The sequence below is a fragment of the Capsicum annuum genome, chromosome 4 (assembly GCF_002878395.1).
Source record: "Capsicum annuum cultivar UCD-10X-F1 chromosome 4, UCD10Xv1.1, whole genome shotgun sequence".
Taxonomy (NCBI): domain Eukaryota; kingdom Viridiplantae; phylum Streptophyta; class Magnoliopsida; order Solanales; family Solanaceae; genus Capsicum; species Capsicum annuum.
Window position 1 is genome coordinate 4,071,098 of NC_061114.1, and position 60,951 is coordinate 4,132,048.

Sequence of the window (60,951 nt, forward strand, 5' to 3'; positions counted from 1 at the left end):
GTAGCATCCCTACAACGTCTTTCATGTTGGTCCTTGTTGGAGATTCGTTACAACAATCTAATGCAACTTTCATGATTGATGCCACAACATCTAGCTTCTTCTTTAAGCAATTACCAGTTGATGTTATCAAGTTGGCATCAATGACCTCCATTACAGCATCTGGAAGTGAATAACTCGCCCATTGTTTCAAGCTAAGATCACCCTCAAACTCATTAGGCTTTCTCCTAGAAAACTTTTCCAGCAACATGACCCCATAACTGTAGACGTCACACTTTGTTGACACTAGTCCTTCCAGTCCACACACTACAGTCAAATAATTCATTATGCTTTCTAGGTGGGAAAAAAAGAAAGGAATAATCAATGTTCAAAAAATTAGCAAAACAAAGAGACGTACCCGGTGCAATATACCCGAATGTTGCTAAGGTTTTAGAGTAAAAATCACCCTGATCTTCACCAAGAAGTTTTGAAATGCCAAAGTCGCTGAGGTTGGCAACCATATCTTCATCCAGCAAGACGTTACTAGGCTTCACGTCACAGTGAATCACAGGAAACAAGCACCCATTGTGAAGATATTCCAAATCACATGCCACATCTATCATTCTGCTTAGTCTGTGCTTGATGTCGAGGAAGTAGTTGTGTGAATACAAAGACTTCTCAAGACTTCCATTAGGCATATAATCACGAACTAAAGCCTTAAAATCAAGATTGGAACAACTAGTAATGACTTTTACGAGATTCCTATGGCGAAGGCTACGCAAAACTTCACATTCCGTATCAAAACTCTTGAATGCCGCATCCAATTGCAGGTTGAACACTTTCACTGCAATGGCAGTTCCACTTCTGAGGACACCTTTGTAAACAGAGCCAAAACTTCCAAAACCAATCAGATTACTCTCACTAAGGTCATCCGTTGCTTGGAGCAGTTCGTAGTATGAAATTTTTTCTCGTCTTACGGCAGACAATGACTCAGCTTGTTGAGGAGCACTTTTACCTCTTCTAAACCTTATCCATAGGAGCACAAAGGCCATAGGAACAAATACAACTGCAATTGCGAGCAAAAGAAAAAGAACTAGCAATTTTTTCCTATTTGATACGTTCTTTGATGAAGTGGGGCATAGCGGGACACTAAATCTTTAAGAACCACAAAATGCTTCGTTGTTGATGAAAAACTGACTCGAGAGGTTCTTGAAAGGATCTCCCGAGGGTATTTCACCATACAATTTGTTGAAAGAAATATTGAAATACTTCAGGTTTTTAAGTTTCTCCAAAGACTTGGGAATGATTCCAGATATATTATTGTGAGAAAGGTCTAGGAATTCCAAACCTACCATGTTGCTCATTGAGTCAGGTATAGTTCCTTGAAACTTGTTGTGTCTCAAAGAAAGGTGTGCCAGATTCTGCAATCCTGCAATTTCTCTTGGAATTCTATTTGAAAATTGATTCATTGACAGATCTATCAGTATCGCAGCCTTTAGATTTCCAATTTCTAGAGGTAAAGAACCTACCATGTTGTTTGACAATAATTCAAGAACCACTAGATCTTGAATGTTCCCTAAGCTTGATGGTATATTGGTACTCAATTTATTCAAACCCATACGTATCTCTCTAAGGGAAGTAATCTTTCCTAAATAATAAGGAAGAGAACCTGAAAATTTATTTTGAGTCAAGTCAATGACATCCAAGAACTGCAATTTACATAGATTATCACCAATAGATCCTGTAAGTTTGTTGTTACTCAAGAACAAGCCCTGCAGGTTTCTGAAGTTTCCAATTAATTTGGGAATCGATCCAACCAAGTAGTTTCTAGAAAGAAATCTGCTTAGGTTCCCAACTTCATTTGGAATTCGCCCTTTGATTTTCCAAACGTTGGCGTACAAATTTCTAAGAGAGGTGGAAAGGTTCCCCGTGGAAACTGAAAGCATGCCGTTTAGAGGGTTCAAAGTTAGAGAAAGAGTTGTTAAATTTCTGCAATTGGTTAAGAAATTCAAGAAGCTTAATGATGATTCACTGGTTAAATTGTTTAGTGCTAAATTTAGATACTGTAGATAAGCCAAATATCCAATAGAATTGGGAATCAAGCCAGTGAGTTGGTTGTTAGAAAGCTCTAGAATAGTAAGTTCTGAACAATTGGAGATGGAATGAGGAATAGTTCCAACAAGATTGGATAAGCTCCCCAGATTAAGTTCTTCAATGTTGGGTAAGATAGAACCCATGTTTGGCGGGAGGCTTCCTGATAGATTATTGTGTGAAAGAGAAATCACTCTCAGCCCTGATATGTTGAAGGTCTCCATTTCAAGTGAACCACTAAAACTATTAAATTGAAGATTAAGTTTCTCCAACACAACGAGATTGCTTATCTCGTTAGGTATTTCACCAGTCAACACAAGGACAAAAAGGAATACTAGTGGGTTAACTACCACAATTTGTACCTCTTCCTATAACCTTGATTACATACCGTTAAACCTATTTTCTTGAAGATATAAAAATTGCATCTTGGTTAAGTTGCCAATATCTTGTGGTAAGAAACCATTAAGATTGTTCCCCCAGTGACAAAACTTGCAGCATCGAGATATTGAATATGGAGATTGGGACTGAACCGGTTATCTGGTTTCCCTCCATCGATAACTCAAATCAAATTAGCAAGATTTCCAATTTCTTGTGGAATTATCCCTGCAGTTAATGTGTAATTAATTAATTTTTTTCTGAAGTAAATAGATAAAATATTACTAGCATTCATAAGATAAAACATACCTGGAAATGGTTAGCTCCGAGATACAATTGCTGTAAGTTACTCAATCTTCCAATTTCACAATGTATTGGTCGATCAAACTCATTTTTTGATAAAGACAATACTTGATGTTGTGAACAATTTGGCAAGCTTGTTGGCATATGACCAAAAAGCTTGTTTCCGGATAGATAAAGCTCTTTGAGTATTGGGAAACCATTGCATAAACCATTGGGGAGATTTCCTGATAAGCTATTGCCTGTAAATGCAATGATTTCGATCCTAGAAATATTTAAAACTGTGAATGATATAGAACCCGTAAGTTGATTATGTTGTATGGACAACCAGTTCATGTTGGGAAGATTGCCGATCCCATCTGGAATGTCTCCTTTAATTGAATTATAAGATAATTCTAACATCTGCAACCTTGAGGCATATGAGAGAGATACAGGGATATGACCTTCTAAGGAATTGAATGCCAAATTCAACATTTCAAGCGTTGAAATATTAAAAATTGAAGAGGGAAGGGAGCCGGTGAAACTATTATTCCTAAGACTTAGAACATGAACTTGGTGTAAAAATCTAAACCAAGGAACCTTCCCGCTGAAGTTGTTGAAACTTAAATCAAGAAACTTAAGCCGACGCAAGCACGTCATTTCTTGAGGCAAATTTCCATGGAAATTGTTGCTTTCCAAGTCGAAAGAAACAAGAAATGAGAGGTTTCCAAGATCAGGGGGAATCCTTCCTGAAAGATCCATGTTGGAAAGATTCAAGGACTTCACTCATTGGTGACGAGAACCACAAGTGACTCCAACCCACTGGCAAACGAACCTAACGTGAGTCCAGCTTTCATCCAATAAATGAAAGGGGTCTGAAATACTTTGGGATTTTAAGGATAGAAGAGCTAATTGATCAGTGGTAATGTTGGTTTTGGTCATGACTGAACTAGCCATAAGAAAAAAGAGTGTTGAGAGAAAAAATGTCAAGGCTTTCTCCAGTATTGCAATAATTAGTAGGTATGCTCTATAACATGTGGATTTGAGACTTTAAATAGCAGTGAGATCTCCCTTTTGGTCTTACCAATACTAATACCACCAAATCAACCAAGCCTTTCACATCTCAATCAGAATTATGAATATGGTGGCAAAAAGTCCTCTAATCAGCCAAAGACTTGGCAAGTCAGCCAAGCCTTTGCAAATTGCCTTGCTTTCATATTCTGTACAATTCTGTGGTGAAGAGCAGTGCCACATTTACTAACTTATCTCAATATTAATCAAGTTTAGTCAACCTATCACTAGTGGATTTATCCCAGGCAACGAGAGCCTTCCTAGAGGTAGTCAAATTTTATTCAATGAATTATGTTCTATAAAGATTTATAATTTCATTCAGTAAAAATATTTTATTAATTATAAAGTTCATGAAAAAATGCCCTATTATCACTCACTTAGACTATGTTGATGATACTATTCTTTTTTTTTCTCACGTAATAGCAACTCTCTAGCTCTTATGCTATGAATAAATCCTGCTATTTGGTGGCTCCAATAACTAATGCTGATAGACTTGAGGAATTAAACCAACTCATTGGCGTAACTGGTAAAGGTTCTTCCATGTGATCAAGGAGGTCACAGGTTCAAGCCGTGGAAACAGTCTCTTACAAATATACAAGGTATGGCTATGTACAATAGACCCTTATGGTCTAGCCCTTTCCAAGACCCCATGCATATCGGGAACTTTGTGCACCAGGCTGCCCTTTTATTGTCTTCAATAACAGTTACTTTCCTCATGAAACTGTTATAGTTCTATTAGTTTATGCCCTTTCCATCATGAATCTGTTATCGTTGTAAAGTGCCAAGTCATTTGATTGCCTGATCCCACCAGATAACTCACAGAACAGAATAGGCCGCATATGGTATGATCTCTTCTGCTTAAATTATCCTGAGCCTCGTGTTCTTCAAGATTTTCATGATGATCAATTTGATTTTCATCAAAGTTCCCAAAATTTTCCAATTAGTAAGGCAGCTCATTTCGTAAGAATATTGCTGCCACATAAAAGGTAAGAAAACATAAACTCAGTCAGGGTGGCTTATGGAGATACAAGGAAGGACTAAACAAAGGATAGAAGTGGAACAAGAGCAACTGCCCTCTTTGATGTTTGAAGACATGCTGAATAGAAGCGGAGCACATCATTTGGACATTATTGGACTACTTATATAAGGTACCCAGGAATTAAATTTAGTTAAAAGGCAGTGGTGAAATTTATTGAAATTTGCAACAAACAAGTCATTTGGAACTACATTCTCCACATTCAAGAAGTTTAATCTTGGTCTTCTGTAGCATTCCTACAACATTTTTCATGTTAGTCCTTCTCGCCAGAGATTCAGCACAACAATCTAATGCCAGTTTCTTGATTGATGCCACAACTTCTAGCTCCCTTTGTAAGCAATTACCAGTTGATGTTAGCAAGTTGGCATCTATGACATCCATAATTAGTGCCTCTGGAAGTGAATAACTCACCCATTGCTTCAAGCTAACATCTCCCTCAAAATCATTAGGCTTTCACCTGGTAAACGTTTCCAGCAACATGATCCCATAACTATAAACATCACATTTTGTTGACACTAATCCATCTAGTCCATACTCTACAGTCAAACAATTAATATAAAGATGCAATGTACTACCTAGGTGGGAAAAAAGAGAAAGGAAAAGACACCAAAAACTAAGAGACGTACCCGGTGCAATATACCCCAATGTTGATAAGGTTTTAGTATATAAATCACACTTGTCGTCACCAAGCATTTTTGAAATACCAAAGTCGCTTAGGTGAGCAACCATATCCTCATCGAGCAAGACATTACGAGGCTTCAGATCACAGTGAATCACGGACAACGAGCACCCATGATGGAGATATTCCAACGCACATGCCACATCTATCATAATTCTTAGTCTCTGCATGATGTCTAAGAAGTAGTTGTGTGAATACAAGTACCTCTCAAGACTCCCGTTAGGCATATACTCGAGCACTAAAGCCTTAAAATCAAGGTTTGAACAACTAGTGATGACTTTTACAAGATTCCTCTGGCGAAGGCTGCGCAAAACTTCACATTCAGTCTCTAAACTTCTGAATGATGCATCCAGTTGTTGATTGAACACTTTAACTGCAATGGCAGTTCCACTTCTGAGAACGCCTTTGTAAACAGATCCAAAACTCCCAGAACCAATCAAATTACTCTCGCTAAGTGCATCAGTTGCTTGGAGCAATTAATATATGAAATTCCTTCGCTTTTTATGGTAGACAATGTATCAGCTTGTTGTTGAGGAGCTCCTTTACCTCTCCTATACCTTACCCATACAAACACAAAAATAACAAACAAAAGCGCAATTCCTAGCAAAATAAATAGAGCTAGCAATTTATTCCTATTTGATATGTGCTTTGATGAAGTTGTTGGGTTTAATTGGTGTGAATGGAAAATGGAAGGACACAACCTTCGAGCAAAAGACATATTATTTTGTTTTGGAAAAGGTGTGACTGTTCAGATAGTTGTCTGTTCAGAAAAAGACACAATGTTTCGAATGAACAGACAGGACTCTTCCAAAGGATACACCTTTTAAGTGAACCATTGCCACCTTTCAGAAAAGGCATCTGATTTCTATATAAACTTGCTTTCATCCACAGGTTTAGAAATGAAAATTAATGAAAATTAATGAAAAATTTTCTGGAATACAAACTCTTCTTGTCTTCAAAACATTCTTTGTGATCAACGTTGAGTGAGTTCGACGAATCCAATTATTTGAGGTACCACTATAGTTGGATTGAAAGCCATTTTATCCTGGAAGGAAGATTCCAAACCTCGGGTACAGTGAGGGGAATTATTTCTTAAAGACACTCCGTGAAGTCGGAGGACTTAGCTTTATATTTCTGTTTCTGAAAAATAAAACACAGTTCTTAGAAAGATCACTTTGATCTTGTGTTGAGGGTGTTTTTGTACTTCATAGTGTTTTTGTTTTAAACATGAACTAGTGTTGAAGTTGTTGTGCCTAAATACAGATTGTTGTACCCGAAAATACCATAAAATAACAATCTTAAGGAATAAACTTGAAAATAAAAAAAAATTGGCTTTATTTTTATTTTTTTGGTAAAATTTTCTTTTCACTAATTTTTTTTTTTTGAGAATCTGTATTGTTTGTTTTTGGAGATTAAAGCTTTAAGTTTTTTACTCCGTTTGAACTTAACTAGTGATTCGAAGACATAAATCTTCATCACAAGTTAAATATCACTCGGTTGACGATTGAAAGTCATAAAAACTTCATCGTTAACTAGAATCAAGAAGAAGAGTTTAAAGTTGCTTAACTTTATAAGTAGAATTCTGAAAATAGTAAATTTTATTGTCTTGTGGTGACTGGAAAAATGACTAACGAAAGTCAAATACAAGATGCGGCTACGACTGTGGGGGCAACTAGCATTACTTCAACAAGTCTTGCAAATGCTCCACAACCAATGGAACCTGCGGAGAAGCCCAAAAAATTTGCGGGCATTGACTTTAAGCGATGGCAGCAAAAGATGTTCTTTTACCTCACCACTCTATGCCTTCAAAGGTTCACTACTGAGGATGCTCCTAAGGTGCCCGAGGGAACCTCGGACAAAGAGCATTTCATGATTTTAGAAGCTTGAAAACACTCGGACTTCCTTTGAAGGAATTATATATTGAGAAGTCTCCAAGAAGACCTCTACAATGTTTACAGTGGAACTAAGACATCGAAAAAATTGTGGGGGGCACTAGAATGAAAATACAAGACAGAGGATACGGGAATTAAGAAATTCTTTGTTGCAAGGGTCTTGGACTTTAAAATGATAGATAGAAAATTGGTTGTCTCTCAAGTGCAGGAATTGCAAGTAATCATTTACGATCTCCTAGAAAAAGGTATATCTTTGAAAAATACCTTAGTTGAACAAATTGAAAATGTTATTAGTACTCACATAAACTGTTTTGTAGGTTTGATTGTGAATGATGCATTTCAAGTAGCAGCGATCATTGAGAAGCAACCACCTATGTTGAAAGAGTTCAAAAAATACTTTAAGCACAAATGCAAGGAGATGACTGTCGAAGTTCTTATTGTCCGACTGGGTATTGAAGAGGATAATAAGGTTGCCGAGAAAAGGTCAAAAGGAATTCTACAATTAATGGAGCACATATTGTAGAAGATGATCAAAACAATTCTAAAAAATGGAAGAAAGCTGAACAAGAAAGCCATCAACCCAAAAAGAAATTCAAGGAAAAGTGCTTCAACAGTGGCAATATTGGCCATAAGTCCACGGATTGTCATGCCACTAAGAAAGGCAAGAAAAAGGACCAAGCAAATATGATTGAGTCCAACAAAGAATATGATGATCTGTGTGCTATGTTTTCAGAATGCAAATTTGTGGAAAATCCTCGTGAGTGGTGGATGGATTCTGGTGCCACCCGCCATGTTTGTACCAACAAAGAGTTGTTTTCGTCATTCACTTCAGCTCAAGTGAAAGAAATGATCTACATGGCTAACTCCGCTACGGATAAGGTAGAATGAGCATGAAAAGTGGGCTTGAAAATGACTTCAGGAAAGGCCTTGACACTTAACAATGTCTTGTACGTTTCAAAATTACGTAGGAACTTGATTTCTGTTTCACTTCTAGACAAGAACGAATTCAAATGTGTAACTGTTTCAATAAAAATTGTAATTAGCAAAGGAGAAGTGTATGTAGGAAAAGGCTATCTCACCGAGGGCCTTTATAAGATGAATGCAATGAATGTTGAAATAAATAAAAGTTCAAATTATTCTTACTTGCTTGAGTTTTATAATTTATGGAATAAATGTTTAGGCCATGTTAACTACAAAATGTTACAAAAATTGATTAACTCAGAAGTTTTACCAAACTTTGAGTGCAATAAATCAAAGTGTCAAACGTGTGTGGAATCAAAGTATGCTAAGCATCCTTATAAGTCCGTTGAAAGAAATTCCAATCCATTAGAATTAGTACCCACTAACATTTGTGATATGAATTCAACACCATCACGTGGTGGAAAAAAGTATTTCATAACTTTTATTGACGATTGCACTAGATATTGTTATGTCTACTTGCTAAATAGTAAGGATGAAGCAATAGATACATTTAGGCAATAGAAAAATGAAGTAGAAAAACAGTTAGAGAAAATGATAAAAATGATAATGTAATACCCCACAAAAAAAAAAATCCTCCATGCATTAGCTCGTGGTAATATGCTCTTAGAGTTAAATGACTAGAATTGTATCAAAGAAACTTAGTCTCATTTTTGACTTCCAAAGTGAGTAAATTTTAAACCATATATAATTTTCCTAATTTTGACTTTTTATCATGTGGGAAATTGAATGATCTTTCCGTCGATATAAGATTCACCGAAATACAATACCCGGATAAGAAGTTATGGCTAATTTAAGTTCTAGTCGTAAAACACGATTATTTTGGTGCTTGGCGCATCGCGGAGGGGTCCTATTTATAAATTTTCAACTTTCAGTAGCATAGCGCAATTGTGGCGCGTCATACTAAAGTTTTAGGTCCCAACCAGTGGGACAACGCGATAGCTCTACGTCGCGGCGACCTTAAGAATCCCACTCGTCACCGCGATTGTGGCACGTCGCGGTGGCCCATGAATTGGGCTCCCAGTTATATTTTTATTCCATCTCATTAAGGGTACATTGGGTATTTTCCGCCCTCTTATCAGCTCAAACACCAGATTTTTATCCCAAATGACCTCATTATTGAAATTTTCATCAAAAACCATCAAGAACACTCCTTAGGGTTTCAAACAAGAAAACTCAAACAACTCAAGATTCAACCATGAGTTTTTAGATTGATTGAAGATTTAGAATACCCAAGCCATGGGCACCAAGAATCATCTTTTAATTTCATAAATAGAGGTACGTGGAATTTATCCTAAAAATGCATGGGCTTGTTGAAAACACTCAATTATGATTTAAAGATTCTAAAGCATGAATTTGTTAAAAGGGTTTGAAATATATGATTTTATTATGCTTTATGCATGTTATTGATATTGTTGTTTTGGCCTTTATGAAGTCCCTCACTTGTAATAAATTCAAGTGTATGATCTTATTGTGAATGATTTGAAATGCATGATTTATGGCTTGAAAATAGTTTACTCAAATGCCATAGTATTTTGAGCATGATTTAGAGATTTAAGAGAGGGAGTTTCTTGATGTAAATATATTTTAATAAAAGAGAAAGATTTACATGAGGTTAAGAGTTTTGACTTGGCCACCTTGCATCATTGAAAGTTTTACAAAGATAGTTGCATACATGTGTTTACATGAGTTTTAGAGAAGGAGTTCTTTGAAATGATTTATTGATATGGTGGTCCCGAATTTATGTTTGAAAAACAGAGATTGTAATATGATAATAATGGCTTAGAGATGTAACTTGTAAATCAATGGTATGACGATACCATTAGTATTTATGCCATAACAGAGTATGTATTCAGAATATGTTTTCAGAGAATGCATGTTTTAAAGAGTTAAAAATGGGCTTAAAGAGGGTTAGGTGGTTACCCGAAGAAGGCTTGAGTTCAAGTAACTCTTAGCCTAAAATCGTGATTTGCCGATCTGGGTATATTATTTTTACGCTGGTGATGGCTGTGTGGCGTAGCAGAGTTAGAGAATCCAACACTTGCAGTACACTTAGGTTGGACGCTTCCCAACCGAGTCAATGACAGATTCCATATATCCCATGGAATTTCATAGTTTTAGGGTATACCACCTAGCACAGAAGTAAAATGAAAAGTGTCTCAGAGTTCAGATGATTTTACAGTGTCTTTCAAAAATGCCCATGAGATTTCTTACTATCTGATATGTTTATGAACTGTTTTAAATTGTTCTCATATATGTTGAATATAAACTAGTATTTTGGATCTGCTCTGTGTATCAGTAAATCTGTATTGACCCCTACCTCCCAGGTTTAGAGGCTTACTCCAAGGGTCTGGCTAATCAGTAGAGTATTCCAAAGAGAAGTGATCCGTTTAGTGGTGAGCCTTATTTGTTCCAGATGGCCTGTTATTTCAGATTATGTTATTCTGTTAGTTTAGTCTACTAGTGGGCCTTGTCCCAGTTTTCAAATAGTTGTTAGATTTTCATGTAGTAGAGATTTTACAGACTATTCTAGATATTGTTTAGTCGATTTCGGATTTCATTCCTTATTGTTAAACTAAATCCAGGGTATGACCTTGTTACCCTATCAGATTATATTTTTGCATCTTTTTTTATTGTATGAATGTTGTGCATCATTACCAGATAGTGTAGGACGCCCGGGCTTTCATGGTTCGGGATGTCCATCATGGCCAGTCCCTATTTCGAGTTGTGACAAACTTGGTAATAGAGCACGGTTCATGGTCCCAGGGTGTCTGCGAAATCGCGTTGGGTAAAATCTTATTTATGGGTGTATAGCCCACCGCACGTATAAGAAGGAGGCTACTAAATGTTTAGGAATGTTTCTTTTCTTTATAGTTTAGTTCGTGCTTCAGGGTCTGAGTTGTCCCCTAATTGATGATCTGTTATGTTTCAGAAAAACAATCATGCCTCTCCATCGTACAATCGATCAGAATGCACAAACAGATGAGGTCCGTCCTACTCATGGAATGAGGACCAGAAACAGAGCTCAGACTCTAAAGATTCATGCTACTCCGAGAGTCGTACCTACTCAGAACAACCTAATTAGGGCACCCAAAGCTCCCTGAGAGGGGCTAACCGCACTCAACCTCGCGAGAGAGAGGTATCTAATGCAGAATTCAGATAGTCCATTCACATGCTGGCCTAGTTGGTAGCCACATAGACTCAATGATCAGAAGATATTAGGTCTGTATCTATTACATATGAGGCTACAAGAGTGGGCCAGTTCATGAGGATGAACCCACCAAAGTTAACTAGTACCAAGGTAAGAGAGGATCCATATGAGTTTATGGACGAGATAGAGATGATCTTTAAGGTGATGCATGTAGATGGGGTAGACGGGGTTTAGTTAGCAACTTACCAGCTTAAGGATATAGCAAACCAATCGTATAATGAGTGGGAAGATTTAAAGAGTGAACATGCTGAGCCCACAGTTTGGGCCGAGTTTGTGGAAGACTTCCTTGATCGATTCTTTCCTCTTGAGCTGAGAGAGGCCGAAGCCAAAGAGTTTATGAATCTAAATCAGGGTAAGATAAGTGTCCAGGAGTGCACTCTGTAGTTCAAAAAACTAGCCCGCTATGCTTCAGAGATGACTAGTAACATGAGAGCCTAAATGAGGAAATTTGCATATGGCCTTTCAAATGACTTAGTTCTTGAATGTCAGGGAGAAATGTTGGCATGGGACATAGATTTTGCCAGACTATCAGTCCACATGCAACAAGTTGAGGAAAATAAAAAGAAAATCACTGAATCTAGAGAGAAGGATAGATAGTCAAAGAGAGCCAAAATAGTAGACCAGAGCTACAGTTAGCAGCAACGTGGGAATTGGGGTACCAAATGGCAGAAGAAGAAAAAGAATTGGGCTAATGCGCAGTCTGCAACCAGTTTCTCGATGACCAGACCCCAGTCGAACAGTGCACTCAGGAGTTTTAGTGTAGGCAGGGGCCGAGTATGCAGGGTTCACAGTCTCAAGAAAATGTAGCTTAGACCTCTTGGACATACCCGCGCTATGAGAAAGATTAGAGGAACCATCCAGGGAGATATCAGTTTGGTGCTATGGTGTGTTATTCGTACGGCTAGCCAGGCCATATCCATAGAGAATGTCTGGTAGAAAATGGTAATTTTGGTGCATTCAAGTCATAGGCTAATTCCTCTGCACCATCACCACCTTAGAAGGGTGACACTTCAGCCTCCAGAAACGGCCGCAACTAGTTGTATGCCTTGACCAACCTCCAAGAGGCAGAGGGCTCACCGGATGTAGTTACTAGTACGTTGCAAATATTTTCACGTGATATTTATGTGTTTCTTGATCCCGCATCTACCTTGTCTTATGTGACCCCTGGGGCATATCGTGTCTAGTGACGGGATTAAGGTTGATCCTCAGAAGATTGAGGTAGTGAGAAAATGGCCCATACCCACGACTCCAACTTATATTTGAAGCTTCTTGGGCTTGGCAGGGTATTACAGAAGATTAGTAAAGAGTTTTTTTTCCATAGCTGCACCACTTACTAAGTTGACTCAGAAAAAGGTGAAGTTTTTGTGGTCTGACTCCTGTGAGAATAGTTTTGAGAAGTTAAAAGATAAGTTGATAATTGCTCCTATTTTGACTCTTTCGAAAGGTAAGGAAGGGTTTGTTGTGTACTATGATGCATCCCATGTGGGACTTGGGTGTGTACTTATGTAGCATGGGAAGGAAGTGGCTTATGCGTCTAGGCAGTTAAAAGTGCATGAGCGAAATTACCCCACCTATGACTTGGAGTTAGCGGTTGTGGTGTTTGCGCTCAAAATCTGGCGACATTATCTCTATGGGGTACATGTTGATATATTTACTGACCACAAAAGCTTGCAGTATATTTTATCGCAGAAAGAATTGAACCTCAGGCAACGGCGTTGTTTGGAACTTTTAAAGGATTATGACATGATCCTGCACTACCATCCGGGCAAGGCAAATGTGGTAGCTGACACCCTCAGTAGGTTATCTATGGGCAGTATTTCGTATGTTGACAAGGGAAAGAGGGAGATAGTGAAGGATATTCACCGACTTGCAAATCTTGGAGTGCGACTCTTTGATTCTGAAGATGGGGGAATGGTTGTTCATGAGGTAGCTAAATCTTCCCTTTTTGCTGAAGTTAAAGAGAAGCAGGTTGAAGATCCCATCTAGATGTAAATCAAGAAAGATATGGGCCGATAGAAGGTGATGTCTTTTGAAATTGGTGGTGATAGAGTTTTGAGATATCAGGGCAAACTATGTGTGCCAGATATAGATGGGTTACGAAAAAGGATCCTTGATGAATCTCACATTTTGAGGTATGTTTTTCAACCAGGCTCTACTAAGATGTATCATGATCTGAAATCTATTTACAGGGGGAATAATATGAAGCGTGATGTGGCTAATTTTGTTGCCAAGTTTTTGAACTGTCAACAACTAAAAGTAGAACATATGAGGCCAGGTGGTACTTCCTAGGAGATAGCCTTGCCTTTGTGGAAATGGGAGATGATCAATATGGACTTCATCATGGGACTTCCGAGGTCCCAAAGCCAGTATGATTTAATTTGGGTGATTGTTGATCGACTTACCAAGTCAACCCACTTGTCAATTTTTAGTGAGTCACCGCGATTGTGGTGCGTCGCGGTGGCCCAAGAAATCGGGCTCCCAAATATTTTTATTCCATCTCATTAAGGGTACATTAGGTATTTTCCACCCTCTTATTAGCTTAAACACCGGATTTTTATCCCAAATGACCTCATTATTTGTATTTTCATCAAACACCATCAAGAACACTCCTTAGGGTTTCAAACAAGAAAACCCAAACAACTCAAGATTCAACCATGGGTTTTTTAAATTGATTGAAGATTCGGAATCCTCAAGCCGTGGGTACCAAGAATTATCCTTTAATTTCATAAATAGAGGTACGTGGGGTTTATCCTAAAAATGCATGGGCTTGTTGAAAACACTCAATTATGATTTAAAGATTATAAAACATGAATTTGTTAAAGGGATTTGAAATCCATGATTTTATTATGCTTTATGCATGTTATTGATATTGTTGTTTTGGCCTTTAGGCCTCATCCTCTTAAATTGATTTTCAAGTATATGTATATGTATGAAATTGAAATTTATGATTTGTTTGAGAGCACAGATTATGAAGTCCCTCTCTTGTGAAAAATTCAAGTTTATGATCTTATTGTGAATGATTTGAAATGCATGATTTATGGCTTGAAAATAGTTTACTCAAATGCCATAGTATTTTGAGCATGATTTAGTGATTTAAGAGAGGGAGATTTTTGATGTAAATATATTTTGTTAAAAGAGAAAGATTTGCGTGAGATTAAGAGTTTTGACATGGCCACCTTGCATCATTGAAAGTTTTACAAAGAGAGTTGCATACATGTGTTTACATGAGTTTTGGAGAAGGAGTTCTTTGAAATGATTTATTGATATGGTGGTCCCAAATTTATGTTGGAAAAATAGATATTGTAATATAATAATAATGGCTCAGAGATGCTACTTGCAAGTCAATGGTATGACAATACCATAAGTATGTATGCCATAACAGAGTATGTATTCAGAATATGTTTTCAGAGAATGCATATTTTAAAGAGTTAAAAATGGGCTTAAAGAGGGTTAGGTGGTTACCCAAAGAAGGCTTGAGTTCAAGTAACTCTTTTCCTAAAACCGTGATTTTCCGATCTGTGTATATTATTTTTACGCTGGCGACGGCTGTGTGGCATAGCAGAGTCAGAGACTCCAACCCTTGCGGCACACTTGGGTTGGAGGCTTTCCCACTGAGTCAATGGCGAATTCCATATGGCCTATGAAATTTCATAGTTGTAGGGTATACCACCTAGCACAGAAGTCAAAATGAAGAGTGTCTCAGAGTTCAAATGATTTTACAGAATCTTTCAAAAATGCCAATGAGATTTCTTACTATCTGATATGTTTATGAACTGTTTTAAATTTCTCTGATATATTTTGAATATAAACTAGTATTTTGGATTTTCTCTGCGTACCAATACATCTGTATTGACCCCCTACCTCCCAGGTTCGGAGGCTTAGTCCAAGGGTCCGGCTAATCAGTAAAGTATTCCAGAGAGAAGTGATTCATTCAGTGGTGAGCCTTCTTTGTTCCAGAAGGCCTGTTATTTCAGATTATGTTATTTCGTTGGTTTAGTCTACTGGGGGCCTTGTCCCAGTTTTCAAATATTTGTCAGATTTTCATGTAGTAGAGATTTCGCAGACTATTCCATATGTTGTTTAGTTGATTTCATATTTCATTCCTTATTGTTAAACTAAATCCTGAGTATGACCATGTTTCCGTATCAGATTATATTTCTGCATCTTCTTTTATTGTATAAATATTGTGCATGATTACCAGATAGAGTAGGATGCCCGGGCCTTCATGGCTCGGGATGCCCGTCACGGCCAGGCCCTAGTTCGGGTCGTGACAGATAATAAGTGATAGGGTCAAAGAATATGAATCTCCCTTCGCTGAAATAGGTGTACAGAATGGAATTGTCCATCAAACTACGACCCCGTATTCACCTAAATCTAATGGAATTCCAAAAAGAAAAAACCAAAGTTTGAAGAAAATGATGAATGCCTTGCTAATAAGTTCCAGTTTAACGCAAAAATTGTGGGGGGAGGCGATCCCTACAGTCAATCGTATACTCAATAGAGTTCCCCATAGTAAGACACAATCAATTCCTAATAAAAATTGGAAATGGAGAAAACCCAACTTGAAATATTTCAAAGTGTGGGGGTGTCTAGCAAAGGTCCAAATACCTATGCCTAAGAGGGTTAAGATAGGACCTAAGACTGTGGACTGCGTGTTCATAGGATATGCTAAAAGCAGTAAAGCATGTCGGTTTTTGGTTCATAAATCCGAACATTCGGATATAAATGAAAATACGATAATTGAATCAGATAATGTTTAATTCTTTGAAAACATTTACCGGTATAAAACTAGACATGAAGAGTCTAGTGGAGGGTTTAAACGACCTCGAGATGAACCAAGTGAGAATGTATATAATGATGAGAATCCAAGACATAGTACACGTCAAAGAACTTCTACTACATTTGGATCAGATTTTGTAACATTTATCTTAGAAAATGAGCCTCAAACATTTAAAGAAGCGATGTCGTCGTCATACTCATCCCTTAGGAAAGAGGCAGTCAATAGTGAGATTGATTTAATCTTAAGCAAACATATGTGGGAATTGGTTGATCTTCCTCTAGGAAATAAAACTTTAGGTTGTAAAGGATCTTCAAAAGGAAAATGGAAGCGGATAGTACTATTGACAAATACAAGACAAGACTTGTAGTAAAAGTCTTCAAGCAAAAATAAGTCCTTAATTACTTTGATACATACTTTCCAGTAACAAGGATAACATCGATTCAAATATTAATTGCGTTGGCGGTAGTATATGGTCTTGGAATCCATCAAATGGATGTGAAAACCGCATTCCTAAATGGAGAATTGGAGGAATAAATTTACATGGAATAACCTGAGGGTTTTGTCGTTCCAGGAAAGGGAAATAAGTTGTGTAAACTTATTAAGTCATTGTATGGACTAAAGCAAGCACCTAGACAATGGCATGCGAAGTTTAACCAAACTATGTTGGAAAACAGGTTCAAAATAAATGAATGTGATAAATGTGTTTATATTAAAGACACTCCAACTCACGGTGTTTATATTTAGATGATATGTTGATCATTAGTAGAGACATTTCCGACATAAATGCAACGAAACAAATGATCGAGAGCAAGTTCGATATGAAAGACCTTGGAGTTGCGGATGTGATCTTAGGTATAAGAATTCATAGAAATCCACAAGGGTTTTCATTGTCATTGTCTCACTATATCGAAAAGTTACTTGACAAATTCAAGTATATGGAATTCAATACTGCCAAGACTCCATTGGATGTGAGCTTTGCACTTCGAAAGAATGAAGCTGAAAGTGACTCATAATTAGAGTACGCAATAATATTGGGATGTTTAATGTATATAATAAACTGTACATGACCAGACATAGCATGCGCTATTAGTAAATAGAGTCGGTACACAACTAATCCCAACAAAACTCAAGACTATGCCTTGCATTATAATAAATATCTCACGGTACTTGAAGGTTATAGTGATGCAAATTAGATCACCGGATCAAACGAAGTAAAATCCATAAGTGGATATGTATTTACTATCGGTGGAGGAGCAGTCTCTTGGAAATCATCCAAACAGACTTGTATTTCTTGCTCTACAATGGAATCTGAATTTATCGCATTGGATAAAGCCAGTGAAAAAGCAGAATGGCTTCGAAATTTGTTGGAAGATATTCCTTATTTTCCCAAACCAGTGGCACCAGTATGTACACACTGTGATCGCCAAGTGGTATTAGGTAGGGTAAGGAGCATGATGTACAATGGTAAATTTCATCACATACCATGGAGACATAATACCGTTAGGAAACTTCTCTCTAGTGGAATTATCACTGTTGACTATGTAAAGTCAAAGGATAATGTGTCGGATCCACTTACAAAAGGCCTATCTAGAGAAGGAATGGAAAGGACATCTAGGAGAATGGGTTTAAGGCCTAGGACAAGTCAGCATGTCAGTAACTCTACCTAGCAGAGTGCAAATCCTAAGAACTAGTTTAGAGAAGATCAAACAAAGTTGTGTCAGACAGGTTCAACATTGTCAATTACCCAACCCATTCTCATAATGTAGACAATGTTTAGTAAACATGGATAAGACTTAAAGTGAAAAGTCTTTTAATGATTATCTAAATTTAGCAGATTTGACCAAATAGTTTAATCTATAGGATTGAACGTTTAGAAATCACCTATGTGAAGGCAAAGTGGAAGCTACTTCAAGGAGAATGTTAGTAAAGGCCTATTCTCTAATCTCTCATGAAACCGGGACGTGTTCATGGCTGAAAAGAACAAAATCGTGAGAACCATAAATGGTAAAAGGTTAGATGTGTGACATGTGTTGTCTTGGTGTAAATTAAAGATCGACGGTTCAAAGATATCAAATCTACCGATTGACCGAGTGCATCTAATGTATGTTCGCTACGAATAGTTTAAAGGGAACCCCACTTATTCATATACAATCAGTCTTTGCTTGATGATCACATACTAGTCTGTAAAGTTTTAGAAAGAATAGTCATTCCCCATTCATGTGAGGGATTGTTGGGTTTAATTGGTGATGGACAATGGAAGGACACAACCTTTGAGCAAAAGACATATTGTTTTGAGAAAGGTGTGACTGTTCAGATAGTTTTATCTGTTCAGAAAAAGACACAATGTTTTGAATGAACAGAGATGACTCTTCCAAAGGACACACCTTTTAAGTGAACTATTTCCACCTTTTAGAAGAGGATCTGATAGCTATATAAACCTGCTTTCATCCATAGGTTTAGAAATGAAAATGAATGAAAAATTTTCTGGAATAAAAACTCTTCTTGTCTTCAAAACATTCTTTGTGATCAATCAAATCGTTGACTTAGTTCGATGAATCTAATTATTTGAGGTACCACTATAGTTGGATTGAAAGCCATTTTATCCTGGGAGGAAGATTCCAAAATCTTGGGTATAGTGAGGGTAATTATTTCTTAAGGACACTCAGTGAAGTACTGGCTTTATCTTGATTCCAAAAGAGGGGTATGAAAGAAAATAACACTAAGGCTCAAATAGGGTAAACAAAGGATGACACAATGTTTGGATAGTAGAATAAAATGCCTTCGTCATATCAATCCTTGAAAATACTAGTACCTAGCATGCAATGTGAAAGTGCATGATCAACATCACTTATCACATGTTTTACAACACTAACTTTCCCCGAGCATATGTGTCACCTCTTTTCGATACTTGTCAAACATACAACTCTATATTTGTTGTGCATACCTCACATTGAATGACTCATGCTTTCATGGAGTTGATTTTCTTTCTGTTCCTCTTGATAGGATCAGCAGACACTGTTTGACCTAATTGAGCTATGTTTTTCTATTGATGACCAAGTTATTCATGTGATTCTCAAAATAATTGCCTTAATTTTCAGAAAAGGTTTCAGCTTGTCACCAAATGTCTCAGCACTCTACTTATTTTCTCAAATGCTTTTCTAAACTTAGCCCTCTGATTCCATGTTTCATGATTAAATTGGACTTTATGATCTGGCTGAAAATTCCGCAAGCATGTCATATCACTAGAGTTAACATAAAATGTAATGTATAAAGAAAACAAACAAAATGAGACAAAACGACAAGGGACACACATTTCATTGAAAGAAAAGATAGAAGGTTGTAAACAAAGACGACAGAGAAACAAAACAATATAGATCCCGAACTACAACCCTGAAATAATTCGGATAATAGAAAATAAAATAAAACAAACTACCAGACCTCTTCCTAGTAGGGAGAGGGGTGACTTCTCGGGAAAACTTAGCCACTAGTTTATATATCAACATGACTAGAGCTTCCACCTGTCAGACACATTCTCTTCAACAAATAAGTTCTGGATCTCCGTGCTTAACTCTTTGCTTCCCACATATCATATCATGCATTACCGTGTGTGGCTGAAGGATTCTGTGTGACCTTCGTGGTGTCAATGTTTTACACTACGATCAAATTTTCTTGAATCAACCTTGAACACTGTGACCTGAGGAGCTAGAGAATGAGTGGTTGATGTATTGAGATGTAGCTAACGTGGCATGAATTTCAAGTCATGTTGTGGTGCGTCAATCAGCACTATAGAACTGACTTTTGCAATTGTGATGGAAAACTCAAGATATTGGCAGGATCAATAGTGGGGAATGGAGGAGAAGTTAGCCTACTAGCCCAAGCTCGATACATTTCCATCATTTGTTGGCTTAGTCTCAAATTCTCTTCCTTTAAACTCTCATTTTCCTGCCTCTTTGTTTGATCCATGAGGTCACTCATCGTATCTTTGTTGAACATAGCTAAACCTTCTTTTTATTTGGTGCGATGTGGAGGACCCGCTAGGATACCACAAACCAACCACCTTAAACTAACTGAACAAGAGGCAACAAATATGTTAGAGTTCAACATTTTCTTCAAAACCTTTTTTTTTATTTTAGAAAAGATCACCGAACTCAAGAAGGGCACCTACGTATCTCACTCCCGAAAGAGGAGAATCAGGTGTGCGTAGTTCATGAAGTCTTGCCAAAATGGTCAATTGAACTCTTTGTTTTCTTTCTTTTTTTTTCTTTTTCTCGAAACTTTAAGAAGAAAAGAAAATAACAATTTGTCAAAAGAAATGACAAAAATGTTTTTGAATTTTTCAGCTTTAACATCCCTATACAAAAATGAAATCTATGATTACCAAAGAAAAATCTTTTTTTTTTTTTGGGTTTTCAATTTTGAATTTCATATGAAAATGAAACTTGAACCTATTAAAGGAAATTGTTGCATTTTTCTTTTAAAGATGTATCTGAAACACTTACTCTAAATAAAGAGTAAAGAAAATCTTTTTGGATTTTTCAAATAAGATCCCCGAACCAACAATAGGTTGTCTACATATCTCACATCCCAAGAGAGGAGAATCAGGGGTGCTTAGTTCGTGAAGTCTTGCCCAAATGGTCAATTAAACTCTTTTTCTAGAAACTTTAAGAAGAAAAGAAAATAACGAATTGTTAAAATAATTGACAAAAATCTTTTTAAATTTTTCAGGTTTAACATCCCTATAGAAAATGAAACCTATGATCAAAGAAAAATCTTTTGGATTTGTATCTGAATTTCATGCAAAAATAACTTGAAACTATTAAAAAAAAGTCTTTTTGTAGTTTTCTTTAAAGATGTATATGAAACACCTACTCTAAGTGAAGAAAATCTTTTTAAAATTTTCAAATAAGATCAACCAAAAATGAAACTTACGAATATGGAGGAAATCTTTTTTTTTTTGTATTTTTTTTTCAAGAAATGTATGAAACACCTACTCTAAATGAAGAGTAAAGAAAATCTATTTGAATTTTTTAAATAAGATCCCCGAACCTATAATAGGCTGCCTACGTATTTCACTCTCGAGAGAGGAGATTCAGGGGTGTGTAGTTCATCCAAAATGGATAATTAATGATTAAATAACAGACTGCACCCTGACTTGAGATACAACATAATGAACAACATAACAAAATCTTTTTTTGAGTTTTCAGTTTGACACTTCACATAAAAAATAACACCAACAACTATGAAAGAAATTCTTTTTGGTATTTTCGTTATATGAAATGTACAAAACTTCTACTACCCTTTTTTTGAATTTTTCTATTATAAAAAGCTCCTAAAAAAATCTTTTTGGAGTTTTCGAATTGTGAATGCTTGCTAAATGAAACAAAGGAAAATATTTTTAATGTTTTTTTTTAATTTTTGAAAAATGAGTGCAAAAAGTAAAAAAATCTTTTTTTTTTGAATTTTTGAATCGTGGAAAACAAAAGCCATAAAGAACCTAAAAACTAGGAAACTCTTTTTTGATTCACCTTTTTTCTTTTTTCCTTTTTTTTTATTTTTCTATGCCTACACACCTTTATTTAATTCTCGCACATACTTTCCCCAAATCAGTCCGTCAAATGACCGCGTTACCCTTAGAGATGCAACATTTAGCACGTAGGGATGCTTTAAAGGTGAGTCTCCTAGAAAGAACTGTGTGGGCCCCGCTAGGACTCAATAGGATACATATAAGAATGACCTAAAGGCTGACCTATGTTGTGATTTACTAACAAGGCTGTTCGGGGGAGCATATGGTCGATAGTGACTGCTTTTCTTTCCACCTACTCCATACATCCAATGGATCCCCCCTAAAATAAGGGTGACTCAACTAGAGTTCGTGCACACAACGTGCACTTCGGGACATGCTGCAGAAAGAATTGACTCGGGTTATGCAAATGATGTCAGATATAAAGCGGTAACACATAAAGAAAAATAGTAAACAAAGAGCACGGAAATGCACAACACTGATAACAATAACACAAACAATAATGACAAACAATGTTTATACACCCATAGCATCAAACAAAGGTGATACGCCTCCAAAAATAAATCAGAGATTCTAGGTTTGATCCCCACCAGAGTCGCCAGAGCTATTACATACCTTTTTTTAAATCCCAAAGATTTGATTTTAAGGGTCGAAAGTTTGAAAGGGTTTTTATTACTAGGTGACAAAATGAAGAACTTGTTTCGAAAAGGACTTTTAACTATCAAAACTCAGAGTCGCCACTTGGCACAATCAAGTGTACCAAGTCACCTTTGGAAATCCTTTTTTAAAACTATTTTTGACTCTTTAAAACTGGTTTGCGAACAGAGATTTCAATTAAGGAATTCTGTTGACCGAGGGGAAGGTGTTAGGCACCCCTCGATCCCTTGATTCGACCACGGTCGCTTGGCAGAGTATATCGGCTAATTTGACATTAAAAATGTATAAACCACACAAAAACACATAAAGCAATCAATCAAACACACGAAATAAAATAAATACAAAATATAGTGTTCAGTCCAATTATACAGTTCAAAAATAAAAATGCAAAAAATAAATCCTATTCTAACCTATCCTAATATTGAACTACGCTCCCGTGCTTTACCCGATGCCTCGGGCCTTCATCTCGATCATCTTCCGCCAATATAGTACGTCGGGGTATTCCCCGGTGAATAAATACAAATGCGGTAAATACGACATTCAACAAATATTTCAAACATTCCAATAATCCCCCAATTATAAATTTGCCTACCCGGCCTAATGTTTGTCTTCCCGCTCGACGACATATCACATTCAACATCAACAATGAATCAAAATACCATAATATTCACTTTTTACTGATTTTCAATCTCCGTCCCGATTCATTCTCAACCAATGATTAACACAACATCCAACACTTTCCAAATCACTTTAAAAAATCCGAAACCAACATCCAACACATACATCCAACGAAGATTCAAACTAAGCAGACGAGTCATCCACAACAACAATCAACATTTTTGCTCAAAGTATTCAAAACCACACCATAAAATCACAACATTAACCAAATTTTGAGAAAATAAAAGAGCAAAGTTAAGAGATGGACCTTCAAAGAATCAATTTCATAGATAATATAAAATTAAAGAAACCGAATAGGAAAACCTTAATAGCTATGAAATCCAAGCTTGGTATCGAAGAACTGAGACCCAAAACTAAATTCAACGAATGGGTTAAGACGAACCAAAGCCTAAATCCCCGAGCCAACAATGACTATCGATGAACCTGAGACAAAAACTACAACAGCACAAACCTGAATCAAATTGTGAAGCAACGAGAAAACCATACCCAAATTCTCATACCCGTCATAGTTTCAACCATTTTTCAATGAAATTCACCAGAATCGGACTAAAATGGATCAAACTTGGTCGATTTGGTCAAATTATGGGGTCAAACTGATGCTGTTTTGATCGAAAACCGGGGCTAGTGATGTTTTTCGATGGCTTTGACTAGATTTGTAGCGGCTTTGATGCGTTTCCAGCGAGATTGTCGCTAGAACAGTAACCACCACTCTCTTCTCCCTCAATTTCAATTATGGATCTCTCTCTCTCTCAATCTTTCTTTCTCTCATCTCCCTTGCTCAATTCTCTCTTTCCATAAGGTTCCCTCTCTCTCCCCGATTGTGTGGTGTGTGTGAGAAAATGGAGGTTGTGAGATATGTTCGCGATCTCTACCCCAGGATTTGTGTATATATTCTCTATCTGTGGAAAATTCTTCCCCAATTTGGGTCCTCGTCAGTGTATATGTATATTGTGTATTTCTTTGTGGCCAATAAAAAGGGAGGGGTCACGTGGGGTAGGGTGAGGGTAGGTGGGTAAGGTGAGTTGGTTAGGATAAGATTTGTTTGGAATTTTGTTAAGGGTTTTATTTTTTGTATTTTTATGGGTTATGATTATATGGTTGAGGGTACAGGTAGGATAAGGTAAAATGGTAAAAATGCTTTCGGGGAGGGACAAAATTAGGTGTCTACACTCCGTGAAGTCGGGGGACTTGGCTTTATATTTCTGTTTCATCTTAATTTCTGAAAAAATAAGACACACTTCTTAGAAAGATCACTTTGATCTTGTGTTGAGGGTGTTTTTGTACTTCATAGTGTTCTTGTTTTAAACTTGAACTAATGTTGAAGTTATTATTCCTAAATACAGATTCTTGTACCCGAAAACACCATAAAATAACAGAAGTGGGGCATGGCGGGACACTAAATCTTGGTAAACCACACAATGCTTCATTGTAGATGAAAAACTGTGTCGAGAGATTCTTGAAAGGACCCTGAGGGTATTTCACCATACAATTTGTTCATAGAAACATTGAAATACTTCAAGTTTTGAAGTTTTTTAAAAGACTTAGGAATAATTCCAGATATATTATTGTGAGAAAGGTCTAGGAATTCCAAACCTACCATATTGCTCATTGAGTCAGGTATAGATCATTGTAACTTGTTGTGTTTCAAAGAAAGGTATTCCAGAGTTTGTAATCCTCAAATTTCTTTAGGAATTCCATTGGATAATTGATTCATTGATAGATCTATCAGTGTCGCAGCCTTTAGGTTTCCAATTTCTGAAGGTAAAGAACCAACCAAGTTGTTTGATGATAAGTCAAGAACCACTAAATCTTTAAGGTTCCCTACGCTTGGTAGTGTATTGGAAATCAATATATTTGAACCCATATGTATCTCTCTAAGGGAAGTAACTTTTCCTAAACAATTAGGAAGAAAACCTGAAAGTTGATTTTGAGTCAAGTCGATGACATCCAAGCGCTGCAATTTACATAGATTATCACCGATAGATCCTGTAAGTTTGTTATTACTCAAGAACAAGCCCTGCAGGTTTATCAAGTTGCCGATTGACGTGGGAATCTATCCTGCTAAGTTTTTTGAAGAAAGATCAAGGTCTATTAAGCTGCTTAAGTACCCAACTTCATTTGGAATTCACCCTTTTATTTTGCTACAGCTGGCTTGAAAGATTATAAGAGATGTGGAAAGGTTCCCCATGGAGGCTTCAAGCACTCCAACTAGAGGGTTGAAAGATATATCAAGAAATGTTAAATTTCTGCAATTGGTTAAGGAAGTTAGGAGGCTTAACGATGAGTCGCTTGTTAAATTATTTTCCTCTAAGTTTAGGATTTGTAGATGAGCCAAATATCCAAGTGAGTTGGGAATCAAGCCAGTGAGTTTGTTGCCTGAAAGCTCTAGATGAGTAAGTTTTGAACAATTGGAGATGGAATGAGGAATATTCCCAACAAGATTGGTAAAGGTCAGATAAAGCTCTTCAATGTGGGTAAGATAGAACACATGTTTGGTGGGAGGCTTCCTGATAAATTGTTGAATGAAAGAGAAATCTCTATCATCCCTGATGTTGAAGATCTCCATATCAAGTGAACCACTAAAACTATTATTCTGAAGATTAAGTTCCTCCAACTCAATAAGATTGCTTATGTCTTTGGGTATTTCACCTGGAAACACATATAGTGGATTACTAGTGAGTTTAAATAGTTGGTTCAATCTATTTTTGCTAAGATATAAGAATTGCATCTTGTTTAAGTTGTCAATCTCCCTTGGTGGTTTGATGGGATAATACATATACCCTTTAATTATACAAAAGCTGAATACTTCAATATTGCAACACATATGCGTGAAACTCAATCGCTCCTACGTGGACTAGTACTCCAACCAAATGTTGTCACCTAATTAAAAAGATATACGTAGATTTTAGATATTAACTTTGCCAGCGAACAAGTAGGCCCTTTAACTATACAAAAATTGAACAAATATAACACTTCAATCTTGAAACACATAAGCATGAAAATTGCTCCTACGTGGACTAGTACTCCAATCAAATGCTGCCACCTAATTTAAAAGATATATGTTGACTTTAGATGTTTTTAAAAAACTTAATATACTACCATCACAAATACATGTACTTTTTAGATTTTTTCTTTAAAATATATTAAAAAATAATTCATTAAAGGTTGTCTTCATTAAAATAACATTCCAGTTCGATGAAAATTAAAAATTTTATTTAGAAGATGTGAAATCTGATGAAAACCTAGAAAATTTCCATCTCTAATTCCTTAAATTTTCCAAAAATTCTAATAAAATAAAAACCTTAAATTCTCCAAAAATTCAAGAAAACAACCTAAACAAGTACATTTATAAAAATATTTTTAAATAAAAAAAAAGGAAAAAGTGCTCAAATATGCCACTGAACTATTAGAAATGACTCATTTATGATATCCGTTAAAAGTTGGGCTCATTCATTCCATTGCCGTTACAAAATCAGCCCATCCATGCCATTACTTTTTAACAGATGATTTTTAAAAACAGCCTTGCCACATGGCATATTAGAGGGCCACGTCAGTTTTTATTTTTTTAAAACTTTTTTTTCAAAAAAAATATATATAATATTTTGATCCATTAAAAAGAATCCATGCGCCTTTTTGATCCATTGAAAATTAATTTGATCTATGCTTTTAAAATTTGATTAATTTTTCATGAATATATTCTTAAAACATTCTCGTTCGATTCATTTTTTTGTCATTTTTGACATATTAAGATTGTTTTCATATTTTACCTTTAATATTAATTATTTTTTCTTCAAATTAATTTCAAATACAATAGTAAACATCATTTAATAAATATATTATAACAAAATAGCTATTTTAATTGACGGGCGAGTAACTAAAAGGGAACGGAGAGAGTATACACTCCGCGCTTTTTATCACTTTATTTTTTATTTTTTTTAAAAGATTCACGTTAACTAAAGCTTTTGTTATTTTTCAGTTGAAACTGAAGGGATATATAAACATCAAATATTATTATTATATTATTAATAGTAAGCTTCTCATTTTGCCAACTCTACGTATACTATATATGTCGGCATGTTGTCGCCTTCCTATTTTTGCAATGATAAATGATGATGCATAAAGTCTTATGTACAAATGTTGAATACTAATTAGGGGCGGCTCAACCCTTTAGGAGATAAGGCGGCCGCCTAAGACCCCAAAATTTGAGGGGCCTATTGTTTTTTTAGTAATAATAATATACAAATTTTAAGAAATATATTAAATACTATTTATAGAAAAAAGAAAAAAATTTATAAAAAAATAAAACGCAAGGCCTCCGTTTGATTTTTGCCTTAGGTCATAAATTTGCTTAAGTCGCCCCTGATGTTGATGATGCCATTCTATGCTTAATAAAAAAATTAAAAACTAAAAAGTTACTTATATTCGGCTGACAAAATATTTCATGTATGCTAAGACATACTATATGTTTAATTAGAGTAGCATTTGGTTATAAATTTTAGTAGTAGATTTAAAAAAAATAAATTCTTTACATATTTGTTTTATCATGAAGAATTAATCAAATTTTAAAAGTATAGATCAAATTAATTTTTAATGGATCAAAAAATTGGATGGATTCTTTTTAATGGATCAAAAAAAAATTTTAAAGGAAAATTAATTTTTTTTAAAAAAATAAAATAAAAAATGACGTGGCCCTCTAATAAGCTATCACGTGGCAAGGCTATTTTTAAAAATCGTCTGTTAAAAAGTAATGGCATGGATGAGCCAGTTTTGTTACGGCGATGGCATAATGAGCCCAATTTTAACGGATAATATAAATGAGTCATTTCTGATAGTTCAGTAGCATATTTAAGCCTGTTCCCTAAAAAAATACCCACAAAGCAAAATAGTTACCATATCATCAACCATAATTTCCCATCTCCAAATGCAGGAAAGGAAGAAGAGAATATTTTGTTTCTTCAGTCTACTCTATAATTAACTTTATGATTCAAAGTTCATAATTATCAGTTGAATTAATAGAGAGAGAAAGAGGATAGAGAGACCCCATTAGCTTGAAAAACGGCATCCCATGTGAATACAACTCTTTTCTCTACTATTTTTTTCTTCTTCTTCTCTCATTGTCTTTTTTTTTTCTAACACCATAAATTTCGGTAATTTGAAGTTTAATTATATCATTTTTTTGATATTTTATATAATTATTAAAAATCTTAATTTTAAGTTTTTCAAGATAGATAATTAACTTGTAATACATTTAGGTTCTGATACTCTTTTTAATTTTTTTTGAATCTATCGAGATTCATAATTAGCTTTTGATATATACATTTTTCCATTTGTATAGATACATAATTAGCTCCTGCTGCATTTTTTTAGATTTTGAATCTATTGAGATGCATAATAATCTCCTGATATATCCAACGAAAATACATTTTCCTATTTGTATAGATACATAATTAACTCTTGATACATTTTTTAAGATTTTGAATCTGTTGAGATACATAAATAACTCCCGATGCATCTTAAGGAAAATATATTTTTCTCTTTGTATAGATATATAATTAGGTTCTGATACATTTTTTTTAATTTCCAATCTCTCAAGATACATAAGTAGCTCCTGATATATTTTTTTTTTTCAATTTTGAATTTGTTGAGATACGTAATTAGCCACTTATTCAACAATGATATATAAGTTAAGAAATTTTTATAGTTACTTTGTAAGGGTAGAAATTTGTGTAATCATTGCAAGTTAAGGTTATGTTTTATTTTATTTTTCTTTTTTCGTTTTGTTAGGTAGATGTTGATTTAGGCCCCTTGAGGTTTAGGTAATTACAAAACAATTTTCTACTCTCAAACAATTGTTGATATGGCTATTTTATTAGTAATGCTCGTATTAATTGATGTTTAGAATAATCTATTAAAAGTCATTTAAACAATAAGCAACAAATGTTAAGGATAAAATAAAATTAATTTTTTTTCTTTGTCTTTTCTAAATATATCAAAGTAACAAGTAAAAATAAAAATCTAACTCTGGAAAAATACTGATCCTAAGTATTTAATAAATTAAAGAGTAATTGCACTCTTGGTCCCCTTATTATAACAACAATAGGGACAAGGGATTTTGAGATTTATTTTAGGATGAGTTTATATGATGCTCAATTGAGATAAAAAACATGGAATAACTCATTCGTAGATTAGTTATTGCCAGGATTATAGTATTATTTTTATTCTTCTTTGAATGTGAGATAACTAATCCCAAAATAATCAATTCAGAAATGTTATTTCTGATATATTCCAACTCAAATAAACATATCAAAATTAATAAAACAAGAAAATATAGTAGTGAAAGTGCTCTTGATTTATGTGATATTTAGAGTATGGAATATTTAAATAGCTTTGAAAAACATTTTTATTAATTTAATAGAAAAGATATTTATCAAGTACACTAACTATTTATCATCAACTTGAATGCTTCTATCCTAACACATTATTATTTATTTATAACATCATCTTCAACATCTAAAAGTTTTTGCAGGAACCCAAATGGACTATAAATGTAATTATTATAGAAAATAAATAGTAACAAAAAGAAAGATGATGACACTTGGGGGTTGGTTGGTTGGGGGGGGGAGTGTAAGAAATGATGCATAAATCAGAGGTTAAAAATATGAAAAGAACAATAATGAAATGTTACTATATTAGGAAAACAACTTAGTAGAGATCCTTTACTTAACACCAAAAGGTTATTTAAGGCAATAGCTTAATTACCCCTTAAAAATGTTTTATTAGAGGCAAATATTATTACAGACAATTGCAGTTTAGCACTCTTTATAAATGTCGTAATTTCTATAGTGACATTGGATTCAATGTCAATTAATTAATATCGGTAAAAGCTTTAACACTCTTTGTTTAAAGTGCATACTTATTGCCGCTATGTCACTTAACTAATGTCACTAAAAGCTTTAGCACTCTTTGATAAAATGCATATTTATTGCCGCTAATAACTTTTATCGTTGTAGTGTCTCCGGTCCAATCGCCTGGGGGATAGAGATTCTCAAGTCCCACCTTTTCCTTATGCGAAATCAATCCTTATTCTGCACTTCCTCTCACCGCCCTGAAATATACATAAATCATAAATTCTTTAGAGTGGTTCGGCAGGAGTATAAGGACCATTAAAGAATTGCCTCGAAGCATTGCAACCATTACTTTAAGTCCTTTTATGCAATTATGAACTCCTTTATCAATTTCAACGCAACTTATCCTTTTAGAAGCTGACATAACATGCGAGCCGAAAAAGTTCTTGCAGTGATCTTGGCCACCGAAGGATGCCACTTTTTTTCTTCATAAGTGGTCTGGATATTTAAAAGAAAAGTTGTTGTTAAGGGTAATAAAGGGGCAGCCTGGTGCACTAAGGTCCTGCTATGCAAGGGGTCTAGGAAAGAGCTGGATAATACATCTATTTTTGCTAAGATATAAGAATTTGATACAACACAAACAAGAGGAATACAAAATAGCCACAAAACAGTCCAATACACCCTCCAAAACAGTCCATAAATCACAACAAATCGTGGACCAAATGAAAACCTCACTTGGATTCGACAAATACAATAAGAATACAAGAAAAAAATGTGTATTTGACACCCAAAACAGCCACAAATCGTGAAGAACAAGATGACAACAAGAACACAAATTTTCGGATTCAACAAGACACAAAAACAGTCCACTACAAACAATAAGAAGATTACAAGAATAAAAGGATAGCTAGTGAGATATAGATTTGTTACAAGACTTAGGAACAAAGTGTGATTCAAACGCTAAACCCCTAATTAATGTAATAACAACACCACACTCTTACGGTGACCTCCAAGGGAATCACTCACCTCAAGATCCACCGTTTCCAAGCAAAGAACAATATTGACTTTTCCAAGCCCTATACTAAGGATGACTTTTCCAAGACCTAACTACGAACTATACTAAGGTGTTGCACTTTCCAAAGAGAGAATAAGTCTTTCAAATGTTCATCATTCATTAACTAAAGATAAATGACCTAAAATAGACTATATATAGTATATTACAAAAGAAAGATAAAAAGACTCCAATGCCCTTAATGAGGTAGGGGCAATGGAGTGTCATTTAGACAAGGCTAAAAGATCAAAATGACCTTGAGGCTAAATGACCAAAATGACCTTAATAAAAGGGGCCAAAATCGTGAACTATCAAATGTGGTCCAAACCCGTGAGCCCTCTAGTCTTCAAGGCTCCAAGCAATCTTCCACACACGGGTTTTTTTGATGGCATGCTCAAAATAACCACAACAAGTATGATCCTGTGCCCTCCATGAGACCAAAGCTTGATTCTTCATGTAGTGACTTTGAATGATGCCATCGAAAGCTAAGGCGGTCATTTCACTTGTATCAGAATTGCATCTTGTTTAACTTGACTTATGATTTGAGATATGACTCTTCTTGCACTATATGCATGATTAAGTGGCCTGAACATTATTTTAGAATGAAATAATAATATATGGCTCAGAATAACGACTTGCAAGTCTTGGTATGACGATACTAACTCAAATAATGCCATAACAGAGACAGACTAACACAAAAATCAAACTTTCATGTTTTAAAATTTTAGAATAATGCATGTTCACAAAAGGCTAAAATAGGGAATAAAGAGATGTAAGGTGGTTCCCTGAAGAGGGCACGAGTTCAGATAAATCATTTTCCAAAATCGTGATTTGCCAATCTGAGTAGATTATATTATGCTGGCCTAGTGTCGTGTGGCGTGTCAGAATCAGAGACTCCAACCCTTGCAGAATACTTGGGTTAGGGGCTTCCCTGCTGAGTCAATGGCGGATTTCATATAGCCCGTGGAATATCAGAGTTGTAGGAGAGTGCTACCTAACTCAAAAGTACTACAAAGAACAGACAATGCATTGACAATAATGATTTATGATTTTCAGAAAGTGGCCATGTGTATTGAGAACTGTTTATGTATGATGTTTTAACAAATTGTTGTCCACTATTTTACTTATATTAAAGTTTTATTTTGGATTACTTTGCATACTAGTACATCTGTATTGATCCTCCCTCCTCCCTCCAGGCTCTGAGGCTCGGGTCCAGAAAAGTAATGAATTTTATCGGACAGAGTTGCAGTGTCCAGTTAGTGAGCTTTCTTTATTCTAGAAGACCTGTTTACTTTCAGAAAACTATTATTAGATATGATTTTGGTCTACTGGGGGGTCTTGTCCAAGTTTTCAGAACAGTTTTGAGATGTAGTAGAGATTTCACAGACTCGGTCAGATCTTATTCAGATGTTTTGAATTGCAGTTTTCTTTCTTATGTCTTGAAATCCAGAGTTAATGACCATTTTTACGTATTATATTTTATTTTTGCATTTTATTGTATGATATGAATGTTGTGCATGATTACAATATCAGATAGAGAAGGACGTCCGGGCCTTCATGGTTCAGGATGTCCATCACAACCATGCCCTAGTTCGGGTCGTGACAGCAGTTGGTGAGCCTTTTTTCTTTCAGAAGGCCTATTTCTTTTGAGCACTATTATTTATTTTGTTCTAGGTCTGACTGAGGGACTTGTCCCAGTTTTGTACAGACTTATGATGGATCTTATGATGTTAGAGATTTCGCAGACGGGTGTTATATGTCTAGAATATTTAGAAACTTCTTTTCAAATTGTTCAAGTTTATGAGTTTGACCATGGTATTGTTTTGTATTGTTTTCTGCAAATTTTCTTATATTACATATGAATATTGTGCATGATTACTAGATTTAGAAGAGCGTCCGACCTTCATGGTTCGGGATGCTTGCTACGGCCAGAGCCCTGGCTCGTGTCGTTACCGGTGCTTGGTACTACTACTTCGAGACAACATTAAAAAAATATAGTTATCATAGATTTAGTTGTTGATCATCGGGCTACCCACGAATTCTTTCCTCCATATATTAAAGAGGTGAGTGGGAAGGATAGATCTCAATGATTATTTGACTTCTTTGTATTAATTCACTTAAATTGTGTATGTGCTAAGGAGATCTCGTTGAGGTAAAAGTTCATGCTTAATGTGATATAGTTGTTGTTAGTTCAACATTGTCGGCCTGTGATGCCTATTGAGTATATGTGCTTTCCACACTCATGAATTCCACGCACGAGTGGACCATTATGTTTGATTGAGTCAGAAGCTCTACTTCCTGTTGGCTATGTTGTTTTGTGAAGACATGTTTATGTACTCTTTATCGCTATTAAGACAAACTCGACTGTTGATGTTATCACTGATGGATTGTCTAATCCACATCTGGCTAGTGTCAATAAGCGTCAGATATTATGCTTATAATCCTTAGAGTTATCACATTTCAATAACGGGAAAGGGACAAATATACCCTCGAACTATGATAAATGATACGGATATACCCTCCGTCATACTTTGGGTGCACATATGCCCCTACAGCTAATGAAATGATACGTATATACTCCTCCCACTAACGGTACAGACATATGTGTACTAAAAGTATGATGGGGGTATATACGTACCATTTATCATGGTTCGGAGGTATATTTTACTCAAACAATAGGGACATATGTGTACGCAAAGTATGACGGAAGGTACATACGTACCATTTTTCATGGTACGGGAGTATATTTCACACTAACGATAGAGACATATGTATACCCAAAGTATAACAAAGGGTATATATGCACCATTTATCATAGTTTGGAGATATATTTGTCCTTTTTCTGTTTCAACAATGCCATTTTTGCATTAACACCAGAAAACAATGGTTGTTCTTCAACCACACTATGCTTCAGCAGCGATGCCAAATGAAATCACATTACAGTATATTAAGGAGGGGACCGAAGAAGAAGAAACAAAAACAAAGAAACGTTAACTTTCATAGTAAAATTCCTCTACCTCTACCCATGGTTTTTCCCGTAAGGTTTCCACGTAAATCTGTGTGTTCTTGTTTATTATTTTATTTGTGGTTTGCTTTATCTCTGCCCGATTTATAACAATGTTAATTCCTCTAACAATTTTAAAAAAAATTATTCTTCTAAAGATTTTCAAGAGGATTAATTTGGTTTTAGTTAGTCAATTTATATTTACAAGTTCCACCATTTTGCAACATTAATATTAAGAGGAAATCAAGTGCAAAAACAAAACAAAAAAAGAAATATTTACATGAATCCACTAATTTAGCAAATACTTGCAACAAACAAGTGATTTGAAACAACAAGATATTCCAATTACAACAAAAGTGAAATTTAGCTACGAAATTATTAAGTACGACATAAAATTCGTCACTAATCATCCACTTTTTGTGACAAAAATTAGATTTCGTCTTTAACTGCATGAGCAACATATTTTTAGTGGCGAAACATACGATTTCATAGCAAAGTTCCACTAAAGTTTCCCACCAAAAATTAATTTGGTGCCATTTATTAGGAATTATTAGTGACGAATTTTAGTTATCAATGACCCATTATTTTATCACTAATAATGTATCCAATTTGTGACAAGCAATTATTTGTCTTAAATTAGTTATAATTTTGGATACGCAAAAAATTCGTCACAAAAAATAAGTTATTGCAATAGCAATAAATTAAAATTTGTAGTTAAATATGGTAAGCTCCAGCCACAAAATTTTATATTTAATGTGACATTAATTTTTGTCACTAATAAAATAATCAATTAGTGACTCATTTTACTGTCTCTAGTCAACCTGTGATTTAGTGACAATGAAGTTTTGGCAGAAAATATGTAGGGTTTAAACAGAGAGAATTTAAAATTTGTAGCCGAATAATTTAACTATTTTCAATGGAGTTTTTTTGTAGTTAAATGTAAAATAATCAAAGTTACACTTGTTTACGGATACAAGTAATAACTGACAAATATTTTTTTTGAAGTGCTCTCAATAGATAACAACAAGATTAGCCTATAGAATGACGTGATAACGCAAAAATCTATCTTATGAAAATTCAAGAAACAAATGCATACATTTGATTAAACTTAATGTGAGTCAGGGTTGTAGTATCACATGAATCAATCATACGGTGATAAAGTTAACGTGTAAGCCTATATTTCTTAAAAGTTTAAAGTATTTTGTGAATTTTTGTTAACTATTTTCCACCACTACTAAATATGAGCTTAATTGTGGAGGTTTAATTATGGAGATCTTAATAATAACAATATTACAAGATCATTTTACAGTGTTTATTTTAATTAACACTCGATAATTTTTGTGTGGCCATTTTATAGTAGTGGTTGTGATAACCTCCACAGAATGCATTAAATTGTGAAGGTTTGTCAATGCCGCTGCAATCACCATGGTTAATAATTCTCACAATATAGTATCGCGATTAAAAATAGATCAAAATCGACATACGCCTTCTATTTATTAAGTAAAATTGATAGACTCAATAACATCAAAAGAGGGGCAGGGGGGGGGGGGGGCAGTTTAAGAAAACCAACATTAAGGTCGAGGGACGTCCAACGATTTTTATAAAATTGATGAAGTCCCTTGATTGTTAGAAATATAAAAATAATATATATCAACTTAAATTCAAACCCAAATATTTATCACGACATTGAATAATTCTAGCACTAGATCGCATATGCTCTTCGATGAAATACTTTTGTTGTTTTAATTAGTTGGTCAAGTTTCTTGAATTTCAAACAGAGTAAAATAACTATTTATAAATGTCAAAAATGTTACTTTTCCACTTTTGCATTAACGGCATAAAACAAAAGTTGTTCTTCAACCACACTACGCATCAGCAGCGATGCCAACTGAACTCACATTACAGTATATTAAGGAGGGGACCGGATAAGAAGAAACAGAAAGGAAACATTAACTTCCCTTAATCCTTCATACCAGGGAAAAATATTGCCCAGCACTGTAACTATTGTACAAATATTGAATGTGGCAAATGCAAAAATGTTCACATACTAATTGCAGTTAACTGGTCTGACCAAAGCAAATGAACTTTGGGGATTTGATGACATCAATAATTCCAGTACAACAACATCATTGGGGCGGGTTATCATCTTGAGACCTCAATGTATCAAGCCTGCATTCAAAAATCGTTCAAGCTAAGTAACAAATATCTTCATAGGCTTAGCATGAAATAGGATAGTGTGAATGTTTGTATTTACCAGGAACAAGTTTTCTCTTTCCACAGAACTCTTCCACTAAAGGGTTTGCTGCCCATTGATTTTCAGCAACGCGATTTGTAGGTTAGAATTCAACAATTTTACCATCCCGAGATAAAACAACCTGATTGGCAATATAAGCACGTCAACTATGACAAACACATAAGTAGTTAATAGAGTAAACGTTCATGACAAATCTATAGCCATGTTCATCTGGCAGGGTAGAGAAAGGCCTTGAAAAGAAAAGAAAAACTAAGATCAAAACTAAGAGGTGAGGGAAAAAAAGAGAAGCAATGACAATAGAATCTTCAACACTTAAAATTTAAATGCAGAAATTTTGAAACATTTATCAAGAGGCTCTACAGTTGTGAACAGGATTACGGCGTGATGTAAGCTAGATCAAGTAGCCGAGCTTGTTAACTAGCTTGTTTAATTGTGCTTGTCCATAAAATACAGTGGTTAGCTCTTTATATTTCTGACTTATTCCCAATGGAATATATTTGGATAAATGTTCACAACAGAGCAAAGCCTTCCGTTGTCCTTGATTCAAACCATGACTATTATAATTGATGTTGCACTTTTATGTTCATGAATGTCAAAAAAGAGAAAAAGAAACCCGAAAACTGCAATTTAATAAGAAACCTGATAACTAGCAATATCTTGTGCAGCTGCTTTCATCTCATCTTCAATTCCTTCTGATGGGGTTGAGTTGGAATTAAGATCTGAATCTTTGGAAACCATCTCATGCTTCAGGTACATCGGAAGCTCCCCAATCCATGCAGAGCTTCCAGAACCCACCACTACATCTCCAGGCCAACGATAAAATTCCCTGATTCTCCTAACAACGAGCACTTGGCAATGTGATGATTGAACAACATTAACTACTGATAAAAAGAGACAGAATGCCTAGGGTAAAATGATAATCAACTTTAAGAGCGTAAAAAACAATAAAAGTGGTCAATAATGCAAAGCATGCGTCATCCACTACATGTTAACTTCTTAACACAATATACTTACCTCCCCTCATATGATGCAGCCAATGAAGTAGGTACAGCAGGCAGAGTACAGTCGAAAATGAACTTGAAAGAGACAACACTAGATGAACTAATAAAATTCATACCTCGCTAGATTCCATAGACTGATGCTGAATAGAGATCATGTCAGATGAGTTGACTGGATACTTGTTAATGGGGAAATGAGGAAGATAACGTTGACCAAGAATTCTTATGGCAACAAGAAAAACTCCACTTGCAAGGACCATGGAGATTGCCTTTGACATAGAAATGCTTCTCTACAATCCAAAAGGAGAAAATATTATTATCCATTTGGTTTCGGAAGACATCTTTTGTACTTAAAGAAATCAATTTAGATAAAGAAAACTTGTATTCATAGTTGACATAGAAATGCATGAATGTGAACGAAGGCAAAATCAAAGAAGATACGAACTAGCCATTCAGGGCTTCATGAGTCAATCAAACCCAAACCACTTCAACTAGCAAACTAATGAGAGTGCTTTATTAAAACTGTATTTGTTTACCACTGGTTATAGAAGAAATTCTCAGTTCATGGATAGTGACAGATAAAGAAGGCATGTTAGGAGATTCTATGCCATACCTTGAAAGATTTTGCAACAACACCCGATGACAATTCCTTGTAGGGAAGTGTATAGACATCTTCATAACATATATCTAGAATGTCAGTTAGACCAACCTGAAAAAATAAAACAAGTTAATTATTAGAAATAATTACAATGCTCATCAAATGTGGAATTGGAATGATTTTTTTCCAGTAGATCCGATCAAATCTTCATCTGAGTCTTATAAGCAGATCGAAAAGGAAAAGCATTTGGAAACATCTTGGGAGAATAATATATTGACTTCACACACTCAAATTTCTTGCACGGTTGATACACACCTCTACTAGGAGGGATCATCAACTAAAATAAAAGGATGACCTAATACACGTCTCACTTTTTTTTTTATAACCGTGGTGTTTGGGTTAGCTTGCGCGTACCTCGATTAATTCCACGGGATACCTGCCACCTCCCACCAACAACAGGTACCAAATAACTCTATCCACCAAGGCTAAGGCTAGAACAGATGGGAAGAAACCATTTAGTGTGTCTCTGTTGGAAATTGAACCTGAGAACTCATGGTGCTCAACGCAACTTCATTGAACCACTAGGCCACACCCTTGGGTGCAATACACGTCTCAATGTTAGAAGTTAGGGTTGCAATTTTAGAACCTTATGCTTTAGGGATAAAAAGCCTATATTAATGATAAAAACCAAGGTGCTAGAAGACTAAAGTGGTCATATAGTTAGCATCTACGACTTTGTCTAAACAATCTTGACATGAAAAAGAGGGAACCATAAGTAAGGAACTAGAGAGATGTTAAGAAAGTTATCTCAGAGCTCCCAAGGGGAAATGAAAATGAAAAATGGAACTTAGTCCAAATTTTCCACTAGGTCCCCCACCCTCACCCAACACACATGTAACTATTACTCGCTCGATTTCAATTTGTTTGTTTGCTGACTTGGCACGAAGTTTAAGAAAACAGAAAAGACTTTTAAATTTGTGATCTTAAAATAAAGATATGTAGAATGTGTATCAAGATACCCGGTAATGTTGAGGTCTTAAACACGTCATGTGGAAAGTTAAAATTAAAGCGTTGCTAAAATAGGAAAGAAGCATTTTTTTAAACAGATTAAAAAGGAAAGTAAGACTGATAAATTGAAACTGAGGGAGTATTTAAAAGGAACTAAAATTGTTATATACATACGTCCCTAACAGCTTAAACTACATAGCAAGACCAGTCAATTGGCCAATGAGAAACAAGAAATGGCCTGAGCAAAACTGACCATTCAAGATGATATGTGCATTCCTATTGTTAAATCTTCCAATGATTAAGGTAATCAAACTTTTCAACCATTCATTGCGCAACCATAGACATAAAGTAAATTCTCCACCAATGAATTAGATTACCCCATAGGGTAACAAGGTTCTTTCTCCTTTAGTGCAGGCAAACCACCGATAAATATTGGAGAATTTAAAGGTTGTGAATTAATCAAATCAACAAAGCAAAGCACAAGACGGTGAAACAAATACTTACCATATGTATGGGTTTATTGATAACTGTCCACAAATATGAAAACAAAATCAACACCAATGATAAATAATGTGTATTCGAGTAACTTATGACTAACTAGTACCTAAAGACAAAGGAACTACCTGAGTTATCTTTATAAGATACTTTTTGATGAAGTATCTGTTGTATAATAAGCATTTCATTAACCCTAAATGTGATGCATGAAACAGAAATGAAGAGAACATGGAGTTACCATTTGGGAGTGAGTTAGGAAAACCTCCCATGTGTTTGTTGTTGTTTCCTTCCACCCTTCAAATTTCACATTGCCAAGTTTCTCAGCATCAATCTGCAATTTGTAAGCAGGTACATACTCACTAAGCCAAGCAATAAGTTCAGGGCCTGCAGTTTGTTCCAGTTTGGAGTATGCATTTGAAGTTAACCAAATGACCATCCATCTTCCCTCCCTTGGTCTGTAATTCGCCCTTTCTGATGAAAATTTCTGGAGTAAAATATCGGCATTTGCAACTATCTCACATTCCATTAAGTTGTATAGAGTAACAGCGGAATCTTTTGAGATAATGCTTTTATGTTTGTGAAACCAGGGGAAAAACTTCTTTGCTACTCCTCCAGGAGTTTCATCAAACAGATGTCTTTTAGTGCTTTCGAGAGCAGAAATACAAATAACATCTGTAATAAAAGAAATGACTCGTTCATCTGATAAGGTGATGGCAAAAGATGGAGGTACCTGCTGATAGGAAAGGAATAACAGAACTCAACCTATCAGTATCTAGCACCTGCAAAGCAAAAATTATAAATTCGATATTATAAAAGAACAAAATGAAAGGAAAGACAAAATAAAAAGATAAAGACATTAAAAAAGCTCCCCACCTCTCTCGGAGTTTCAAGATCATCCATATTTCTTTCTGCTACTGGTATAAAAAGTACTAGTTCAAAGTTCCAAAGATGTTGCAGAGTCACTTGTCTAAATGTCATGGCAAGTATATTAGTAGACGTCGTGCCGGAAAGCATCTCATTAGTTAGAGTACTTCTAAGCTTTTGAGCTTTCTCCATAACCTTTCTTGTTGGTAAGAACTGCCAGATGTCAAACATTTGACACACTACAACCGTCATAATACAATGCAATAAACATAAGCAAGGGTATTGAACTTCGCCACAAAAATGAAGATATGGTTTAACTTTTGAGACTCAAACAGTTTAAATTTGATTGTGAATGCAGTCATGATATTTTTAGACATGTGCACATAATTCAACATATGCACAAGTGAAGTATAATTATTCAAACTATATCAGCACAACTATGTATCACTATTTCCGACATAAACTCACCAATCTAGTAGTAACAGTATTGTGTTCACTCGAATACACCGGACACAATAACTTATCCAGGAATAGCTAATACCGGGATAATTAATCCCAGAATAACTTGTTCCCAACCAAATGATTTATATATTGAAACCGAAGGAGTAGTACTTGTACATAAACTCACCAATCCAGTAGAAACAATAGAGACAAGTTGACGGGTCTAGATGTGCACTATCAAAATTGAAGTCCTTACTTACCAGCTGAGGCCAAATGTAAGTGTATTTTCATGGATTATGCCTATTCAATTATCAGCACAGCAACTATATTAGTACTTCCTACAGAAACTTCATTTCAATGGGCAACTAAACACTATCCTGCCACTAACATGTCACATAAATCTTGAAGGTGTCTATATGATCATTTTGTAAGCTGGAGGTGTGAGAGGTTGGCTATCGATGGTTTTAGGCGGGGTAGAGGTAGGCCGAAGAAATATTGGAGAGAGGTGATTAGGCATGATATGGAGCAGTTACAGCTTACGGAGGACATGACCCTTAATAGGAAGGTGTGGAGGACGTGGATTGGGGTAGAGGGTCAATGGGTTGGATTTCGTCTGTAACAGTAGGGGAGAGTGTTTTTGTTTGCGTCGGGAGTTTTCTTGTTTGTGGTGTTTCGGTGATGTCTGTGATTTCGAATAGATAGTTTATAGTATTATCCTTTGGTTATCACGTTTCCTGTATTAGTTAGCAGGGTGTTATCCCATTTTATTGTGTGTTTTATGTTTTTTGTTTGTTATACTGTTATCTAGCCTGATCTGGGGGGTCTATCGAAAAAAGCCTCTCTACTTCATCCTAGTTAGTGGAATGGTCTGCGTACACATTACCCTCCCCAGACCCCGCTCCCTATGTGGGAATACAGGGTATGTATAGTGGTATGGTCTCCGTACACATTACTCTCCCCAAACAACCACTATGTGGGAATACACTGGGTATGTTGTTGTTATTGTTAGTGTTCAACAAAAGGAGACGAGTTGAGGTATATAGATGTGCACTATTAAAATTGGTCATTACTTTCCAGCTGAGTTCAAAATTAAGTGTCCATTTACGTATTATACTAATTCAAATACCAACATAACAACTATATATCACTACGTCCTACATAAACTTACTCACCAATCTAGTAGATACAGTACTGCGCATATACCCTGGAAACAACGTTGCAACAACCATAGCATTAACACCTGCAACAATCTGTTCGCCAGCAGCTTCACCACCATCCGTTGCCGCAGTTGTAAGTGCTTGTTCAAAATCAACAGCGCCAATCAGCGTAAGTCTTGCCAAATCATTCTCATAAGTTCTCAAACACGGTATACTTTTCTCGGTGCCATTGAAATCGGCTACTGCTTCTAGAATCTTCTCCTCTGTTATCAGCTTAAATGGCTCCTTCTCCGGCTGAGTCGAACAGGAAATGGAATGGCTAAGGCTACGAAAATAGTTTAATTGGCTTGTGTAAGCTGCGCCGATGGGGAGTTGGTGTCCGGTGGGAGAAAATTGGGTAGAGGGGGAGGGAGAGTAAGTGTAAACATCGCCATTGTTGAGGGAATTTTGTGGCGGCTAGGGTTTTTATTTCAAAATTTGGAGACGAGTTGCGGTATATCGATGTGCACTATCAAAATTGAAGTCCTTACTTTCAAGTTGAGGCCAAATGTAAGTGTATGTTCATGTATTATGCCTATTCAATTATCAGCAAAACAACTATATTAGTGCTTCATACATCAACTTCATTTCAATGGGCAACTAAACACACCCCTAATACTTACATGTCATATAAATCTTGAAGGTGTCTATATGATCATTTTGCAAGTTGGAGTGTTCAACTAACACAATGGAGACGAGTTAAGGAATATCGATGTGCACTATCAAAATTGAAGTCCTTACTTGCCAGCTGAGGCCAAATGTAAGTGTACGTTCATGTATTATGCCTATTCGATTATCAACACAACAACTATATTAGTACTTCCTACATCAACTTCGTTCCAATGGGCAGCTAAACACTTACCCCACACTTACATGTTACATAAATATTGACGGTGTCTATACGATTATTTTGTAAGTTGGAGTTTTCAACTAACACAATGGAGACGAGTTAAGATATATAGATGCAGTATCAAAATTGAAGGCCTTACTTTCCAGCTGAGGCCAAATGTAAGTATATATTCATGTATTATGCCTATTCAATTATCAGTACAACAACTATGTTAGTACTTCCTACATCAACTTCATTTCAATGGGCAACTAAACACTCCCCCGAAACTTACATATCACATAAATCTTGAAGGTGTCTATAAAGGTGTCTATATGATCAGTTTGTAAGTTAGGAGGTGACGAGGTGTGAAAGACTGGCTACCAATGATTTTAGACGGGGTAGACGTAGGCTGAAGAAATATTGGAGGGAGGTGATTAGGCATGATATGGTGCATTTACAGCTTACGGAGGACGCGGATTAGGGCAGAGGGATAGTGGGTAGGAGTTCGTCTTTTATAGTAGAGAAGAGTGCTCTGTCTCCGCCAGGAGTTTTCTTGGTATCTTATGGTTGTCTGATTTCCTGTATTAGCTAGTTGTATGTTATCTCATTTTGTCGTGTGCTTTTATGTTTTTTGTTTGTTATACTGTTATCTGTTTTGAGTCGGGGGTCTATTGGAAACAACCTCTCTACTTCATCCTAGGTAGGTAGTGCTATGGTCTGCATACACATTTCTATCCCCAAAACCCACTATGTGGGAATACACTGGGTATGTTGTTGTTGTTATTAGCGTTCAACAAACTCAAAGGAGACGAGTTGAGGTATATAGATGTGCACTATCAAAATTGGTCATTACTTTTCGGCTGAGTTCGAAATTAAGTGTCTGTTTACGTATTATACCAATTCAAATACCAACATAACAACTATATCTCACTACTTCCTACATAAACTTACTCACCAATCTAGTAGATACAATACTGCGCTCATTCATATACCCTGGAAACAATGTTTCAACAACCATAGCATTAACACCAGCAACAATATGTTCACCAGAAGCTTCACCACCATACGCCACCGCAGCCATAAGTGCTTGCTGAAAATCAACACCGCCAATCAACGTAAGTCTAGCTAAATCATTCTCATAAGTTCTCAAACACGGTATACTTTTTTCGGCTCCGTTAAAATCGGCTACTGCTTCTAGAATCTTTTCCTCTATTATCGGCTTAAATGGCTCCTTCTCTGGATGAACCGAACAGGAAATGGATCAGCTAAGGTTACGGAAACGGCTTAAATGGCTTGTGTAAGCTGTGCCGATTGGGGAATTGGTGTCTGATGAGAGAAAATTGGGTGGAGAAAGAGGGAGAGTAAGTGTGAACGCCGCCATTGTTGAGGGAATTTTGTGGCGGCTAGGGTTTTTATTTCAAAATTCAGCGGGTTAATTAGCTGGGGGTAATGTGTGAATAGTGACAGGTAAAGTAGTTGTGAGGTTTTAGATTCCCCTTCATTTTAAGAAAAAAAAACTATTTTTCTTTTTAATTAGTTTAAAAAAAAGATTATTTTTTAAATAATTTTTTAATTTCAAAATTTCGACATAACATATTTAATATCGTACATTTTGATATATTTTATACATCTTTATTTTAAGACGACAAGATTCAAGAGTCTTTTTTCTGTCATTATTCTTAAAACGAAGCGAGTAGAAGTTACGGAAATGACATCTTACAGAAATACATTAGTCTTACCTTAGATATATACCATTCTTTGGGTCTTGAATCATTTAATAAGTTGGTCTTATATAATCTCGTGACCTAAGCAAATCGAATTGAATGTATTCTCTATGTGTCAATTTATGTGGTACAGTTTGAATTTCGTGAGATTAATTTTTATTGTGAATTTGGTAAAAATTTTCTAGAATATTTTGAAATGAAATCTATATCTACTATGAGTTGTTTGTGTTTTCTATTTTAACTATCATCAATTATTTATCAAAAAAATATCTTGTAACTGACTAGATCAAGTGTTAAATACAATCGTCAGAAGGCGTGTGACCACTTTATTTGCCTATAAAGTTCAATCGACATGGCAGTGGACTCATTAATTTCGACACGTGTTTTTTTTATAAATAGTTGCTACTTTCTTTTTTGAGGAAATTTTAGGAATTGCAATCCACTTTTTACCACTCTTTTTCTTTCTACAATAGAGCTAGCAAGAGAATATGCTGGCCTAGAACTAGCTAGAAATAGTCTTTTTAAAGAATGGGTGTCCCCGTTGTTTGTTCGAAAATTGCTACAATTATACCGAGATTGTAACACCCCATATTTTCTGGCTAGAGTTTAGACCGTCGTTCCTACGTATATAGACCCGAACTGAATTATTCTTGTAACGCCCCGCATTTCGGGCTACAATATAGACCATGATTTCGATGTGTTGATAATCCTGAAGCCATAAATCCTATACCAATATGGCATGTTAATTATTTGTGTAGTATGTGAATCCATTCAAGCTTGAATTTAGACCATAGAGGTCCTTCAACTCAAGGACGAGTTGAAGCTATTTCAATCGATTAAGTTTTAGTCGATGTAATTTGTGACAGCTTCCATCGACCATAACTCTCTATATATGTCGAATTAGAGAGCCTACGATGTGTCAAATGATAGGTCTTCGAGTTATCTTTCCAACGATACCAATTTTGCTAAAATCCGGCACCCGAGCAAGAAGTTATTGCTTTTCAAAGTAGTATGCATCGCCTAACCAATCACACATGGCCACTGGAAAAACATAGGTGATAGCATTGGCGGCGCCTATGTAAACATAGGCGATAGCATAGGCGGAGCCTATGTAAAGGTTTCAAGTGACTTAAACACTCCATTTTTGGGGTAAAATGGTCCTTTTCCCACCCTTATTTAGCCATAAACATGAAATTCAGTTCCCAAAGACCCCAAAATACACCTTCATTCATCAAAATTGTTCAAGAACTCTCTCTTGGGTTTCAAAATAAAAACCCAAGAAACTCAAGATTCAACCGTGGGTTTTAGAAACTAACTGCATATTTGGAATTCTCTCAATGTAGGCTTCAAGAAGCACCTATCATATTCACATATAGAGGTACGTGGGGTTATCTCAAAAATCTCATGGGCTTAAAAATACATGTTTTAAAAATAGGGGTTTTTAAATTATGAATATAAACATGTTTCAAGCATCTTTATGATATTGATTTGGTCTTTAGGCCTAATTCCAAAGTGATTTGATATATGATATATATATATATATATATATGCATGTATTCCAAAAAGATGTTAACTTGAGAGCATGAATGATATGGAATCACTCTTATGATGTGAATTTGTTTTAAATGTTCATATGATCTAAATTATTTGAAAACATCTTGAAAAGCGTGACATGAAATATTTTGAGAATTGATATGATTTTGACTTGAAAATGAGAGGGCTATTTGTGTTGAATCATGTTGAATACAATGGTTGAATGAGAAGAATGATGTGATATTGATGGCTTGCAAGTCGGGTGTGACGATACCCTACAGAATATGATATGTTATTGAATCAGATGAAATTTAAATGCATTGATTTTACATGAGATAGGTGGATGCCCGAAGAAGGCATTTGAGTGTAAGGGCTCATCGCTGGAAACCGTGTTTGCCGACATGGGAACTTGGTACCATGCTTTGTGATATTGCGTACTTGACTTTATGTCATTCCCAAATTGGGACTATGGTTAGGAGCCCTACTTTGTGATCTTGTGCACTACCATTGGGTTTAGACACCCTGCTGTGTGATCTTGTATGTCTTCCCTTCACTAATACTCTAATCTCGGCGGCAACCGAGGTTTGACAGTTGGTGTAAATGTGATATGTAGGGCATTCCACCTAGCTTAGCTGCATTGCATTGTTGTTGAAAACAATTACATTACGCCCATGTGTTTTAAAATGATTTGATATGAAACTGCTTTATAATGGCTCTAAACTATATTTTTTAAAAATATTATGTTTTGTTTTGATATCTCTGCGTACCAGTACTTTTGTATTGACCCCCTCCCCTCCCAGGTTTGGAGGCACAGTCTAGGGGTCCAGAAAATCAGTAGATTACCTTAGACAGATTCGTAGAGTCACTTGGTGAGCCTTCTATATTTCGGAAGGCTTGATATCTGGCAGTTTCATTTATCATTTATTAGTTTTGGGTCTACTGGGGGCCTTGACCCAATATTCAGATAGATATTTATTTTAGTCATGTAGTAGAGATTTCGCAGACGTTATAGAGATGTTGTGTTGAGATTGTGGGACATTATTCCCCATTATTACTTTCGCATGATTCTTGACCATGTTTCCGTTATATTGTGTATCTTTTGCATTTTTTATCATATGAATTATGTGCATGACTACCAGACAGATAGGGGTGTTTCGGATCTTTATGGTTCGGGATACTTGTCACAGTCAGGGCCCCGATTCGGGTTGTGACAAACTTGGTATCAAAGCATGGTTCATGGTCCTAGGGTGTTTGCAAAATCGCGTCGGGTAGAGTCTTGTTTATGGGTGTGTAGCGTGCTACACTTATAAGCAGGAGGCTACTAGTTCATGTTCTAGTTCATGCAATAGAGTCAGAATTTCTCTGTTTCTTCATGTTCTAGTTCATGCAATAGAGTCAGAATGTTCCTCTTTCATACTCAAATTCGTGCTATGGTGTCGTCCTTATGAAAGTAACACTCATCCTAATTCTTTCCTTACTAGGACATTCTCAGATATGTCTCAGCATTGGGCCAATTCAAGTATAGAAGTTTAGAGTCTAAATGGTATGGTTCGTTCTAATCGAATCATATAAGATTTTTGCAAGGACTTGAGAAGAGTCCGTTAGTGCTTCAAAGTGTGTTGGATCTAGTGTGAACCTTGATTTTGATGAAATCGTATTTTTCAGCCTACAGTATTAAGTGTATTAAGTTCTTTTCAGAACTTATGTTGCCAGTGTCACACTTTAGAGGTAATAAGGTGTAGCAAAATATTGGAACTGTATTTCCACCTGAATAGTAGTGTGTTTTAAAGTATTGTTGTCATGACCTATTGGTAATGAAATTAGACCAAGAAGTTGGTGATGTGAAGTCACAAAGTTAGAAGTCAGAGTGAGGATGATTTACCCCTTTATAGTGATAAACTAATTTGGTAGCTAGCAGCATGTGTGGACTGTATGGTAGTCCATAGAGGAAGTATTTGGCTCTGATTTTATTTCTACAGAGTAAGATGTGTATTCTTAATTCATTGAATATTGCGTATCAAATCTCTATCTCATGAAATATTGTCATCAAAGTGTTGTTGAAAAATAAAGTCTAGTGAAGCCGTGTGGGGCTCTTTCGATTCACTAGCATAGTTAACTTGTCATTCATCCCATTTTCTTGTTCAAAATACAAAATCAAAGTCTAGTGAAGCCGTGTGAGGCCTATTTTGATTCACTAGCAAGTTGTTGTCCAACTTATTGTTCTTGTGTAGGTTTAATGTATGTATAGCTGAATCTGGTTGCATGAGATTAGGCCGGTATAGATATGATTCCTCCTTGTGTGTTAGTTTAGTATAAGGTAGACAAGGAGTTGTTAGTCAGGGTGATTTATTCGTTGCTTGAATGTGAAAATGGCTATATGAGCGAGTAAGTTATGATTATAGACTCATGGTTGTTTGAGGAATTTAAAGGCAGTCTAAATGTATGATTGAGTGAGTAAGTATGAGGTGAGAAATCCGTATAAGTAGAAAAGATTGTATGGGGTTATAATATAAGATTAAGGTTGATCATGTCCATTATGTGACCTTACCCCTTGACCTTCTTTTGTTGGTAGTTGTAAACTAGTACTACTTATGAGAAGGTATGTAGCAGATTTTGAAGTATTTGGGATAGAATGTCCCAATTTTATGGATTAGTATATTTAAATTATAGTGCATTCTTCATTGGTGGTAGATGATTCATACTAAACTATAGGCTTGAATTTAAATGGTATGGTGGTAAATAGTGGCAAGAGTTGGATGATGCATGTTTTGTGGGATTGAATTAGTAGGGTTGAGGTGATGAAATAGTACATGCTAATGGATTATGATAAGGATAACCATTAGGTCATGATCGATTATTGTGGTTATGAAGTTCTAGTGCACTAGTGTTTCGTGATGTTCATTTATAGTTTCCAAGTAAAATTTTTTTGTAAGGTTGGGTTGTAAATCATGCATAGCACTAGATATTAAGTTTGAATAGTTGATGTCCATGAAGGTGGATGTGAAGATATCTTGGTTAATGAATACTAGTTGTATAGAAGTGATCTAATAGGCTTAAACGGTGCATGCAATAGATTAAGTTTATTTGATTCATAGTGATGTATGATATTTTATGTGTGATGTAGAAGTATGCCTAAGGTGACATGAGGTTGCGGCATTCCTTCTAAGGCTATTACATATTGCGTGTACTAGTAGTACCGTTGAGTTGCTAGATGGGGAAAGACTAGTAGATGTTATATGGGTTCTAAATAGTTGGGTTAAAGAGTTTTGATTGATAGTGTTGAGCCTTTTATATGATCTTGATTCTCATAGTAATGAGGCATAAGTTGGGAGTCACGATATTAGTACACTATGTCGAAAGGGGTTTGGTTCATCAAAGGCTTGGTGATATCTATGTTAAGTGTTAGAATCTAAGTTTTAGTTTTGAAGGTTGAACTGATAGAAATAAGTGTGCAAACTAATGTATCCCAGAAGGTAGTCATTCGGGTGAAGTTCTATGATATGCATGCATTGTCATTTTTTTTCAGACCCTAGAGTGCAGTAAGTGTAGTTCAGTTAGAATCTGGTAAAGGATCTCCAAAACTCTAGATGATGACATGAAGCTGAGGGAAAGATGATAGAACGAATGACCAAGTAATGCTCTCAGATTCTAGTAGTGATGCAGTATGATTTAGAACATCAAAAAGTGAGGGTGGATCTCAACCCATTCCTACCTCAGTATATTTTTAGTTATCCGGATGCTTACTCATGCCTTACGATTCAGTTCTGTGATCATAGTTCATGATTCCGGTATATGATAGAGAGTCACGTACTCTTCCAGTTCCAAGATAATGAGTTCTAGTTCATTCAAGTAGTCGGAATCACATTCCTTATGTTATGAACTCTAATTGAGGTCATGCAACTCATGACGCATGTACTCACTCTTTATAGTGTGCTTAGCCCCGTATAAAGATCTTTTCACGCTTGAGGTTTTTATGTTTTAACCTTTTAGTGACCCTTCCTATGCAATGATAGTGGTGATGATGTAAATGTTCTTGTTGATGGAAGATCATAGTATACTTCTTTAGATAAGGCCATAAGTATGAAGTAAGATTGGGGGCCAAGTCTTTGATATATGTGATGGTTAGTGGAAAAGTTTGTGTATGTATGTTTTTAGGATAGCGCGTGGGAGTTATATTGATAATAGTTTAGAAACTATGTGAAGTATGTATTTATGGGTGATTGCCTTAAAGTTAACATGTGGTTATAAATTAGGCTTGAATGATGTTTTGGGATTGTTGTGGAAGGTCGCAATATGCATTAGCGACTTCATATTAAGAGTTCAGAGTAGTCATTGAAGTGGTAAGACATGTCATACTTAGGATGTGATCTTTAAAGGAGATATAGAAGATTGCATCATATGGTTTAGAATAATAGCGTGGTCTGGCATGTTGTATTTTTGTGACTTAGAGTTAGGCTTCATCACGGCGAAAGGATTAAGTTATTTTTGACATTTGTAGAAAGATTTGTCAATGCTCATATGAGAATTTTAAGCTGAGTTGAATGAATATGATATTTATAGGGAATAGTATCGCTAAGGGATATTCGGGAAGTGCGCTAAGCCTGAAAGTAAGAAGTTGTATTACCAAAGGTCTGAAAATTCTATCCTAATCTAGGAGTTATATGTCTATATTCCAGACTGCAGAGTAGTGTCAATGTTGTGATTTCCTCGATACCCAAGATTCATGGCTCCCTATTACCGCTAGAATTTCTTTAGAGAATTGTGTTGAAGAGATACTCCAGTTAAGTATGAGGGTGTAGTACAATTCAGTCTGTATGGCCAATAAGTTAGTTTAGCAGTCAGATTCGCATGACTTGGTTTCTCGTCTTTGCACTTATTCATGCTACTAGAAATATCAGAATTGTTACTATTCCAAGATAGAGTATACCAGTAGTTATGAGTATAGCCCAATTCATGCTTCATGCATTAAATTCAGATTTCAGATGTTCAGTTATGATTCAATTCGTAGATGCCTTGTCCATCATCTCAGTTTTTCGAGTATCCTAGTGAATTGAGCATTCATAGAGGCACATAGTGTCGTAAAGGGGAGATACCCGATTCAGTTGTAAGCATAAATTCTTATTACAAGCTCTGCACCAGTTATCATTGAGTATTCAGTCATACGTTCATACGTCAGTTCAGTCAGATATGCATGTATTAGAAATGTATGTCCAATAGAAAAAGTTTAGCTTATCAGTGTATTCAGTTCTGCGCTTATAAGAGCAACTCAGTAACAAATCCATGCATCAGGTATGCATGTTCATTATGAGAACTAAGCTTATGAGTAGCTTCAGTCGTGTATTCCATGCATCAGATATGCTCGTCCGGTATAAGAATTTGGAACATCAGTAGTTCCAGTCTTATAGTCATGTTTCAGATCAGTGTATTCTTTCTTACAGAAACATATCATGTCCACGTTATTCCATACCTCCAAGGTTCAATATGTTCCTACCCATCATTCAAGGACGAATGATCCCAAGAGGGAGATAATGTAACACCCCATATTTTTGGTCTAGAGTTTAGATCGTCGCTCCTACATATATAGACCCGAACTGAATTATTCTTTTAACGCCCCTCATTTTGGGCTATAATATAGACCATGATTTCGATGCGTTGATAATCCCGAAGCCATAAATCCTATGCCAATATGGCATGTTAATTATTCTTGTAGTATGTGAATCCATTCAACGTTGAATTTAGATCGTAGAGGTCCTTCAACTCAAGGATGAGTTGAAACTATTTCGATCGATTAAGTTTTAGTGGACGTTGAATTTGTCTCAGTTTCCATCGACCATTACTCTATGTATATGTAGAATTAGAGAGCCTACTATTTGTCAAATGATAGGTCTTCGAGTTAGCTTTCCAACGATACCAATTTTGCTAAAATCCAACACCCGAGGAAGAAGTTATTGCTTTTCAAAGTAGTATGCATCGCCGAACCAATCGCACATGGCCACTGGAAAACATAGGTGATAGAATAGGCGGCTCCTATGTAAAGGTTTCAAGTGACTTAAACACTCCATTTTTGGGGCAAAATGGTCCTTTTCCCACCCTTATTTAGCCATAAACATGAAATTTAGTTCCCAAAGACCCCAAAATACACATTCATTCATCAAAATTATTCAAGAACTCTCTCTTGGGTTTCAAAATAAAAACCCAAGCAACTCAAGATTCAACCGTGGGTTTTAGAAGCTAATTGCGTATTTGAAATCCTCTCAACGTAGGCTTCAAGAAGCACCTATCATATTCGCATATAGAGGTATGTGGGTTTATCTGAAAAATCTCATGGGCTTAAAAATTCATGTTTTAAAAATGGGGCTTTTCAAATTATGAATATAAACATGTTTCAAGCATCTTTATGATATTGATTTGGTCTTTAGGCCTAATTCCAAAGTGATTTGATATATGGTATATATATATATATATATATATATATATATATATGCATGTATTCCAAAAAGATGTTAACTTGAGAGCATGAATGATATGGAATCCCTCTCTTGATGTGAATTTGTTTTAAATGTTCATATGATCTAAATTATTTGAAAACATCTTGAAAAGCATGACATGAAATGTTTTGAGAATTGATATGATTTTGACTTGAAAACGAGAGGGTTATTTGTGTTGAAACATGTTGAATACAATAGTTGAATGATGTGATATTGATGGCTTACAAGTTGGGTATGACGATACCCTACAGAATATGATTTGTGATTGAATCAGATAAAATTTGAATGCACTGATTTTACATGAGATAGGTGGATGCCCAAAGAAGGCATTTGAGTATAAGGGCTCATTGCTAGAAATCGTGTTTGCCGACATGGGAACTTGGTACCATGCTTTGTGATCTTGCGTACCTGACTTTATGTCATTCCCAAATTGGGACTATGGTTAGGAGCCCTGCTTTGTGATCTTGTGCACTACGATTGGGTCGAGACACCCTGTTGTGTGATCTTGTGTGTCTTCCCCTCACTTATACTCTAATCTCGGCGGCAACTGAGGCTTGATAGTTGGTGTAAATGTGATATGTAGGGCATTCCACCTAGCTCAGCTGCATTGCATTGTTGTTGAAAAAATTACATTACGCCCATGTGTTTTAAAATGATTTGATATGAAACTGCTTTATAATGGCTCTCAACTATATTTTGTAAAAATATTATGTTTTGTTTTGATATCTCTGCGTACCAGTACTTTTGTATTGACCCCCTTCCCTCCCAGGTTTGGAGGCACAATCTAGGGGTCCAAAAAATCAGTAGATTTCCTTAGACAGGATCGTAGAGTCACTTGGTGAGCCTTCTATATTTCGGAAGTCCTGATATCTGTAATACCCCGGGAATTTTTCGTTGAAATTTTATGAGTAACGTGTTGGGTTCTATCTTCTAGAATGAATTATAAATTTTCTGTGTGGAATGTCTTAGATTATGACCCACCATTACGTAGAGTATCAAATAAGCTTTCCAAAGATTTGTGGATTATCCAAAACGGACACCCGAGCGATGAGTTATGAACATTCTGATCGAATCGTGAATAGTAGTGAACAGTAAAATGTGCAGGAAAAAGTTCTGAGGCTTGACATATTTTTGCTCTAACTTTAAATGATAATAACTCCTTGTACATAATAATCTGGGCGGTCTACTATATATCAACGGAAATCTCTATGAGTCCTCTTTCCAATGAAATTGGTTTCATCCAATTTGTCTATCGGAGTAAAAATTTATGATCGATCTACTTCAGCCTATCAAAAGTAAATTTTTGGGTCAACTTCAAACGATCATAACTCCTCATACACAATGATCTGGGTGAGATACTATATATCAACGGAAAGATATGAGATTCCTCTTTCTAATGAAATTAGTTTTATCTAATTTGGATATCGGAGTAAAACGTTATGGTTGATCTACTTCAGGCTATCAAAACAGTCCACCAAAGGACAGATTCTAGATTTTTTTTATTTTTAGGGGCGTTTTGGTCATTCCCCCTCACCCAAAATCCATCCAAACCCTATATTAAAGCCTATTAGAAGCATTATATGTTATATTTCATCAAATTCTCTCAAAAAGAAAACGGTAAGCTCCTACATCCAACTTTAAGAACCTCCAAAATTCACCATTAATTCTGCAAGTTTATTCAAGATTCCAAGTTCCTTGATCAAGAACTCCAAGAACCATCATTCAAAGGCACGATTAACATATGAAAAATGAGTATCGATCTAAAGTTCATCATTCAAGGTATGTGGGGTTTTTCAATAAGAACTCTCTTTTGTTCTTGTTCTCAAAAGTAATTTTCTTTACAAAGGCATGATTTTTATTTGATTTTTACGAATTTGAAGCATGAACCCATATCTTATGATGATTATTATGAAATCTTGATGTTTATGATTTTGAAAGATGAATTTACATGTGTGGAGATATAAAGCATGAATCTTGAACGATATTTATCTTGATTTTGATATTTGGGTCATGAATCCCCATTGAAAATTGTGTTTTTTTTTTTGAGAAAGTGTGTGTTATAAGCACGTTATTTTGAATATTTGAGATAATTTGAATGATTTGAACTTTTGGTCTTAATGGAGTTATTTTGAACTCGAGTGTGAAAGAAATCCACAACGTGGTTGATTTTGATAGATGGGAAGCTTGATAGCTCCCAATATTTATTTATATATTATTGAAATTGTTTGTTGTGGATTGTCTTTGAAATGATCTGAGCTAAGTCTCAGAGAAATATTTAGCATCGAGTGGAAGGTATAAAGCGATCTTACTTTACTAGAACTACGTGCCCCCATAGGAGTGAGCCTGAGGCTGATTTATATAGTGATCACTATTTTGTGTGGATTTGATATCGATTGTCCTACTTCGATGGCAAGGATAGGACGGCTCTCCCCAATGTGGGTTGTACGTTGGACTCCATGTAGCTCACATGGTTTATGTCGGTTATAGGATCTCCAAGTGTGTGTGTGTTTCTTTGTGTCTATGATGAATGGTGAAGTGATTTGAAAGTGGAATTGTGAAAGTTAATCTTTCGAAAGATTTAAATGATATTTACATTATGAGAATTGATATTCTTAATGAACTAAAAGTGATTGACAAATTATATGATAACTCACATGTATTATTGTACTTATTTCATCCTCTCATGATTATGATGATTTTCTTCAGGCTATGTGAGTCTTTCATACATCCTGCATATTTCTTATAAATATTTATGATGATGATGTTCATGCAACTGCATACACCCCCATATACTCGGTCCTTTTCCATGGTACTGACCTACATCTTCGAATGTGGGCTGTATTTTCTCAGAATGTAGGTTCAGGTGCTCAGTTCTAGGTTCGACAGTGATTCTTTTGGCACGCTGTTCTACATCCTCTATTGTGGTGAGTTCTCATGTTCCGAGGACGTGATGTTTAATGTTGGTTTCACGGAATTGTTTACATTTGATAACTGAGTATGAGTCAGTTGGGGCATGTCTCAATGGCTCACTGGTCTTATTGATTTTCTTAGAGGCTTGTCAGACTAGAATAGATGTTGGGAGTTTACTAATAAGTCGTATTTTGTTATCTTTCTAAAATTCTTTTATTCTTGGATGATGATTACTCTGTTGATATTTGAGGGTTATTTATGAAAACCCCGTTGATTTGTGTTGAACTGAATGAAAATGGCTCAAACGTTTAGCTTAGGGCTACTCGTAGCCTCAAGCACCGTGTGACGCTCCGGGACCCATTTTCTAGGGCATTACAAACTTGGTATCAGAGCCTAAGGTTTTAAGGTGTCCTAGGGAGTCTGACAAGCCTCGTTAAGTAGAGTCTTGATCATTGGTGTGTAGCGCGCCACATCTATGAGCAAGACGCTACAAGACGTTTTAGGAAAAAGTGTGATTCTTTCTTTCAGAAGTCTATCATACTTAAACTGTCTCTCTCTACTAGTGATTCGTGCTTTCCTCTTTCAGAAATATGCCTCCACATCGAGCGAGAAGAAATAATAATGGTCAGCAACTTCAACCCGCTGACCCATTGAATGAAAATGTGTCTTATGCAGAATTTTAGGCAGCCTTTCAGGTGCTGCTCCAAGCTGTTACTGCAAATGTTCAGGCCAACCCGGCCCTGGATCCACTACAGTAGGGAGGTGATTCAGCTACTGCCAGGATCCATGACTTCATGCGGATGAATCCGCTGGAATTCTATGGGTCCAAGTCTAATGAGGATCCATGGTTGTTTTTAGAGGAGGTGCAGAAAATTGCACAGGTGATGCATGTATCTGAGGAACATCGTGTGGAGTTGGCTGTGTATAGGTTGAAAGACCTTGGTTATGACTGGGTTGTTTTTTGGAGGAAAGGTAGAGGTGAGGGAGCTGTCTTTACAACTTGGCAAGAGTTCCAGGATGTATTCCTGGATAAGTTTTTCCCTTTAGAGATGAGGGAGGCGAAGGTGGAAGAGTTTATGAACCTGCGATGGGGCTCTATGACTGTTAGGGAGTACTGTCTAAAGTTCAATTAGTTGGCCAAGTATGCTCCTGACTTAGTGGCTGATAATCGAACTAGTGTGAGTAAGTTTGTTCCTGGAGTGTTTAGTTATGTGGTTAAGGAGTGTAGGTCTGCTATGCTGAATAGTGAGATGAATCTTTCTAGGCTGATGACTCATGCCCAAAAGATTGAGGCAGACAAGATTAAGAAGAGAGATAGAATGAGAGGGAATAAGAGAGCTAGGTCCGAGCAGCACAGACAGGGTCAGACTAGATCGCAAAGAGGGAATCACCCTCAGTATCAAGATCATTCATCTATGCCAGCACCATCATCTGCTAGTGCTCATGTGCCTAAAGGTTGGCAGGAGCAAAGTTGTAGGTCATATGCATCCAGGTCCCAGTACAGTTCTGGCAGTAAGCCAAATCGTCCCCTGTGTTCTAAGTGTAGTAGGGCTCATTCGGGGGAGTGTTGGGGTGAGAAGAGGGGTTATTTCTGGTGTGGTGACATGGGTCATAGAGTTAGAGATTGTCCACAGAATGGACAAGGACGTCGTGACTATCACCCTCAGACCCAAACTCAGACTGTTAGTGCTCCAGTTCCATCGACTCGCCCAGCCCCAGCTTAGGGCGCCTCTTTAAGCAATGCTGACGGGCAGCGCCAGAATAGATTCTATGCTTTACTGTCCCTCCAGGAATAAGAGGACTCTCTCGATGTTGTTACTGGTATGCTTCTAGAAAGTTGAAAACCCATGAGAAATATTACCCCACCCATGACCTTGAGTTGGTTGCTATTGTGTTTGCTTTGAAAATCTGGAGACACTATTTGTATGGTGTCCATGTTGATGTTTTCACTGACCATAAGACTCTGCAGTATGTGTTTACCCAGAGAGAATTGAATCTTAGGTAGAGAAGATGGTTAGAATTATTAAAGGACTATGATATGAGTGTGTTGTACCATCCGAGCAAGAGCAATGTTGTGGCGGATGCCCTAAGTAGAGTGTCCATGGGTAGTGTTTTGCATGTGGTAGAAGGTAAGAAAGAGTTAGCTCATGATGTACATCATTTGGCTAGATTAGGGGTTAGGTTGTTTGACTCTGCTGAAGGTAGTATAGGGGTTCAGAGTTGGTCCGAATCCTTCTTGGTTTCTAAAGTGAAGGAAAATCAATACTTAGATGCTAGTTTGGTCAGACTGAAGGAGTCAGTCAAGGACCAAAAAGTAGAGGTTTTTTCCCAAGGGGGAGATGGTGTGTTGAGATTGCAGGGTAGATTGTGTGTCCCAAATGTTGATGATCTGAGATAGAGGATTATTGCTGAAGTGCACGGGGAGCGATATTTTATTCATCCTGGTGCCACTAAGATGTACCGAGACTTGTGGGAAATGTATTGGTGGAGTGGCATGACGAAAGATATAGCAGCATTTGTAGCTAAGTGTGCAACATGCCAACAGGTTAAGGTTAAACACCAAAGACCTGGTGGTATGATGCAAGAGTTTAGTATTCCTACCTGGAAGTGGGAAGAGATAAATATGGATTTAGTGATTGGTTTACCTCTTTTCCGATGCCATCATTACTCCATTTGGGTTGTGGTTGATAGGTTGACTAAGTCTGCTCATTTTTTGCCTGTTCATACTTCATATACTGCTGAGGATTATGCTAGATTGTATATCCGAGAGCTAGTCAGACTGCATTGAGTTCCCTTGTCTATCATTTCGGATAGGGGTACTCAGTTCACTTCGCAATTTTGGAAAGCTTTACAGAAGGGTCTTGGTACCCAAGTGCTTTTGAGTTCTTTTTTTCATCCGCAGACCGATGGTCAGGCTGAGCGGACCATCCAGACCTTAGAGGATATGTTAAGAGCTTATGCACTTGACTTTAAGGTAAATTGGGATGATCACTTACCGTTGATAGAGTTTGCTTACAATAACAGTTTTCACTCTAGTATTGGCATGGTTCCGTTTGAAGCCTTATATGGGATGAAGTGTAGATCACCCATAGGTTGGTTTGAGGTGGCTGAAGCAGCTGTGAGTGGTCCTGATTCAGTATTTGAGGCTATGGAAAAAGTTAAGTTGATTAGGGAAAGGTTGAAAACTGTGCAGAGTCGTCAGAAGTCATATGCGGATTGAACTTGGTGACCTAGTGTATCTGAAAATTTCACCCATGAAGGGGGTGAAGAGATTGGGAAAGAAGGGGAAGCTTAGTCCCCGTTATGTTGGTCCTTACAAAATTCTTAGCCGTATTGGTAAGGTAGCTTATGAGCTCGAGTTGCCTTCTGAGTTGTCTTCTGTTCATCCAATATTCTATGTCTCCATGCTTACAAAGCATATTAGCAATGTTGTGGTAGTGGATTCCTCTGTGAGTGCTGACATTCAAGTAAACCTTTCTTTTGATGAGATTCCTGTTGAGATTCTTGATTTCAGTGTCCGAAGACTAAGGAACAAAGAAGTTCCCTTGGTTAAGGTGTTGTGGCGAAACCAATTTGTTGAGGGTGCAACTTGGGAAGCTGAGGAGGATATGCGATCCGAGTACCCGTACCTATTTTCCGCGAACTCCGATCAAGATGAAGGTACTGTTCTTTCCTAAATCATGCACTTTTGATAAAAGTTGCAGCAGTTCGGCTTTCATTTATTATTTGTTCAGGTGTAGTTTCTTGAATTTATGCATTCTATGTTGCATTCGGAGTGAGAAACGATGAGGTGATGAGTCTAAAGAATGGTTTCAGCTGTATTCTCTATTCCCTACCTAATCTTGGCATGTTTAGCATCATTCGAGGATGAATTTTTCCAAGGGGGGATGATGTAATAAAACGGGAAATTTTTCGTTGAAATTTTGTGTGTAAACGTGTTGGGTTCTATCTTATAGAATGAATTATAAAGTTTTCATGCAGAATGTCTTAGATTATGACCCATCATTGCGTAGAGTATCGAATAAGCTTTCCAACGATATGTGGATCATCTAAAATGTACACCCGAGCGACGAGTTATGAACATTCCGATCGAACCGTGAATAGTAGTGAACAGTAAAACATGCAGGAAAAAGTACCGAGGCCTGGCGTATTTTTGCTCTAACTTTAAATGACCATAACTCTTTGTACATAATGATATGGGTGATCTATTATATATCAACGGAAATCTCTACGAGTCCTCTTTCCAATGAAATTGGTTTCATCCAATTTGTCTATCGAAGTAAAAAGTTATGGTCGATCTACTTCAGCCTATCAAAAGCAATTTTTTAGGTCAAATTCAAACGAACGTAACTCCTTATACACAATGATATGGATAAGATACTATACATCAAAGGAAAGATATGAGAGTCCTCTATCTAATGAATCTAGTTTCATCCAATTTGGATATCGGAGTAAAACGTTATGGTTGATCTACTTCAGACTGTCAAAACAGTCCACCAAAGGACAGATTCGAGAATTTTTTTATTTGTAGGGGCGCTTTGATCATTACCCCTCACCCAAAATCCATCCAAACCCTATATTAAAGCCTATTAGAAGCATTATATGTTATATTTCATTAAATTCCCTCAAAAAGAAAATGCTAAGCTCCTACATCCAACTTCAAGAACCTCCAAAGTTCACCATTAATTCTGCAAGTTTATTAAAGATTCCAAGTTCCTTGTTCAAGAACATTAAGAACCATCATTCAAAGGCACGATTAACATCTCAGAAATGAGTATCGATCTAAAGTTCATCATTCAAGGTATGTGGGGTTTTTCAACAAGAACTCTCTTTCGTTCTTGTGCCCAAAAGTAATTTTCTTAACAAAGGCATGATTTTTATTTGATTTTTACGAATTTGAAGCATGAACCCATATCTTATGATGATTATTATGAAATCTAAATGTTTATGATTTTGAAAGATGAATTTACATGTGTGGAGATATGAAGCATAAATCTTGAACGATATTTTTCATGATTTTGATATTTGGGTTATGAATCCCTATTGGAAATTGTGTTTTTTTGAGAAAGTGTGTGTTATAAGCACGTTGATGTTGAATATTTGAGATATTTTGAATGATTTGACCTTTTGGTCTTAATGGAGTTGTTTTGAACTCGAGTGTGAAAGAAATCGACAATGTGGTTGATCTTGATAGATGGGAAGCATGATGGCTCCCGATGTATGTTTATATATTACTGAAATTATTTTGTTGTGGATTGTCTTTGAAATGATCTGAGCTAAGTCCAGGAGAAATCTTTAGCACTGAGTGGGAGGTATAAAGCAACCTTACTTCCTTAGAACTATGTGCCCTCGTAGGAGTGAGCCTGTGACTGATTTATATAGTGATCACTAGTTTGTGTGGATTTGATATCAATAGTCCTACTCCGATGGCAAGGATAGGAAGGCTCTCCCCAACGTGGGTTGTACATTGGACTCCATGTAGCTCACAT

At 36.1% G+C, this 60,951-nt stretch overlaps 4 protein-coding genes across 15 annotated transcripts in view; all 4 read right to left on the bottom strand.

Moving 5' to 3' along the window:
* LOC107869266 (receptor kinase-like protein Xa21) overlaps window positions 1–3,828 on the bottom strand; it is a 4,628-nt gene extending 800 nt beyond the window's left edge. For 2 of the 3 annotated variants that reach the window (XR_007054364.1, XM_047410599.1), the window contains exons 1-3: window positions 2,752–3,828; window positions 395–2,670; window positions 1–303 (exon numbers count right to left, since the gene is read on the bottom strand). The exon at window positions 1–303 is cut by the window's left edge. Coding sequence is in view for 2 of the 3 variants with exons in the window: in XM_047410599.1 (XP_047266555.1) it covers window positions 1–303; window positions 395–1,028 (937 nt within the window). In the remaining variant the exon portion in view is untranslated. Of the gene's footprint in view, window positions 2,671–2,751 lie in introns of all 3 variants that reach the window. The other variant, XM_047410598.1, reaches the window with a different exon arrangement.
* On the bottom strand, window positions 2,665–3,483 carry LOC124897849 (receptor-like protein 35). The gene is made up of 2 exons (XM_047411450.1): window positions 2,752–3,483; window positions 2,665–2,670 (listed from the first exon to the last, which is right to left on the bottom strand). Exons 1-2 carry the CDS (start codon window positions 3,481–3,483, stop codon window positions 2,665–2,667), a joined length of 738 nt encoding a protein of 245 aa, XP_047267406.1.
* A 1,177-nt stretch (window positions 3,829–5,005) lies between the features above and the next one.
* LOC124897850 (receptor kinase-like protein Xa21) lies at window positions 5,006–12,413 on the bottom strand. The gene is made up of 4 exons (XM_047411451.1): window positions 12,248–12,413; window positions 5,455–5,973; window positions 5,286–5,364; window positions 5,006–5,156 (listed from the first exon to the last, which is right to left on the bottom strand). Exons 1-4 carry the CDS (start codon window positions 12,411–12,413, stop codon window positions 5,006–5,008), a joined length of 915 nt encoding a protein of 304 aa, XP_047267407.1.
* A 23,502-nt stretch (window positions 12,414–35,915) lies between these two features.
* Window positions 35,916–44,262, bottom strand: LOC107869260. 10 transcript variants are annotated; one of them, XM_047410610.1, is made up of 9 exons: window positions 43,763–44,262; window positions 40,351–40,554; window positions 40,208–40,256; window positions 39,716–39,948; window positions 37,990–38,085; window positions 37,496–37,666; window positions 37,018–37,213; window positions 36,379–36,499; window positions 35,916–36,293 (listed from the first exon to the last, which is right to left on the bottom strand). In XM_047410610.1, exons 1-7 carry the CDS (start codon window positions 43,886–43,888, stop codon window positions 37,118–37,120), a joined length of 975 nt encoding a protein of 324 aa, XP_047266566.1. In that variant the 5' UTR covers window positions 43,889–44,262; the 3' UTR covers window positions 35,916–36,293; window positions 36,379–36,499; window positions 37,018–37,117. The 10 variants fall into 10 exon arrangements, with proteins under 10 accessions (XP_047266566.1, XP_047266558.1, XP_047266559.1 ...); XM_047410602.1 differs by lacking the exon at window positions 40,208–40,256 and having other exon boundaries at window positions 39,716–40,207; XM_047410603.1 differs by having other exon boundaries at window positions 37,018–37,204; window positions 39,716–40,210.
* Window positions 44,263–60,951: the final 16,689 nt, after the last annotated feature.

Coding starts and splice junctions, on each gene's coding strand:
- LOC124897850 (XM_047411451.1), bottom strand. CDS start 12,413: ATGTCCAAGAGGTCTAAGCTACATTTTCTTGAGACTGTGAACCCTGCA. Junction 5,974..12,247: donor TTTTCTTCTTCTGCCATTTG/GTACCCCAATTC, acceptor AATTGCTCCAAG/CAACTGATGCACTTAGCGAG. Junction 5,365..5,454: donor ATTGGGGTATATTGCACCGG/GTACGTCTCTTA, acceptor GTTTGACTGTAG/AGTATGGACTAGATGGATTA.
- LOC107869260 (XM_047410601.1), bottom strand. CDS start 43,888: ATGGCTGCGGTGGCGTATGGTGGTGAAGCTTCTGGTGAACATATTGTT. Junction 40,211..40,350: donor ATCTTGAAACTCCGAGAGAG/GTGGGGAGCTTT, acceptor CTTTCCTATCAG/CAGGTACCTCCATCTTTTGC. Junction 37,667..37,989: donor TTGTTGCAAAATCTTTCAAG/GTATGGCATAGA, acceptor TTTGGATTGTAG/AGAAGCATTTCTATGTCAAA.
- LOC124897849 (XM_047411450.1), bottom strand. CDS start 3,483: ATGGATCTTTCAGGAAGGATTCCCCCTGATCTTGGAAACCTCTCATTT.